General features: G+C 38.1%; 2 protein-coding genes across 5 annotated transcripts in view; both read left to right on the top strand.

Moving 5' to 3' along the window:
* Positions 1 to 2738, top strand: part of LOC127652565 (coiled-coil domain-containing protein 43) — a 5751-nt gene extending 3013 nt beyond the window's left edge. The window contains exons 4-5 of the mRNA XM_052138764.1: positions 399 to 448; positions 616 to 2738. Coding sequence (XP_051994724.1) covers positions 399 to 448; positions 616 to 803 — 238 coding nt within the window. The 3' untranslated portion in view covers positions 804 to 2738. The remainder of the gene's footprint in view (positions 1 to 398; positions 449 to 615) is intronic.
* Positions 2739 to 32812: 30074 nt separating this feature from the next.
* LOC127652548 (myosin light chain kinase, smooth muscle-like) lies at positions 32813 to 58723 on the top strand. Of its 4 annotated transcripts, none has more exons than XM_052138734.1 (17): positions 32813 to 33096; positions 41296 to 41449; positions 41898 to 42050; positions 42977 to 43063; positions 43454 to 43483; positions 46467 to 46594; positions 47076 to 47229; positions 47320 to 47631; positions 49626 to 49725; positions 50101 to 50304; positions 53604 to 53821; positions 54789 to 54912; positions 55036 to 55188; positions 55311 to 55443; positions 56949 to 57033; positions 57298 to 57420; positions 58357 to 58723. In XM_052138734.1, the coding sequence occupies exons 1-17, from the start codon at positions 32944 to 32946 to the stop codon at positions 58575 to 58577; spliced, it is 2532 nt and encodes an 843-aa protein (XP_051994694.1). In that variant the 5' UTR covers positions 32813 to 32943; the 3' UTR covers positions 58578 to 58723. The 4 variants fall into 4 exon arrangements, with proteins under 4 accessions (XP_051994694.1, XP_051994693.1, XP_051994695.1 ...); XM_052138733.1 differs by having other exon boundaries at positions 43454 to 43489; XM_052138735.1 differs by lacking the exon at positions 42977 to 43063 and having other exon boundaries at positions 43454 to 43489; positions 58357 to 58722.
* Positions 58724 to 72089: the final 13366 nt, after the last annotated feature.

Raw genomic sequence — 72089 nt, 5'->3', positions numbered from 1 at the left:
CCAGCAACTTGATTTGAGAAGCTTGTGGAAGGCTACTCAAAACATTTTACCTAAGTTAAACAATTTAAAGACAATGCTTCCAAATACTAACAAAGTGTATGTAAACATCTGACCCCCAGGGAAAGTAAGGAAATAAATAAATTATTAACTGTACTATCATTCTGACATTTCACATTCTTAAAATATAGTGATCCTAACTGACCTAAGACAGGGAATGATTTCTACGATTACATGTCAGGAATTGTGAAAAACTGAGTTTAAATTTATTTGGCTAAGGTGAATGTAAACTTCTGACTTCAACTGTATGTGTCACTCCATTTAAAATGAAGCACTGCGGTATCTCTCTCAAGTCTTTGAGTCTCAGTTCCTGTGTGAAGCAGTTTCTTTAACATTTATACTGAAGATGACGAGGAAGAGCAAACTGCTGTGGGAATACCCAGTGACAAATGTATCCTTTCCACACCATTGCTCTATTATACAATAATTTTACAAAAAAGAAATCACTCTAGGAAAAGATCTTAATACAGTACCTACTTTTCTCATTTGTATTAATTATGCTTCAAATAGATGTTTAGTGTTCAAAACTTGAATTGTTCCCTTCACTGCCAGCTCCAGCCCTTTTCAAAAACACTAACATCGAGGAAGTTCTGAACCGCCGCAAGCATCAGCGTGACCAGGCCAAAGAGGACTCACAGAAGAAGAAGGAACAAGACAAGATGCAACGCGAGAAAGACAAACTCGCCAAACAGGAGCGCAAGGACAAAGAGAAGAAACGCACACAGAAGGGAGAACGCAAGAGATAGAGATAAAATGCAACTAAGAAAACTCTTGTGGACTATACAATAAGGTTCTTTACAATAAGAGAAAATACAATGCAACCTCATCTGACAATGTATGCACCCATATCTTGGTCCAATATCATTTATTGGCTTGTACCAAACCAGCAACTGGGTAAAAAATTGTATCACAATAACCCATTCATGTATTACTGGTGCCGACTGCTGTGTTACATGTTTTATCATTTACCAGCAGCTTTTGCCTTGACAGAATTTCATATATCCTGTGAACCTGTTTATTTTTATATTTTCTACAGGCTACTTCTTAGTAGCACTCCAGTGTTTTTTAAGACACGGTAACGTCGAGACACACAGGAAAAATATTTATTTTGATCAAAAGCATTTTCAAAGCAGCATGAAACTATTTGAAGCCTTCTCGTCATGTAGCAAAATATGGAGAGGGCTCAGAGACAACCCAAAGATGGAGACAGACAATTCAGTAGGGGAATATAACAACACGTTTATGTACAATTAAAGGGATAGAGCACCCAAAAATGAAACTTCTCTCATCAATTACTCACCCTCATGCCATCCCAGATGTGTATGACTTACTTTCTTTTGCAGAACACACAAAGATTTTTAGAAGGCTATTTCAGCTCTTTAGGTCCATTCAATGCAATATGCGAGAAGTTTTAGGTGAACTATCCATTTAAACATCCCACAGCAACAGCTCATGTGGATGTTTGTCTCCGTTGTGTGGTTTATTTTTATGCTTTGCTGAACAGTGAACTTCTGTGATGTCCTTTCAGGCAAGTGAGAAGGGTAATAATGAGTGTGTGTGTGTGTATATATATATATATATATATATATATATATATATACACATATATATACACACACACACACACACAGTTACCACGCTTGGCACAAACATATGTCACTTAGCAGTGGTCAAAAAGGATTTCCAAAACAGCTTTTTTATTATAAACTCAGATATGTGGATTCAGATGGTAATTAAATTACCACACGACCTTGGTGTTTGTCAAAAAACAGTAGGTAATGTGACCGGGAATTTTCTTGCGGTAGGTGGGAGGAAAAACACATTTCGGACGGCAATAAAATCACTGAATACCCCCTGTAAATGCTGGAATTACCACACGTCCCCATGTAAAATAATTGCTGTCCAAATAGGGCTAAGGTCTAACTCGGATAACCACTCTGTACAATTGTGGTGAGAAGAATAGCATTTCAGAATGCTATTCTGAGATACGAGTTGCCGCTGTTTTGGTGGCATGAGGGGGACAGTTGAAGTCAGAAGTTTACATATACCTTTGCCAAATATATTTAAACTCTGTTTTTCACAATTCCTTGTTTAATTGTAGAAAACATTCCCTGTCTTAAGTCAGTTAGGATTAGTATTCGAGAATGATTTCAGCTTTTATTTCTTTCATCACAATTCCAGTGGCTGCATAAAGGCACAGTTAAATTAATGTATGTAAACATTCATTTACTATCATTTGTGATAGTCAATTAAAAGTGAAACAATCTGTATGTAAACAATTGTTTGAAAAATTACCCATGTCATGTATGAAGTAGGTGTCCTAAACAACTTGCCAAAACTATAGTTTGCTAATATGAAATCTGTGGAGTGATTAAAAAATAAGGTATAGTGACTGGAAAACTTCTGACTTCTAGATTATATATATATAATTGACAATTGTTCATTTGAAGCTGCTACATATTGTGACGATACCTTAAGCCTTCTCATGTACTGTCAGGCTGCACTGTAACAAATATCTTTTGTTTGTAAAAACTCGTAACATCAAATTATTTGAGCCCTCTTTTATCAGAGATACAGTATTTTACAATTTTGTATGCTTAAACATCCCAAAATTGGTACAATAAATTAGAGTTGAGTAAATGAACATTTGTGTTAAATCTTGACTGCTGTGTCCAGATAAAGAAATAGTAAAAAAAAAAAAATGGGTATTATTCTTTACTCATCCTCATGTTGCTTCAAACCTACATGCCTTTCTTTCTTCCATGAAACACAAATAGACATGTTCCCCTTCTGTCACTCACTCGACGTGTTGAATGAAGTGACACAAGGGGTCTTTGGGAGCCTCGCGTACCTCTGAACTTGAGAAAAGGCCAAATGAGAAATTGGCAGACAGAATTTGCATGTCCCGCCCTCGGATATACGGGTATAAACGGAAGTGGGTGTGCGTCTGTCAGTCAGATTTTTCTTCGGATTTTGCAAATCGCACACATAGCCTAAATATTTGCTGAGAAAGTCCATTAAATGACAATAATTCAATATAAAATTATTACATAATTATAGTTATATTTTAATATTTATACAAAATATATATATTTAAAATATACAGAAAATATAAATGCAGTACAAAAAAAATCTTGCAATACATTGTTTATTTCCATAATTTTGAACTTAAGCCTATCATTGGCCTACAGTTCACAGCAATCCATTTTGCAATTAAATTTGTAAAACAGTCCAAGATTTCTCCTCCGTCCTCGAACCTGTGAACCAGAAACCAATCAAAAACTGCCAACATTAAGGACGTATCAATTTTCTAAATGCACCGCGATGAGGCTAGGATTAGAGGAAGCTTCCAGAGGATACTTGAGTGAGGAAACACAGGACTATCCTATGCGGAAGACTTTTTGGCCAAAGCACCTGATGCGTGTTTATGGAGAGCTAAAAGGTGTGGGGCTCAAAACGTCTAGGTTACGAATGTAACCTCCGTTCCCCGATGGAGGGACACTAGGGGTCTCTCTTGAGCACCAAATATACCTCTGATCTTTGAAAAAAAGCCAATGAGAAGTTGGCAGCCAGAGTTCATTCAGGATTTTTCTGAGGAGCCGGAAATGGTCCGGCCACTACAGTGGCTCGGCTCAGCGACAAGGCCGGGAATTACACAACGTCTCGTTCCCTCCATCGGGAAACAGAGGTTACATTCATAATCTAGACGTTCCCCTTCTGTCGCTCTCTCCACGTTGTGTCGGAGAAGCGACACTAGGGGTCCAATTTAAATTACGTCATGCGCTGAGCCGTGTACGTGGTCTGACACAGGAGCAGGCAGGTGATTTTTACGTGCCAGACGACCAGCTGTATCAGACTACACCTACCCTTCCCCAATGCCCCACAAAAGTCGTCGGAATCCTTTTGGTTACCCTGACAGGGGAACAAGGCGACGCTTGCCAACCTGGGAAAGGGCCAAGCCTGGCTGGGCCTCTTTTCTCTCTATGTTTCTCGCATAGAGCAATAGACAGCCGGGGACTTACCCAATTTCCTATTCTTTCAGGGGGAAAGACCCTGCGGAGACCACCCCTACCCAGCTGGGGAGGTAAGATGGTGAATACATCATATGTGTTTTTAGGCGACACCTGGAAGTGGCGCGGTGGTAGATCCAGCCTCAGCGAGGGGGGAGTTGCTACACACGGCGACCTATGGGCAGCCGAAACTTACCCAAGGAAAATGCGGGTCCACTCGTAAGGGGACCGTATCGCGGAAAATACACACAGGGGGAGTCCGCGTAGGAGTCCTCACCCTGTGGAGCACCTATTCCAGTACAGGGTAGATTTGAGTACCCGTAGTGGATTGGGTTGGCAAGTTCCTCCGCCGAACTGTGGACCCATGAGGGCTAGGGAGGAATCGACCAGGGATTCGAGTTGAGTGGAATCTCCTGGGAAAAAAGACGCACAGTTTTACCTCAAGCGAGGGAAAGGGCGCTTTATGCAAGCGATTCACCCGGCCAGCCCATCAGCGTGTACTGTAAATCACTTTGGATAAAAGTGTCTGCCAAATGTGAAAATATATGTTATTCATAATGAAGGGGAAGGGGACACTCTTATTCTGGAGAGGATTTTATTGGACAAAAATGTGTAATATTGTATATGCCCTTGCAGAGAGTCATCTTTTTCTGGAAGAGAAAAGACAATACATTTTAAAAGTGTATATTTGTATATTTAGTCAACTTTTAGGAGTGCACTAGCATATAGATGGCTTCAAGATAAAAAAATGCGGAATAAAAAAACACAAATCAAGGTTTACCATTGTAAGAGCTTTAGATTTAGTGTCAATACTAATCTCCTCTCTTCCTAGACTTTCTCAGGCTTCAGTCAAAGCTTTTGCTAAAGAAACAAGCAGATCATAGCATTTTATCAGCACTTTCAGTGTGTCGCTTTATGTTGTTGCTGCTTTAGAAGGTTTATGCTATGTTGCACTGTAAATGTACGCTAGAGAGAGAGAGCAGATATAGCAAAGGGAAAATCTAGACAAAATAACATTTATCAGCTTAATAGAAAAAAAGAAATGTTGGGTTTAGATCTTCTGAATTGAGTATGTTTTCACTTTTTTTTTTGTTTGTTGAATTAAATATCCTCCTTTAGTACATGAAGGGACAAGCTAAATTGTGGGCAGAGGAATGCTAAACATCAGATTACTGATTTGAACGAACACACTCTCACACACACACGCACATGCACATAGAGATGAGCACACAAAATCAGTCTAGATTTCCCAAAATATTGTGAATAGAATCCTGCTTTTATGTTATGTTATGTTATGTTATGTTATGTTATGTTATGTTATGTTATACAAATTATTTTCATTACATGTTCATACTTTCATAGATTAAAGGCATGTGGAATTACAGTACTTCTCAACCACTGACTGGCTGACAGCACTACACATCACTACAGCTTTTTTCGCTTCACCGTATATACAAACAGAGAGTAGATTTTTTCCCTGCTTTTACTTTCATCTGTGAGAATTACTTCTTGTGTGGAGTTGTTAAGGTGTGTGTTTCCTAGCTATATTTGAAGACAAAATTGTCTCTAGATGTGAGCTTAATCTGTCTAAAACTCCCTTTGGGGGACATCCGAGAATGTCCTTGGTTGAAAAAAAACCCCCAAAAACAAATAAAAAAACATGTGCACGTATCTTTGTCTTAAAGAAAACCTGTGTATGTGTGTGTGTGTGTGTGTGTGTGTGTATGGCAACAACATCTTCTGCGGTTGAGAAAAGTGACGAGAGCTGTGATATGTCTCTATGTGCCTGTGTGTAATGGCTATTTACAGATCTACACCCAGCAAGGATAATGATGGCCTTCTGTGTCAGCGTGCAAGTCTGTGAGCTGAAGATGGAGACTGAAAACAGACTGAGATGGATCTGGTGATGATCAGCAGATTACAAGCCAAAATTAAGCCACTTAAACGAAAATAAGCAATATTTTTTTTTCCTGTGTGGTGGATTTATCAGCATAGAAATCATAACAAGCATACTGTTATTTAACAGTTAAGCATAATTTTTTTTTACAGATCTGCTTCTCAGTCAAAACCTGCCAGCATCACACATTTCTTTGCCTAAATGCATCATATTTAACAATAATTCAGTGAAGTCTTGGAAACAAATGAGAAATGTACTTTTTACCTCTAATAATTTTTTCATTGCATCTGGTACAGTATATGTAGTAATTATATATAGTTATTAAAAAGGTCTTTATTCACAGAATGTGACATCCACAATGGGCAATTAGGCGAAGAAATGTGTGATGCAGCAGTTTCCTTCAGGATCAAAGCACATGTTTCATTTGTTTGGGCAACATGAAGTGGTGTAAAATTCCAAAACCAGCAATAAAATAATATTTTCACTCCTGAACAAATGAAAATTACTTTTATGTGTATGTGTATGTGTGTGTGTGTGTGTGTGTGTGTGTGTGTGTGTGTGTGTGTGTGTGTGTGTGTGTGTGTGTTTCAATTATACTGGGTGCATAGTCATGTAAAAAATAAATAAATAAAAGTTAGATAGATTTAAATAGTAGTTCATGCATAAATTTATTTTTTTTTTTTTTCAATTTGTATAGAATGTATGAGGGAACTTAAATATTTATCTAAAGTTTTTAAGTTTAAATCACCTTTTTGCATTCACTAGTTTATTTAAAAATGTCCTACAGTGTGACAATTTTGTTTAAGTGCAAATATTCCACGTAGTTTCTCGTTTAATATGAATTATTTTTTCATGAAACCAAAGGTAAAAGGGTTTATCACCTGAAGCATTTATTTATTTATTTATTTATTGCATAATTGTTTGTTGTGGATTTGCATTCCGTGAATGGAAACCTTTTTAACAACTATGTATATTTATTATATGCATGCACAGTTAACCCAGATACAATGAAAAATATAGTCTTCACTGAATTATTGTTAGATATGATGCATTAATGCAGATTTGATGCAACCGAGTTTTTATTGAGAAGCAGATCAGTAATTCAAATTATACTTATCTGTTAAATAACTGCATGCTTGTTATGATTTCTATGCTGATATTTCCACCCCACATAACCAAAAAAGTTATTGGTTATTTTTGCTTATTTTGGCGAGTCAAGTGACTTATTTTGATCTTGTTTTTCCAAACCAGTTTTCTTTTGCAAGATGTGATGACATGACAACTGATATTTCAACCACCCTTGGTGCAGTACTGTCATTTTAAAAAAGAACATTATTAACTGTTATTAATTTTGTTGTAGCTGGTAACCATTTGGAAAGGAGGCTGCGGAACTTCTGAACCGGAATAAAAAACATTTTGTTTTTAAGTCCCTGATCCTAAATGATGTAACCAGAAATGTTTGTTTTATTTGTCATCCTTTGGTCATCAGTGTTGGGTGTAATCTGATTATAAAGTAATTAGTTACTGTAATCTAATTAGACTTTAATAAAAAAAAGTAGTGTAATGTATTACAATTTAAATTATTGTAATCAGATTACAGTTACCAACTTTAAATCAAGTACATTATATGGGTTACACATTTATAAGTAATATTATTTATGTAAAATAAATGGTAAATGGTCTGCACTTATATAGCGCCTTTTTAACCTTAACGATATTCAAAGCGCTTTACACTGTGACTCATTCACCCATTCACACACACATTCATACACCAATGGCGGCAGTGCTGCCATGCAAGGTGCTAGCCTGCCATTGGGAGCAACTTGGGATTCAGTGTCTTGCCCAAGGACACCTCGGCACGTGGCGATTAGTGGCCGACCCTCTCTACCAACTGAGTCACAGCCGCCGCAAATGTAAAATACATTTACGTTTACGTTACGTTTAGAGCTTTATTAATCCCCATGGGGCAATTCATTCAGACTGTCCTGTTGCTTCACATATACAGACAACACTGAATACACATACAAACAAAAAATCTAAATACATAAAATATATAAAGAAAAAATTACATTAATAATAAATAAATACAAATAAATAAATAATAAAATAGTCAATTATGTTTGTTACAGAAACTAATTGCTTCAGGCACAAAAGTAAATTTGTAAGTTTGTGAAACACCTGATTGTCCTTAAATGCCGCCCAAGGGGCAACCACTCGAAGTAAAGGTTCAAAGGGTGTGGGCTATCTCCCATTATTTTATGTGCCATCTTCAACACTTGCTGTAGGTAACTGTTACCTTGTAAACTCTGACAATCATTAGTGTATAATATAAAAAGATTGGAGAAAGTACACAACATTGTGGTGAACCTATAGAAGTGTTTAACGTATCTGATAGAACCCCATTAACCCTAACCCTTTGTTGCTAACCTAACCCTAACCCCTAACCCTAACCCTAACCCTAATCTGTTAAAAAGTCCATAATCCATGACACTAAACCATGATTCAAATTAAACTGACTAATACATTTTTCCCTAAAATAACAGGTTGCAGAGTGTTAAATGCTGATGAGAAGTCCACAAACAAAAGCTGTGCAATTGCTTTAATTTTTTCCAGATGTTGATAATGAGTATTTAACAAAAACAGTTTTGCATCATCTACTCCTCTTCCAGCGCAATATGCAAACTGCATCGGATCTAAAGCCGAACTAGTAACTGTCATCATATGCTTTTTGATCTCTTTTTCAAAAGCCTTCATGACCAAAGAGGTCAAGGCAATTGGACGATAGTCGTTAAAATAATCTGGCTTAGCTATTTTAGGTATTGGAACAATAGTTGAGCTTTTCCACAGATCAGGTACCAACCCTAGATCTAAGGAAGACTGGCAAAGTAAATGGAGAACTCCACTAAGCTGATCAGGCCAGTGATTCAGTGTTCTACCATATATCCCATCTGGGCCTGGGGCCTTATTAAGCGGTGTGGCCTTCAACTGTCTCAATATATTAAAAGGATTCAGTTTAAAATTATTAGAAATACTCAGAGTGTCTTTAAAATTTACCATATCATCAACTGTAGCAAATGTATCGAAACGGGCAAAAAAAGAATTAAACTCAGTGTAAAATTAGTGTCATAGTGTTCCATTAGAGTATGCTGATTCAATACCAATGTATTTACGGCAGCCATACTCTTAATTCCCTTCCAGGCGGCTCTAAGGTTACCTTGCATAAACACACCCTCAATCTTATTTTTATAATTGCTTTTAGCTATTTTTATTGCCTTTTAACTTCCCTATTTATCTGTAGTCCCCAAGAGAAATATTCTCTTCTTCATATTCAATATACTCTTTAACTCCTTCGTGACCCAAGGTTTATTATTAAAGTAATCTTTTTAGTAGGAATAACAGAATCAACACAGAAAGTAATATAGTTAGAAATAGTTATCACCTGTTCATTCAGACCAGAACATGTATTCAAAAACATACTCCAGTCTGTGCAATCAAAACAACCCTTTAAAACCTCAATATTAGAGGGGGTCCAGTCTTTAACATACCATACTTCTCTCTTCACTTGCTTTATAATAGGACTATACACCGAAGACAGCAAAACTATATTATGATCAGCTGAACCAAGAGGGGGTAAAGACAGAGACTTGTAAGCTCCAGGAATCGGGCCATAACATCTATCCAAAATGTTATCACCGCATGTAGCGCATGTAACATATTGGTAATAGCCCTTTAAATATTTATAAATAATACAATGGTTAAAATCACCCAAAATAAATGTAGGTGCATCTGGGGATAAATTTTCCAGTTTATCCAGGGTATTTTTAACCATTTCCAATGCCACGTCAATTTTAGCACATGGATGTACACTCACCTAAAGGATTATTAGGAACACCATACTAATACTGTGTTTGACCCCCTTTCGCCTTCAGAACTGCCTTAATTCTACGTGGCATTGATTCAACAAGGTGCTGAAAGCATTCTTTAGAAATGTTGGCCCATATTGATAGGATAGCATCTTGCAGTTGATGAAGATTTGTGGGATGCACATCCAGGGCACGAAGCTCCCGTTCCACCACATCCCAAAGATGCTCTATTGGGTTGAGATCTGGTGACTGTGGGGGCCATTTTAGTACAGTGAACTCATTGTCATGTTCAAGAAACCAATTTGAAATGATTCGAGCTTTGTTACATGGTGCATTATCCTGCTGGAAGTAGCCATCAGAGGATGGGTACATGGTGGCCATAAAGGGATGGACATGGTCAGAAACAATGCTCAGGTAGGCCGTGGCATTTAAACGATGCCCAATTGGCACTAAGGGGCCTAAAGTGTGCCAAGAAAACATCCCCCACACCATTACACCACCACCACCACCAGCCTGCACAGTGGTAACAAGGCATGATGGATCCATGTTCTCATTCTGTTTACGCCAAATTCTGACTCTACCATCTGAATGTCTCAACAGAAATCGAGACTCATCAGACCAGGCAACGTTTTTCCAGTCTTCAACTGTCCAATTTTGGTGAGCTCTTGCAAATTGTAGCCTCTTTTTCCTATTTGTAGTGGAGATGAGTGGTACCCGGTGGGGTCTTCTGCTGTTGTAGCCCATCCGCCTCAAGGTTGTGCGTGTTGTGGCTTCACAAATGCTTTGCTGCATACCTCGGTTGTAACGAGTGGTTATTTCAGGCAAAGTTGCTCTTCTATCAGCTTGAATCAGTCGGCCCATTCTCCTCTGACCTCTAGCATCAACAAGGCATTTTCAGCCCACAGGACTGCCACATACTGGATGTTTTTCCTTTTCACACCATTCTTTGTAAACCCTAGAAATGGTTTTGCGTGAAAATCCCAGTAACTGAGCAGATTGTGAAATACTCAGACCGGCCCGTCTGGCACCAACAACAATGCCACGCTCAAAATTGCTTAAATCACCTTTCTTTCCCATTCTGACATTCAGTTTGGAGTTCGGGAGATTGTCTTGACCAGGACCACGCCCCTAAATGCATTGAAGCAACTGCCATGTGATTGGTTGATTAGATAATTGCATTAATGAGAAATTGAACAGGTGTTCCTAATAATGCTTTAGGTGAGTGTATATATACTACAATAAAAAACAATTGAGGGAACTCACAAGGAAGATAAAAAGGACGTACAGAAACTGCAATAAGTTCAATGTCTGAATTACAAATCTTACATCGCACCAACTTGCCTTGATATAAACACACACACCTCCACCGCTTTCTTTCCCTGTTGTGTGTTTATCTCGGTCCAACCGGATAGGTACTCCAAAACCCTCAATCCATAGACTACTATCATCAATTGAGTCATCCAGCCAAGTTTCGGTGAACACCATCATGTGCATATTTCTGTATTCTTGCATAAAACAAATTGTAAAACAAACGATATTCATTTGTATGTCTGTTTGTGTTTCTGTGGCAGCTGAAGAGACAACAACAATATAAATTCAAAACAAAGTTTATATTTTCTCACTTTTCTGTAAGAATTGTTTTGGAATATAACTTAAAAGTAATCTGTACTGTCATTACTTTTCCCATAAAGTAATCAGATTTTTGGAAAGGTAATTAGTAACTTGTAGTGGATTACTATTTTTGAGTAACTAACCCAACACTGGCAGTATTAGTACTCCCCTGTGCAAACTATGAATGTTACTTGTGAAAGCTAGATAGTGGGTTGGAGTTAAGTTCCTGAACTGCTTTTATGTGGAGAGAGTTTGGAAGATCTGTGGTGCTGCACATCTCTGTTGAGAGCCTATCTGTGACGTAACAACAGGACATTCTGGATGTGCATCCTGAGGTGCCCTATAGACTGACACAAGCTAACCTGGGGTGGAGGCTTGGGCTTAATGTGGAGCTGTAATGTGAGTCCTTGGTCTGCAGGCCTGCAAACTTCAGGTAATGAGTTACAGCTCTGGCTCCTGACAAGCGAGTTGCTTTGCGCAGAGGCGTTTCCAGCATTGAAGGACATCCGGGGTTTGGCCCAGACCATTTTATTTTCACACTAGCAACCACTTCTCTGTAGTCCAAAGCTGGTGAGAGGGTATTCTTTGAGTTTTGCTCTGGCTGGGCCTGTTTCTACAGTTCCTAAATCTTCCACTCTAGTACTATCCTTGACTAACTCATCCTCTCTCCTCCCTGAATCATCTCTGATGCAAAAGAACAGATACAGCACATAACGTATTGCAAATCTGCTTCAAACAACTAATTCATCAAGTGCTACATATTTCAAATTGTAGACCAATACCATTGAAGAAAATGTATTGGGAAGATCAGATCAGTGGGATTGCCCTAAGATCTATCATGATTCTTGAATTGTCATGTACATTACCATAAAGTCATCACAAAAGAGTTATATTATAGTGAGTAAAGTGAGGTAAAAAAATATTGAATATAAATAATTTATATTTTTTGACATAAATAGTCAAAATGATGTATAAGATCCTAAGTTAAAGCAATACATGAATGACTTTAGTCTAAGTTCATTGACACACTATGGCATCGAACTGTATATAATTCTCATCATCTCTTTAAGAATAATTAATCTGTCAAAATCCTTTCATTAGGATCATTGGGATAAACAATGTTTCACTTTTAACTTTCTCTTAAGTAAAGTGACTGATTAATTGTTAGCAGTTTCCATGCCTGATTCTGGCACAGCTGCTGCTGCTGGCTCCTCAGTCTGTTGCTCATCTTTGCTACACTCTACAAAACCATTTAATCAAATCAAGGTGTATATTTACTACAAACTAATATCACAAAACAAGTCACACATACATTTTATGCTAATGCTTATTGGTTATCCTTAGCGAAAACAACACCTGATAAACAAGAAAAGTACACTCCGAACGGGACTAGAACCGCGGTCTCTGGTGTGAGAGGTGAATGCGCTAATAAGGAGCTAACAAGTTGCGTCAATCTAAACAAGGAGACTAGAGGCTACAACATGTAATGGCAGTCGGTAGTGGACCTCTTGAGGTTTAGCCTACTGTGGGTGAAAGCCAGCTAGATGATGATCTTCAGACTTTAAGGACAAAAACAAATGTGAATTCTTACCCACTGACTTCTTTTGGAAAATTCCCCAAAGCCTCATTTGCTTCATTTTTGCTGTCTTTCCTGCTAACTGCTGTTAACTCGCCACAAAGTAACGTTAGTTGATGTCAACGACTGTGCAAGCTCCTCCCCTACCTGCTGCATATTCAACAGAGAGGAAGAAACTGAGTAGCCCATGGGCTACCGACAGCAAAGGAACTTATTCTATAGGCTAGATTATGCCTATGTCTATTTTTACAGGCTGTATGCAGTATGTACAAAGCCAAAGCACAATGAAATAAGGCAACTTATGATTTCGGGGGTTTAAATAGGCTTTTGTCCAGTTTCATATTTGTCAGTCAGCTTTACAAAATACATTCGGGGCTACACTCAAAACATTCGGGGCTGAAGCCCCGGCAAAATCGGCTGCCGCCGCCTCTGGCTTTGCGTCAGGTTTTTAATAGAGGCCTTTAAAATGGTTCATCCTAAGGAGTTTACAATCCTTCTCCCACCCACACACTCACTTAGAGGAGAGGAGGCAAGCATATAGCCGTATTGTCCCGACAGAGGACAATTGAAATAAGTAGCTTGAGGCAAAGTGACGGCAGTGATAGCATATACATGTCTGTGTGAGATGTGTGAGAAAGAGAGAGTGAGGGGGAGTTTTGCTCTTTGTGCCTTTGTCGTCTGCATGTCTGTGTGTGTATGTGTGTAAAACTGATAGGCTGTACATTTACTCTGTAATTTCTCCCTTCCAGTGTAATCAGTTCCATCTGGGACCTACCCAGAGAGAGAGGCCCCAAATTGGAGGTGAGGGTTACATACACTCGCAGAGGCTTACAGTATGACTCTCTATTCTCAGATCTCTGAAATGTTAAATGCATATATTCAAAAAGATTTATTAAATGAGAGCTTATATTTTAGCTCTTGGAAAAGCATGAAATAAACAAGGTTTTATATGTTACAAAACAATTGGGAGAAAGTACTTTAAAGCATAAAGCAAGCTAATGTAAAAGGAAGTGAGCACAGGAAAAAGAAATCCTAGCAACCCCTCAAAGATTCATGAAAAACTGCAGTAAACATGTAAATTATCTGAACTTCCTATCTTACTGTACTTACAGTAGAATTAACTGTGATATAGATGATGTTACTGTTTACAAACAAACGCTCCGCCCGCCCCTTCTGGGTTCTTTCCGTAGCCCAGAAAAGAACTGCTGACAATGGGTGCTTCGTTGTTTGTGTGGTTTAAACACCCCATTTCCCACAGATTACTGGAATTTTACATAATGATGATAATTCATGGGTCACCGTCATTGTTATCGCGTCTGCTCTATTAGGCACAATTGACCTGCAGCAACTGTTGATGATATTAACTTTTCTTACAAAGAAATCACGCAAACTCTGATCGCAAACAGCTTTTTTTTATTTCCAAAGTGCTGTCACTGTGACAGATATGAAGTCAAATATGATCTAACGATGATCTTATATGATCAAAATCATATATGATCATATAAGATATAACAGGAAGAAGGGAACCCGTCTCCACCACTGCAGTGCATAGACTACTGTTTGTAAAAGGATAAGTGAATAAAAATGAAATCTTTGCATTTATTCTGAATGCAGTATATAATATTGTTCAATCGAAACCATTATTAGGTGTATTACGCGTTCTTAACGTGCGTGAAGGGTGTGAGGGGAGTGACCCGTTCACCTTTTTCGCTAATTGGCTTCCGACTGTATTGGGTCAAGAGCACTTTCCCGAGCCCCTAATAATAGAGCGAGCACATCGGACGCCCGCGCCAAGACCATCCGCGGAGGAAAGGCCGAGGGCTGTGTTGATACGTCTGCTGAAATATCAGGACCGGGAGAAGATACTCCGTACGGCAGCAAAATTGTCCAGGGAAGGCAACGGTCCCATAGTGTATGAGAACTCACCGATGATGTTTTTTCCTGATCTGAGTGCCAATTTGGTGAAGTGCCGAAAGGAATATGATCGGGTAAAGAAAGAGCTGAAGACCAAAGGTATCCAGTTTGCTTTACTTTATCCCGCTATCTTGAGAGTAACGCTCTCAGATGGGAAAAAGAAAACATTTAAAACGCCAAGAGAAGCAGCAGTGTTTGTGAGAGAGTACACTTGAAAGTGGAAGAGAAGTGTAAACAAATGACCTGACGCACCTTCTTAATTTCAGACATTGTGCAAACTGTAAGACGCCACAATTTTACGATATTGTTCACCTATTTGAGTGGTTATCTTATTGCAGTCAGTTCTATGTTAGAGTGTTTCATATAATACTTTATATTATATAGCGGAGAGCCCCTGGGGGGGCAGAAGACCTTAGATTTAAGTTAGAATAGTTGTTCACAGATACAAGAACTTTCTAGAGGAAGGGAAGTGTGCCACACTTTTTGGAGATGGCACTAGGGGGTTCTTTATGTGGTTTTTGGGGTAATTTTCTTTTTTGTTTGGGTGCTCCATTTATTTGTTACTTACAAGCTTACATATACTCTGCTTATGGTTATATTATGAGAGGTCGAATGAAACTAATAAATAAGAAGGAACTTAGTGGATAGAGTATTGAAATTTGTCAGTTTTAATGTTAAAGGATTGAATGGGCCGATTAAAAGGAAAAGGGTTTTGACATATCTTAAAAAGTTAAAATCAGATTTAGTTTTCCTACAAGAAACTCACCTCACTGCGCAGGAACACAAAAAATTAAAGAGAGAATGGGTGGGGCAAGTAGTGTCATCCTCATTCAATTCAAGAGCCAGAGGAGTAGCCATCTTAATAAATAAAAATACACCTTTGGAAATACTTGATACTGATATTGACCCCTCAGGACAATATGTTTTTGTTAATTGTAGAATATTCTCAGAACAATGGTCACTCCTAAATTTATATGCACCGAATCATGATGATGAATTGTTCATGCAAAATATGTTTTTAAAGGCTGCGGGGGGGGGCAACAAAATATACTTATAGGAGGGGACTTTAACTTTTGCTTAGATCCTATAATGGACAAATCGACAAAGACCATTTCAAATTCAAAAGCAGCCAAGACCACTCAAACATATATGAAAGATCTAAATTTAATGGACATTTGGAGGCGGATGCACTATCAGACCCGGGATTATTCCTTTTATTCATGCCCTCATAAATCCCATACTAGAATTGATTTATTTCTATTATCCGTCCAATTATTCCATAGAGTATTAAACTCTGATTATTTACCCAGAACGTTATCGGATCATTCGCCACTGACTTTGTCCATCTTGTTTCCAGATAAACCTAAAACACCATATAGGTGGCGCCTTAATCCCACTCTCCTACAGAGAACTGACTTTTGCACATTCATAAGAGACCAGATTAAGTTGTTTTGTGAAACAAACTGTGCTTCCTCCCCCGATAGCTTTATCTTATGGGACACGCTGAAAGCCTATCTGAGAGGGCAAATAATCTCCTATACAAAAGGCCTGAAAAAGCAATATACAGAAGATATTGACAAATTAGAAAAAGAAATCTTATTCCTAGAAAAAGATTATCAAAGAAATGGTTCTTCTGACATATATCAATCCTTAGTTCAGAAAAAACTCCAATACAATACATTAGACACTTACAAAATTGAAAGAGCCATTTTAAGAACTAGACAGAGGTATTATGAATTGGGAGAGAAAGCACATAAAATATTATCCTGGCAACTGAAGACAGAGGAAAACACTAGAAGTATTAATGCTATTCAAACTGAAACAGGCTCTATCTCATATAGTCCAACAGAAATTAATGATACATTTAAACACTTTTATTCAAATTTGTACAAATCAGAGCTACCTAAAGATTTTACCCATAAGACAATTTTCTATCTAGAATCGAATTACAAAAAATTAGCGAAGAAGATGAAAAAAATTTGGACCTCCCCTTCACACAGGCAGAAATAATAAAAGCCCTCAATTCACTTCAATCTAATAAATCCCCAGGAGAGGATGGCTTCCCACCTGAATTCTATAAGGAATTTAAAGATTTACTCACCCCGCTAATTATGGATGTAATAAACCTTTCATCTAAGACACATAGACTTCCAGAATCATCCACAACTGCTATAATCACAGTTATATTAAAAAAGATAAAGATCCACTAAAATGTGCCTCTTACAGGCCTATTTCATTACTGAACTTAGATTATAAATTGATCTCTAAAGTGTTAGCAAACAGGCTTAGCCTAGTATTACCAAAAATAATTAATCCAGATCAGAGCGGCTTTATCCAAAAACGACTATCTGCCAATAACTTAATTAGGTTCTTCAATATAATTCATTTAGCAAAATCAAGGCCGGACCACACAGTGGCTGTGGCGTTAGACGCCGAAAAAGCCTTTGATAGGCTGGAATGGCCCTACTTATTTAAGGTATTAGCTCAATTTGGTTTTGGACATACATTTATTAACTGGGTGAGAACCCTATATTATAACCCCAAAGCAAAGATTACTACTAATGGACAAATGTCATCCCCATTTTCATTACATAGATCCAGTAGACAGGGATGCCCGCTGTCTCGAGTCTGTTTGCCTTAGCCATTGAACCTTTGGCGGAAGCAATTCGAAGGGACCCTGATATAAAGGGCTTCAAGGTCGGACAGACAACCCATAAAATTAATTTATTAGCTGATGATGTTCTTTTATATTTAACAGACCCTTCTCACTCTCTCACTTGATTACAGGATTTATTAGACACCTATAATATTGTTTCAGGATACAAAGTAAATCATGATAAAAGTGAAATAATCCCCTTAACAACATTTAATTATCATGCGTATCAAGGTGCATCCGCATTCAAATGGGCCCCAACTGGAATAAAATATCGTGGTATAGTTGTGGATAATAACTTAAAAAAATCTTTATAGATTGAATTATTGTCCACTACTTAAAAAAATTGAGGAAGATCTACGCAGATGGATTAGTCTCCCCATCACCTTGATCGGGAGAATTAATTGCATTAAAATGAACATTCTACCAAGATTGCAGTATCTTTTCCAATCATTACCTATTCCATTACCCCAAAACTTTTTCAAAACTCTTAATAAAAATGTAAGACAGTTCATTTGGAGCAACAAGGTACCAAGGATATCTTTGGAGAAATTAACTTGGAACTATCAGTCAGGGGGACTACAATTACCCAATTTTAGAAAATATTATTTTGCTGCCCAAATGAGATTTCTTTGGTCTATGTCTGAGAAAGACACAATTCCATCCTGGATTTATATTGCATTTCACTCCTTGAAAGATAACTCCTTTAGCGAATTTGTGTACAAATACAACTACTGAATTTTATCAAGGAAAACTGATAACCCAATTCTGTTACACCTTATTAAACTTTGGTATGATGTACATAAGACCATCGGCAAGGAGATAAGACTGTCGCCAAAGTCACCTTTAAAACAAAACAAGCTTATCCCGATGACGGTAAATAACAAGATCCTGGAGGCATGGCATCACAGTGGAATTCATACTTTGGAGGATTGTTATGAGGATGGACTTTTCATGTCCTTTGAACAATTAAGGAGGAAATATAACCTGCCCAGCAATACTTTTTTTTGTTACCTTCAATTGCGATCTTTTTTGAGGAGCACTTTGAACAACAGCATGACTCAATGGAGAAATTGATGCAAGAAAGTGGACAATGTAAGCTTATTTCTAAAGTGTATTCTTTGCTGACATCGGAATGTCCTAAACTTGGTTTGTATAGGTCTAAGGGGAAGTGGGAATCAGACTTAAATACCACAACTGAAGACCAACTTTGGTCAGAGTTGTGTAAAGACAGTTTATCTGCCACTATTAATATACGGTATAGACTTATCCACTATAATTTCCTCCATCAGTTGTATTTAACTCCGGAGAAGATTCATAAGTTCAAACCTGAGCTATCTGATGCATGCTTCCGCTGTACGATAGAGGTGGGTACCTTCCTACATTGTACTTGGTCGTGTGTAAAAGTACAAGATTTCTGGATTGACTTTTATAGTGTCTTGACTAAGATTACACAAATTTCATTATCGGTTGACCCAGAGTTTTGTTTTCTGGGGAACTTCATGAAAATTTATAAAATATTAAACAGGTTTCAGAAACATTTTCTGGAGATAGCTCTGGCAGTGGCTAGAAAATGCATTGCTGTCTCATGGAAGTCTGATTCCCCTCTATCTATAACTAGGTGGTATTTAGAAATGAATAGATGTGTGCCATTAGAAAAAATAACATATAGCATTAGAAAGGGATAAAATACTTTTATTAAAATCTGGCAACCCTATCTAGATTATGTGGATAATGTGATATTAGAATGTGATTGACCTCGAAGACATTGTTACATTACATATCTACTGTAGAATATTGGAGCACCTTTTTGGGGAGGGGGGTTGTTTTTTTTTTTTTTTATTATTTTACTGTTTTTGTTTGTTGTTTTTGTAAACTGAAAAACTGAAAATAAAGTATTCCAAAAAAATAATTAGAAAGAAGGTCCTTCCTCAGGGGAATTCACCATGGAGGGGCTGCCACGAGGAGCACGAGATCTGAGAACCAAGTCCGAGTAAGCCAGTAGGGGGCCACCAGAATGACTTATTCCTCGTCCTCCCTGACCTTGCACAGCATCTGTGCAAGTAGGCTCACTGGGGGAAATGCGTAATTGCGCAGCCCCCAGGGCCAGATGTGTGCCAGCGTATCTGTCCCAAGGGGGGCCCCGTTAGGGAGTACCAGAGCGGGCAGTGGGAGGTCTCTTGGGAAGCGAACAGGTCTACCGGTGCTTTGCCAAACCGTTCCCAAACTAGCTGGACCAACTGGTGGTGAAGCCTCCATTCTTCGCTGAGTGTACCTTGTCGCGACAGTGCGTCCGCTGCCGTATTGAGGTTGCCCGGGATGTGAGTGGCGCAGTGATCTGAGTCGCTGGTGGCTCCAAAGGAGGAGATGGTGGGTGAGTTGTGACATGTGACGGGAGTTGTGAGGTGACCAGAATGCGTCGGGACACCCTCTGTAAGGGGACTCCTGTCCATAGAAAACAGAGGTCTGTCCAGGGTTTGAAAGTCTGGTGGCAGGCGGGGGTGATGAACACATGGTGTGTGCCGCGGCGCCATGCCCATCTCAGGACTCGAGTCTGGAGCCAGTGCTGAAGTGGTCTCATATGCATCAACCCCAGTGGAGGACGCCATATGCCCCAGGAGCCTCTGGAAATGTTTTAGAGGAACCGCCATGCCTGGCTTGAATAAGGTGGGGCATTTCAGCACAGACTGTGCGCGCTCAATGGTGAGGCGCTATCATTGAGTCTGAGTTGAACTCGCAGCGAGGGGAACAAGCAATGTGGCGTCGGGAGGCAAAAGCGCGTCCCAAGGCTCTGGTGCTGAGAGAAGACTCAAAGCACTTACCTTGCTCCACACACCCGGCAGGGGGCAGGTTAGTGACTGAAGAGGAGGTCCCATGTAGGTATCCTCTGGACTTGTCAGAACCGGCCGTCCGGGAGGCAGCAGTCATGGGTCTGGAGGTGGGGGGACTGCGTCCGGTGCGCCGGGACTGTTGAGGTGTGGCACCAGGATGCTGTGAAAACAGCATTTGCGGGCCAGGTGACCCAGGGAGAGAGGAAATTGCTGTATTTTTGAGAATGTGAGAACTGCAGCCCAAAGGGGGTGCGGCAAGGAAAATACCTTTAACTGAAGGTTCTCCTCCCGGCCCTCTACTGGGGGACAGAGTGGTCTGCTTACCAGCTCTGGAGCAAACGTCTAGTTCCCTGTGTCTAAGGAACACTTGGGAGCCTTCCGGGTCCTCGAGGACATTCGGGAGACGGGGGGCATGGGCTTCCTGCGAGGCGCTCGACGCTGGGGCTTAGAGCTGGGCCCAGATTGAAGGGGAGCTGCCTGACTACAGGACTACCCAAGTGCAGATCTTCAAGTGCCTTGGCCTGGTGTATTGCAGGGGGGCCATGGCATGCAGGGCGTAGACAGCTTGGAGCCGTTCCACCGTCGAGGGTAGTGAGAGCGGAGGAGCGAGGAAGCCGGTTTCGGACAGTAAAAGGTTCCCTCTACAGCTTCGTCAACTCGTCATGCACCTCCAGGAATAAAGGAACCGTGTGGGGGGGGGTCTGTGATTCTGAATGGACAGACGCATTTACCTCCATTTATGCCAGTATGTCTGGGGTCGGGACATGCAAATTCTGTCTTGGCCTTTTCTCAAGTTCAGCGATCAAGAGAGACCCCTAGTGTCGCTTCTTCGACTAAACGTTGAAGTGAGCGACAGACGGGAAATGTGCGTTCTTAACATGGTTTTAAAAACAGAGCGTGATTTAGCTGATCTAATAAACAGAGGCATATTGTTCCAAAGTTTAGGCCCTGCTATGGCAAAAGCTCTATCACCATTTTGTTTAAGTCTAGACCTGGGAATACAGAGCAAATCCTGCTTTACTGATCTCAGGGATCTAGATGGAGTGTATGTAATCAACATGATCAAAAGGTATACTGTAAGGAAATTAACACTGGTGTAATGTTCATGTTTCTTGACGTGTCTCAAAAGTCTGGCGGCTGCCCTTTGCAAGCATGCTAATGCTCCGGCATAGATTCAATGATAGAGAGAGTTACAGTAATCAGGCCTGGATAAAATTAATGCATGTGTGAAGTCCAAGGCAGATAAAAACAGCTTAGTTTTTGCTAAAAGACGCAACTAATAAAAACTGTATCTTATAACAGATTTTAGATCCTTGTCCAATAAAAATCCTAAAGTTTTAACATTTGTTTTGGTGTATCCCGGTAATTGATTTTAGGCACAGACTGATGACATTGCTAACTTGACCAAATACAATAACCTCTGTTTTATCCTCATTTAATTTTAGAAAATGTTAATCCACGTTTTGATGTCTTTTAGACAAGATAGAAGTGAGTCAAGCGCATTTGTGTTGGAACGCCTTGAAGGCAGATAGATTTGTGTGTAATCAGCATAGCAGTGAAACGACACGTTATGTTTTGTGAAGATGGTCCCAATAGGAAGCATATATAAAGAAAAGAGAATTGGAGCGAGAATTGAGCATTGGGAGACCCCCAAGGAAGATTCATTCACAGTTCCCAATGCTTACTGAAAAATATCTGTCTGTATAATAAGATTGAAACAATTCCAGTACAGTGCCTTTTAATCCTACACAGTGTTCAAGTCGTGAAATGAGAATATTGTGATCAGTCATGTCAAATGCTGCACTGAGGTTGAGCAGAATGAGAATAGCATTATCACCATTGTCTAGAGCTAATAAAATATAATTTACCACTTGAACTAATGCTGTCTTGGTGCTATGGGATGCTCAATCCTGATTTAAAAGTCTCAGCTAAGAATCAAGAATGACAAACTATTGTAATTGTTGTAGAACTACTTTTTTCCAGAATTTTAGAAAAAAAATGGTTTTATAGTTATTCGTGTCATCTGGGGCTAAATATGATCTCTTTAAAAGTGGTGTTAAAATAGCAGTTTAAAATCTGACATGGGTTAATAATTTAAGCAGTAAAGACACATACTGCATATCTAGTGGTAGTTTTTATTTTTATTTTTCACATTTCTTTGGCTTTAGAAGCATGTTAAACATGAGTATTCATCAGCCTGTTACAAGACCGACATTATCATACAGGCTCATTGATCCAAGTTTAAACTTGTTTTGCCAATATTTCAGAAAAGATCCCACATATTTCTTCACTGAAAACCATAGATATTCCTTTATTTAAAAAAAAAACTTTTATTAACTTTAAAAGACATTATTACATTCTATAAAGCTTAAAAGACAACTAAAATGTTAGTTACACATTTAACTGTGGTTCTGTGAATTCCGGATGACCGCCAGAAGCAGTGTAAACACTAATCGCAGCGTTCAGCCAGATAGGTCGAGAGAATATACCAACAAAGTCACATAGTGACGTATGCTGAGCCCTGTGGGTTATAAACCACCGAGGGACCAAGAACTCTGGCGGTCATCCGGAATTCACAGAACCACAGTTACATGTGTAACGAGCATTCAGTTTCATTCCTACTGACTGCCAGAGGCAGTATAAACACTACTGGATGACAAATACCAACATAGTCATGAGGAATGCCACCAACCTGATGAAAAATTAAGGCCACTCCTGAAGAACTCCAGAACTCATCTATAATAAACTGCATCTATAATAAACATCACTATTGTTCAATAGTATCAGTACCATCATTCTGATTTACTCTCTCTGTAATGGGCCATTTTTAAAGCACCTTTTAGATTCTTTTTTAAATTACCTGTATTTTTTTCCCAGAATTTCCTGCTAGGTGGAAATATTTTTCATGTGAATAAATAAATAAAGCTTAGATTTATATAAAACACAGATGCTTTATTTATATAGTGAACAAATAGTATAGGCCTGCCTACTGTATAAAACACAATATCTGTAGATAGAAGCTTTTCAATAACAAAACATCATGGCTTGCCCGTGTGCCCCGAAGATTTTTTCCATCTAGCCCACTTGTCAATGCAGTTAAATGACTCTGGTTTATAAATTATCGTTGAAACTCAATTAGTCTATGGGATAAATTAATGGGATTTTTACTACCAGACTGTTGCACCCTTTAGTTTTCAGTAACCGATGCAGTGGTAGAAATTCACAATTCACAGTTAGCCATGATGAATTTAATCCAAGAGTGACAGTGTCCGATAACAGGATGGTTTTCGTAGCTGGTAACTGAAAACAAATGCAACAGAAACACAGTGTTTACAGGGCTCAAGAAAATGTACCTATGAATGGCTTACTTATAGTTGTCTCTACATCTTAAGATGGGATAGGAGAAATTATTTTTACACAGAAAAAGTGAGATACTTCAGCTTTAATGAGAAAAACAATTGTCAATACACAACACTTTTACCACATGCTTGAAGATGCAGAGAATAACACCAGACACTGTTTCCACACTGAAATCCATTTAGGAAGCTTGTGAGGTGCTTCCTAAATTAGGATACAATCACAAATGAAATACACAACAATTAGTCACTGACTAGGTTTACGCTGATGACCTTTAATAAAATAACTGTTTGTCATGTCTCCATGTGGACTTCACAAGCAAAATCATGAATCATTATATATGTTACATCCCATCCCATATAAAATTTCAGAGAGATTTGTTTCCCCTTTTGAAATGTGCAAACAAGAGCCCTGCAAAGGAGCAAACCACTTAATTTACATTTTCAGCCCATGCAGCTACTAAGTCAATAAAAGATAAGAGAGACAATGGTGCCCACACCAATGACAAAGAAGCAGGTGTATGTTAGATGGTTATACTGGCATGTGAACTCAACATCAGAGTACTCAGTTTTAATCCAGGTAATCCCCACAATTGGGTCCCTACATTAGACTGAACAGCACAGGTCTGATTCTTGGACAAAGGACAAACACTGTAAAAAGAGGGATAGAAACTCAGAGCTGCAGAGAATAATGATTGCACACATCCACACACATGCACAAGGACAAAGTCTTTAGTCATTTGGCTACATGCCCTGATATGATATTTTGTGTGTATTTATATGTATGTGACAGACTGGCGAGCGGTATCAGATCGTCACATACATTTAAATAGACACAAAATATAATATCTTAGATAGTCTTAAAAGGGATAGTACAATTCTGTCATGATTTGCTCACCCTAATGTGTTTCCAAATTGTACTAATTTCTTTCTTAAGCTTAATGAATATTTCAGTCTGTCTTTTCAATACAATGGCAGTAAATAATATTACTTTAAATCTTGAAAAAGGGCACAAAAGTAGCATAAAAGTAGTCCTTTCAAGTCTTCTCTATAGGCAAAGAGATGAGAAACAACCTTAAAAGTAATTTTTCAGTGAAAATCTTGATTTTTCATTGCTTGTTAATAAGTACTATGAGAGAAGTGTCAGAGTTCCAAGGAAGAAAGAAAATCATATGGGATTGGAACTAATAAGAAGGTGAGTAAATTGACAATGCTTTTGTGTGAATTGTGTCATTAAAGGAATATTATGGGTTCAATATTAGTTAAGCGACAGCATTTGTGGCATAATATTGATTACCACAAAAAATAATTTTGATTTGTACCTACTTTTCTTTAAAAAAAAGGCAAAAATCGAAGTTACAGTGGGGGTGTTACAATGGAAGTGAATGGGTTTATAAAAGCACTTATACTGTATACAATAATACTGTTCTGTTAAAAGTTGTGTATTATTTGAGCTGCAAGTTGTTTAAAATCATTGACAGTCTTTTTGGATTTCTGGTTTTAGCATTACATCGTCATGGCAACAAAGTTGTAAAATTGGCTATACATTTAAAAAGAAACGGTTAGTAAGCGATTTAATCACACTAAAATCATGTTAACACACATATTGTTTAAGTATTGCGCTAAACTTTTGAAAATAATTTTAAAAGTATTTTAAGGTTGGCCCCATTCACTTCCATTGTAAGTGTCAATGACTTTGACTGGCAATCCCATGACAAAGCTTTTTCATACATTTTTATACAATACAATTTCCTTAAACATTTTGGACCAGTTAGCAAATATTCATTATACTTTAGGTTATCTTGTTTCTTTCTGACAATGACCTTGAACTATGGAAGTTAATTTCAATGTAAGCACACATTGTGAAGATTTTTCTATGTCATTCCTAATTTTTTCCACTAGAGTGTGCAAACTTAAATTTAGTGTAATATATTTTCTGATTGTTAGTTTTGGGTAAAGACAACTGTACAGTTGAAGTCCTTTATCTTTATTAGCATTATATGCATTTAGTGTACACGTCACAAAACATTCAGTTAATCAGTAAATTTGGCTACATGAATATATTATGTGTGTTCCAGTGTTACATTGTTTTTATGATGATAATATTGATGATTATGACGTTGTTATTATTTAATTATTTGCACTTACTGTATTAAATTATTTACTTTTGTAGAAGAAAGCTTAACATTTTCAAGTGTTTCTTTTCTTTTCTTCAGATTTTACTACTACAATCTTACCACATTCTAGAAACATACTTTCAAGGAAATCCTCCAACTATGGTTTAGGAGTGAAATGTTTATTTGTTGGCTCCAACTGCTTTGTTTTTTGTTTCCAGTCATTCATGACTTGTTATTCCAGGATCTTCCTGTCTACATTCCAACTATAACAACTTTAACAGACATACAGTATGTGTTGTTAATGAATCCATTGATGAGCTAATTGTTCTGTACCTCCTTAAATAGTTACCTAACCATCATTTTTCAGAAATATAAACTAAGTTTATTAGTATAATTTTTTTTGTCTTTTAACTGGATGACACATACAGTAATTATGTTTTTCTGCATTATTGATTCTACCTGAGCCAGGAAACAGCTCCAAAGGAAACAGCTCCTCATCACACACACAACACACACACACACACACACACACACACATAAAGATGAGACACAGTTGTGTGCAGCTTTCCTGTCATATTTGCACATTTGTTATTTTTTTATTGCACTCTTTTCAAAATGTTTTTTTTTTTTTTTACAAAAATGCAATTCCTGCTCTTTACATAAAAATGTACACCGTATTTTTTATCATCCCAGAATTCTTTAGTCCAACATGCCATCGGTGTTAAAACTACATTGTACAAAAAATTAAACTGCAAGTTTGTCAGACCCTGCTGAATGTCAGACCCTGCTGAATAACAGGCAAGCCCTTCTACTGGAGTTTATACAACGAGAAAGTCCTTGTATTACTACCACATCAAGCTCTAAATTGCTCGCAAAGTGGCAAGGGCCCTTTGAGGTCACACGGTGAGACAGGGAAGCCGATTATGAGGTTAAACGCATAGATGGGGAGGAGCACGTCAGATTTACCACCTCAAAAATAAAGTGGTTCGGGAAGAATTAAAGTCCATGCTAGATATGGGGGTAATAGAAGAATCCCACAGAGACTGGGCCAGTCCGGTGGTGCTGGTTCCAAAGAGTGACAACTCCAACCAAGCGGTTCTATGTGGATTATAGAAAGGTCAATGCAGCGTCTAAATTTGATATTGGCAAAATGCTCGATCGGTTGGGCGCAGCTCGCTTTTATTAAACACTGGATTTAATGAAGTGTTATTGGCAGATCCCCCTAACACCAATGTCCCGTGAGAAAACAGCCTTCTTCACACCGTTTGTCTTACACTAATTCGTGACCCATTCATTCGGTTTGTTTGGGGCCCAGGCTACGTTTCAGCGCCTTATGGACATAGTCCTCAGACCGCACTCTGCGTAATTCACTGCCTATATGTATGACATCATTATATTCAGAAATGATTGACAGCGCCATATGCAGCATCTGGGGGTGGTTCTGAGGTCGCTGCAATGGGCAGGACTCATGGCAATCTCCAAGAATTGGATGGGTGGAGGTACGGTATATGTGGTTCCACATGGATCACGGGGTGGCGCGCCCCCAAATTGATAAAACCGCAGTGGTTGTGGCCTGCCTGAAACCTAAGACCAAAAAGAAGGTGAGGCTGTTCCTGGGGCTGGCTGGCTATTAAAGAGGTTTGTGCCTAATTATTCAAATTACTGATCTCACTAAAAAGGGAGCTCGAGACCCGGTCCAGTGGTCAGAGCCATGCCAACAGGCTTTTATGCTGGTGAAAGCTGCTTTTTGTGGTGGGCCATTGTTACATGCTGCTGATTTTCCTCACCCTTTGGTACTACATCCTGGGACTGGCTTTCACCCTCTGTACGGACCACACCCCGCTCCAGTGGCTCCATCGCACGAAGGATACCAATGCGCAGATCACCTGTTGGTATCTGGCTCTTCAGCCTTTTAAGTTCGAGGTGGTCCTCAGACCAGGGGCGAAGGTGGCTTTTGCGGACTTTCTCTCCAGAAATGGGGGGTACTGGGGAGTCCAGATCGACCCCGGCCTGAGTCGGACAACGGAGGTATGTGGTGGTGGTGGCGTGGTTGAGCACTGGTTTGTAAATGGAGAGCGAGATCAGTAGATGAGAATGGTAAGGATCATCACCTGGCAAAATCTCTTTTTCAAGAGAGACCTGGCCAAGATAGCAGAACAAATTAGATCACACAATCACAAAACAAACACAAAAGAGGCAAAGACAACTCAAGAGCATTTCAATTAAATAAGTAAAGTGCCATTAATTAAAACATTTACACGTGTGGATGAACTCATGTTCTCTAGTTTTAACATAACCTTTAAAATCATTTAAGGAAATTAGACACTGTAGTTTAAGTGTTTTCTGTAGGTCATTCCAAGTAGAAGGTGCAACAAACATGAAAGCCTTTTTGAACAACTCTGTCTGGGCTTGAGGTACATTCAATGAAATAGTTTTCTGGGACCGTAAAACATAAGTACTCTGTGTAAAAGAAAGAAATTCAGATATGTAACATGGAAGCCTGCCTATAATGCCCTTCTATATAAAGGTGAGTAAGCCGGCGAACTGATAGAGAAGGTAAATTCACTGTGGAGAAAGTGTACAGTGATGAGGAAGGGGTCTGCAATTTGAAATAAATCTTAAACCTCCATGAAACACAGCATCCAACGTCTGAAGACACTTAGATGGGGCATTCATATACAACAGATCACCATAATCAATAACAGAGAGAAACGTGGCATCGACTATCTTTTTTCAGGCAGAAAAAGTAAAACAAGATTTGTTCCTAAAGAAAAAACCTAGCTTTAATTTCAACTTTTTTACTAGATTCTGTATATGAAGCTTAAAAGAAAGGTGATCATAAATTTAAAATCCTAAATATTTATAAGATGAAACTTCCTCAATTGTTTTACCCTGATCAGTAACAATATTCAGGTCTAACTCATTTTTCCTTGAGTTTGAAAAAAACATTACTTTGGTCTTCTCTGCATTAAGCACAAGCTTTAATTGATAAAGCTGTGCTTGCACTATATCGAAAGCAGTTTGCAAGCATTCATACGCCTTCCTAATGGTAGCTGCACAACAATAAATAACCGTATCATCTGCATAAAAATGGAAAAATGCATGTTGGACATTTTCCCCCAGACGGTTTATATAAATAGTGAATAAAAGTGGCCCCAGAATGGAGCCCTGTGGGACCCCTTTACAGATTGATAAATATTTTGACGTTAGGCCATCAACTTGCGTAGCTTGAGTCCTATCAGCGAGGTAGTTGATAAACCAGCCCACAGATTGTGGAAACAAACCTATACTGATCAGTCTCTGAGCTAGTATGCTATTGTCAACAGGGTCAAATGCTTTGGACAGATCAATGAACAGAGACACACAGTGTTTCTTGTCATCAAGTCCTTTGACTATATAATTAATTACTTTTATAGCAGCAGTGGTAGTGCTGTGTTTTTTCCTGAAACCAGATTGAAGCTTAGATAAAATTGACTGAGTATTTAAATACTCTTTCATTTGTTCACTAACCAAAGATTCCAACACTTTGGCCAATGCTGAAAGTTTGGAAATGGGTCTGTAATTATTAGGCAAGGTAGGGTCACCTCCTTTCAAAAGTGGTAAAACATAAGCAGACTTCCAAACCTTGGGAATTTTGTTTGTGACCAGTGAAAGATTAAAAAGATGAGTCAGATGTTCAGCTAGGATATCTGCAGCTAATTTCAAAAAGAAAGGTTCTAAGTGATCGGGACCCACAGGTTTTCGAGGATTCAATTGCTTCAGGGCTTTATGAACATCAGCAACAGAGAAGGAGCTAAAACTGAAAGTTTTGTCGGCAGTAATAAAGGTGTCATTTACAGGCTCCGACATTATAGGGGCAACAGAATCAAACAAGAACCCAGATGATATGAAATGCTCATTAAAACAATTTAACATTTCTACTTTGTCAGATATAGACACACCATTCTTAACTAGAGACAACGGAAAACCTGTTGGTTTAGTCAATGCAGATAATGACTTAATAGTTTTCCAGAATTTGTTTGGGACATTTAGATTCTCTGTGGTTTCATACAAGTAAAATTCAGCTTTAGCTTTTCTGAAGAGTGAAGTGAATCTGTTTCGCAACCGTCTGAAAACAAACCAGTCAGCATCAGTATCTGATCTCCTTGCTTTTTCCCAGGCTACATTTCTCTCATGGCGCAAATTAGAAATCTCAGAAGTAAACCAGGGATTGTCCCACCCCTTAATTCTAAATTTACGAATAGGTGCATGTCTGTCAAGAATATCAAGAAAACTGTTTTGAAAGAAAGTCAGGGCTAATTCCACATCATCAATCAAGGCAATTCTACTCCAGTCAAAATAAAATAAATCATATAAAAAACCCTGCTCAACAAACATTTTCATATTTCGCCTTTCAACAATACGAGGTGCAGACTTGGGCACCTTAGTATCTCTAACAGGAGCAATCACACAGTGATCACTCACATCATTAGTAAAAACACCTATTGCAGAGTACTTAAAAGGGGCATTGGTCAGGATTAAATCAATGAGTGATGATTTCTCCGGACATTTAGGATTTGGCCGAGTAGGAGTGTTAATTAATTGAGTCAAATTTAAATTGTCACACTGCTCTTTAAAAGCATCTGATATCGGCCTTAGCCAGTCCCAGTTCAGGTCACCAACAACAATAGTGTCATTACAAATAACTTGACTTACCAAATTTGATAGTGTAGACAAAGAGTCATTTGATGCAGATGGAGTTCTATAACAACCAACCAACCTAATATAGTGGTCTTTAGAGACTTTAAGGTTTAAGGCCAAAAACTCAAATTGTTTACACACCGATTTTGAGAGCACTAAACTGGAGTTGAATTTGCATTTGATATAAATAGCAACACCTCCCCCTCTTTTTGGGCAATCTGAATGATACACATTAGAACAATATCTTTATCAAGGACAGATTTAGTCAGCCAGGTTTCAGATAACACAACAATGTCAGCATCAGTTGACCTGACCCATAAATTAACCATATCCAGTTTGAACATTAGACTCCGAACATTGAGGTGAATAATACCCAGGCCAGACCTTGATTTAAAATCTCCAGGTGTATCGCATAGCTTAACGCTATCATGGCCCGGATTAGGCTGAACATTTCCAGAGATTAGTAATAAAATAATAACAAGAAGTCTGGACTTAGCTGATTTGCAGCAGAAAGTACCAGATCTAGAATTTAATGATTTAAAAAAAGCTCTGAGTCTGCAGAGACAATAAACCAATCCTTCAAAATGGAGAGGCAGTGAAGGTGAAGTAGATTTTTAGCCTTGTAAACAAACAGAAATGAGTGACTTGGCCCCTGGGATTTAAGTTGGAACGTGGAAAAGTTTTCAAGACTTGAGACTACAATAGGGAACTGCATTCGGATGGACTCATTTTCTGACTGAAAATGGACAACCCCACTGTTAAGGGGGATCAGAAAGATAAACAAGGCTAGATAAAACTAAATTTTTAAAACACTACAGACAGCTTTGTGTAACAAAAGGTGAAATAGATATTACGATGAGTAGTTAACAGGAGACCGTTAAGTTGAGGTAGGCGATAGCCCGGTGGTGATGGAGACAGCTGAGGCTGAAACACACGACCGTTTAGTGTTGGAGACAGCTGAGGCTGCAGGCAGCGACAGCCCGGTGGCGGCGGAGGCAACCAAGGCCGCAGCAGACAACAAATCCAGCGATAAAAACAGCTGAGTCCCCCCGCTGCTCCAAAGAATGAGGCAAACTGTGAGTCAGTAGTGCAGAGATCCAGAGGCCCAAAAGTACCAGGAATCAAGCGAGTAATCTCCACAGCGGAACACCTTAATCCACTCAGTATTCTTTAGAAGTCCATATGTTGTAATTTTCAAGGTTCAAAAATTATATTTAAAAGAGATGCCATTTCCAAACAAGAAACAAACAATACAGGACAAACATAGTTTCTGCCATCTTGGATTAGGGGCAGAGACAAGAATGATGATACAGCTGTTTGTCATTGCAGTGAGAGTGGAGATGGGCTTTAAGAGTGAGCCATACACCAGTATGGAGAGAGTAACGAGACACAAGCTGAAAGACGCTGTGTTAATTTGTGTCTGCTGAAAAGCATGTTTTGAAGTGTGTCCTCCTGTGAGCATTGTTACACCATCTAAATCAACCTGACAAATTACACTAAACTAATGTAATATTTATTGGTTAGTCAAAAAGATTATTGCTGGTTACTATTTTTATTTTTTTATTCAACATACAACTGATCATTTGAACTAGTTCCAGATCTATTCTATTAATGAACTCACCTGTAATTATGATGCCAAATAACCAAAAGTACACTCATGTACATGTTCCACGTAAACTTGCAGATTCTCCTTTGAATCTCCATTGATTTTAAAGATACAATGAATCACAGACATTTCTCTTGAGAGGATGCATTGGCAAACAAACACACAACCAAAGTACAACTGAAAACATGACAGCAATCACAGAGGGAGAGGGAAGGGGAAATGCCTGACCTTTGGCTCAATTTATAATCACTGTTCTGTTTGTATCTTTCTTTTCCTATCTCACAAACATATTCCAATATACTTTATTGACATGAAATACAAATGTTCACATTACCAAAGCATGAATACTTATAAAATTCTCTCTCTCTCTTTCAATATTACTCTCTGTTTCTATCTCCCTCTATCACAGTCACAGCACTGCTGTGTGAAAAAAAAAAAGAAAACTGTGGCAAAGACAGAAGGTGAAATGGTGTGATTGTTGCGGGTTGGCTTGAGGAAGAGCTGAGAGAAACCTAGAGACAGGACCGCATTCAGCACACTGAATGAACAAGGAAGCCAAGGCTTAAGTGACTAGGGTAAAAAAACAAAACAGCATGGGGTGGAGTCAGATTCACACAATCTAAAGAGATGCAGAGCAGAATAGAATGAGAGAGGGCAGAGGACATGTGTGCGTAACAAGAGACTTGTGACCAAGGAAAAAAAGAGCTGTCTGATAAGAAGTCTGAGAAATGAGTTGGATATTTTGAAACTCTACTCAACAGTGACAGGAGAAATGAGTATTAGTGAAGGGAAGACACGTTACGTGTCAACTTTCAGGGTGCAGCTGTCAGGCTCCCAGTCCAAGGGGGCCAATGGACAAGGGACCCGACCTGTACACAAAACCACAATCACCACAGCTGTGAAGAAGAGTGAAGAGACATCTAAAGTAGGCAAGTCTGCAAGCTTCGTGCATCTACTCAAGTGATTTTGCTTACAAGTGTTTTTTTGTATCAGAATTTGCATATGTATGAGAGCCTACAAGTCTCCATGGGGGGTTGTTGGATGTTTTCTTGTAAAAACCTCTTTAGGTTGTGGTTAGTTGCATGATCTTTGGAGGAAGTATACTGTTTTAAAGACAAGCCGTCTCAGAAATTGTCATGGTTATTAACCAGTGTTTCATTAAGCAATCACCTGATCTTGACTGGCACTTTGTTTTTATTTTCTCTGTATTTGACTATAAGCTCAGATGACAGAGAAGGATCTTGTATTGCAAATTGCACACAATAATTGCCACTCATTTAGATGGAGGACATTCTGTCCATCCAAATGTGAGAATTCCCCTGGTTTTGTTTACTTTGTTTTGTCTGAATGGACTTGTTGAATGGGCAAGACACTGCAATGATTTTTGATAATCAGAATCTGTAATCTGTCCTGTAATTCGTAAATTGTTTCATGCCACTCCACACTGATTCAGGGTCGTTAGCTGAAAACTTGTTTTTCAGTTTCTCAGAGTATCTTTTTTAGCCACTCTGATTTTCTTATTTGGTGTGTTCCTGGCCTGGTTGTACTAGACTTTATCCCCAACTCTGTAAGCATCCTCTTTGGCCTGACAAAGCTGCCTGAGTTCTGCTGTAAACCATGGTTTGTTGCTGTTGAACATTAAATAAGTCCTTGTAGGAATGCATATATCCTCACACAAACTGATATATGATGTCACAGTATCTTTGAGCTTGTCCAGGTCAGTGGCTACAGCCTCAAAAACACTTCAATCAGTGTTCCAGCTCTGCTTAATTGGTCCACCTCTTTACAGTCTTTACTACAGGCTTAGTTTCTGTAGGTTGGAAGAAGATGAACCAGACAGTGATCAGAGATTCCCAAAGCTGCTCTAGGGACAGAGTGATATGCATCTTTTATTGTTGTGTAGCAACGATCCAGTATTTTACCATGTGCTGTTTGTATTTGGGCAGTTCACGTGTGAGGTTTGCTTTGTTAAAATCCCCAAGAATAATAATAACTGAGTCCAGATATTGTTGTTCCGTGTCTGTGATCTGATCAGCCAGCTGTTGCAGCGCAGCACTCGCGCATGCGCTTGGCGCAATATAAACGCTCACCAGAATAAACTAAGAAAACTCCTGCATCGCGTAGAAAGGCTTACAGTTAATAAAGAGTGCTTACAAATTAGGACAGCACATCTTCTTTAACGTTGTTACATCTGTACACCAACTTTTATTGATGTAAAACATGTTCCACCGCCTCTTGTTTTCACCGTTAAATCCATGATGCGATCCGCTCTGAACAGCAGAAAGCCAGGCAGATGTAACACACACTGTCTGGAATGGCTTCACTCAGCCAGGTTTCTGTGAAGCACAAGGCAGCAGAGGATGAAAAGTCCTTGTTTGTATGGGTGAGGAGATGTAGTTCGTCCATTTTGTTAGGAAGAGAGCAGAGATTCGCTAGATGAATGCTCGGCAGCGCTGTTCGAAAGCCTTGCCGACGGAGCTTGACCAGCGCGTCTCCCTCGCCTGCATCTCTTGAACAGCAAAGCTCTGCTTCTGACTAAAATGTCCAGCAAAGCGTCCGAATATTTAAAAAACTGGAAAAGATAGTCTGGTATATGCTGCCAATGTTCAGCAGTTCATCCATGGAAAAACTGACTGGAAAAGATTATTAAACACATGACAAACAAACAAAAATCAACAAAAGAATAGGAGCGCTCCACACCGAGGTGGCCATCCGCATGGTTTATAATAAATAAAAAAATAAAGAAGGACAATTATTTTGAGTTCTCTTGTCTTCTCCATCAATTACTCTACAGCTGTATAACAGTGTATGTGATTTAATGATAAGCGTGGTTTAAAAGTATGAAATCACTACTTCTGCACCCATCTGAGGGTTGTCCCCCCCTAAAATATCATTAAAATATGTGTATCGTAAATAATATAATGATTTATTCTTAAAATAATTGTTTAAGAAATAAAATAATACAAATGCAAACGGGGAAACAACAAAAAACCCCTTGGTGTCCTCTTCAAAAATTGCTCTTGAGAATTGTTGTTTATTGTCCCGCCCAACATTTTCATGACACTTTCGCCCATGCATGTAGCCTACTCGAAGTTGTGCAGTTTGTGCTAAACCTGATGACCCATGTTTATCCAAGCATGATTTGAGAATGTTTCAAAGAGCATCTTGTTTCACAAATAATGCTTTGATGAGTGATTTTAGTGCAGAATCTTACCTTCTTAATTTTAAATGTTTCAGAATTCTACAACTTTCGGAGTATTTCCAGGTTTAAATAAAATAAACATAATTTTTTATGTGGTCTGAGGCTAATGGACCCGCTGCAAATTACTGACAAGAAGAGAGGTCACAATTGGCAGGAAATTCCTTCCTCGCTAAATTAAACTTGTGTTTTGATGTTCATGTCCCGGGTTTGTGTGGGAAAGTGTGTGTTTGTTAGTAGTGCTCTCCTCTGAACTCTGTTTCAGTAATTACTTCAACACATCAGGTCCTTCCATATCAAATCAACCACTTGATAAACTACTAAAATAATTTCAGTTTATTCGAGTAACCTTCTCCCTTATTCATGTAGTGTGTTGCTATAACAACCAGTGAATAGTGGTTTGCATGAGCAAACAATTATTACATTTGCAAGGGCTACATTAGGCCAGGTCAGTGAGAAATAAATGTTAGGAAAGCAATGGGATTGGAATGACTTGTTCCCTTTATTGTAGATACACTTTTGGCTAAATTAAACTAAAATAATTCATGAAAATCTCAGGCAGAAATATAGATGAGGTATCATAATCAACTGTACATAAACATGCCCTGGAAACCCTAGCAATCATGACAAATAAAAAATTAATAAAAAAATAAAATGTATTCAGAGGTTAATTATATTAAGGCTCCACACAAGGCCTTGTATAAAGGTGAGTGGCAGCACTTTTAAAAAGAAACAGGTTAAGCACTGGTATTTGAGAAAAGATGAAGAGGATGTTGAGAGATGAGTAAGAGTTTAGCTGCTATTTACTGAAACACATCATGACAGTTGCATATTTTATAGATTAGCCTTGTTTCTTCCTGTGTGATTACACAACACAATGACAAGACACCAAATTCAGCTTGTTTTTTTTTTATGCACAGCAAATAGTTTCCTGTTATCTAGGCCTATGATTAACTTGTTTTTGTTAGGGACAAGCAGTAGCCCAGAAAAGTATTTGGAATTTGCACCACACTAGAAAAAATGCCTGAATGTTTTTGTATTAGAGCAAAATATTAAACCATGTGGCAATTATTTTAAAGAAATATAGAACACTTTTTATGGAAGACACTTCACACAAAGAAGTTTGTTTGGTTTCAAATGATAAAAAATAGATATATTGCTCAAAAGTAAGACAAAAAGTATTTATACATTTTCTGGGGTTTAAACTTTTGCCCATAGTTAATGTGATGAACTACACCTGTGGTTACTCTGCCTGTGAACTTGAGGGGAACTGACTTCACATAATTTAATTGCAATAATATCATGAATTTAATTCTGATACAATCTGTAGCATTTTTTTATTTTTTTTATTTGTTTTTAAAAAAAAAACAATTTATGGTCTTGGTTTCATATTTTGTATAAGTGCCCAAAAGTGTCAAAATACTTTTTGGGGCCTCTGTATATGCATAAGCACAGTAGCGATTGGGCACTCATCTACAGTAAATGTAACCTACTGTATATAGTAGCATGTTGACTAGGTCGATTTTAATACAGAAAACTAAATTCATTTCAAGCCTTAAGTGTTTTTTATTATCTGCTTCCTGTACTTGTACCTGCCAGTATCACGATTTGTGCACTCTCTGCACTGAACAAACTAATCCATTGGTTTTACTTAATTCAATTGTGGACATTGGTTCCACACAAATTAAATTAGTTTCTTTGTTAAAAATGAAAATGACGCAGAAGCAAATTGTGGCAGGGCGGAGGGCGGGGCCGGGTCATGATTATACACACCCGGTCCCCTATCAGGCTAATCAAGCCTCCGAGAGGGATAAAGGCCAACTGCGGAGGACTGTGCAGGAGAGAGAGATAGTTTACGGACATGCACGTTGTGTGTGTGTGTGTGTGTTTGTCTTTTATATAAGTTAAGAAATAAAATATTATTTATATTGAAAAGCCGGTTCTCGCCTCCACCTTTCCATTGACTTCTTTACACTGGTGCCGAAATCCGGGAAGGAGGAGGGATACGCTGTAGTAGAGTTCTCGCCACTACCGTCCATCCCAACAGAGCAGCCGTGGCCATCTGCCAGGGGACGAGGAGCCCGGCCACCTTGAAACAGACGACAGACGCGCGAGGGAGAAGGGGCTCGCTGCCAACCGCCTGGATCGGGAGAACCGCTGCCAGGGGCGGGGGAGACCCCTTCTGTTCCCAAGAATGCAGCGGGGCGTTCCGTCTGCCAGGGGCTGGAGGTCTGCCTCCGATCAGCCTGGAGGGGCGCGGCTGTTGTCCGTTAGAGGGTGGAGGAGTGGCGGAGGAACAAGCTACTGCGTATCGGAGAACCGGCGATTAAGTGTTTTTTTTTTATCTCTCTCTCCTCTCTCTCTCTCTCACTGCCGCTCCGCGTTGGCCTTTTCCCTCTCATTTAAATTTGTGAACCACTGACGCAGATGTTCCATTTCTTCAAAGTGATGTCGGTGCTACCAAACCCTGTTACCATGGAAATTGACCTGCCTTCTGATGGTGTTCCGTTGGGACAGGTGTGTCGCCACACCGAGACGTTTGATCTGTTCAGAAAACTCTATTGAACCTTGCAGCTTGTTGCTAACTAACAACTAACATATTTGCATATTATATATATATATATATATATATATATATATATATATATATATATATGTATTATGCGTAACAATTATTGTGCTGCTTAGAGTTTACAGATCCCCATTCAGTTGTTATACTGATGATACCTCAATATTTGCTTCATGAGAAAAACAATACACACTTATTTTTCAGTAGTAACGTATGCAACCACGACTTGACCATTAACGCCACACTTCTCCACAAGGGTAATCTCCAAACATGATAAAAGATCCTCGAAATCCGTAAATTCTAACAAGCAGAGGTGGGTAGAGTAGCCAAAAACTGTACTCAAGTAAAAGTACAATTACTTTAAAAAAAGAATTACTCAAGTAGAAGTAAAAGTGATAATATAAATAATTACTTAAGTAAGAGTAAGAAAGTATCCAATTAAAAGAGTACTCAAGTAGTGAGTAACCCGTTACTGTTAGGGTTACCTTGTCTTGTTTTACCGTTGCCCCTTTGGTTTCCATGTTTGTCCCTTTTGTTTTCCATAGGTTCACTTTTGTCCCTTGTTTAGCTCCACTGTCTCACTAGTCTATTGTTTAAAGAACTACACTTCCCAGTATCCACCTGTCATCATCACTGCCATTTTGTGTCTTTGTTCACACCTGTTTATTATTTGTAATCATCCTGTCCTTGTGTTTTTATATCCTGGTTTTTGGTTCAGTCCTTGTCTTTCGTTGAATATTGTTAGCCCGGTGTGTGTTCCCAGCCTGTGTTTTCGGTGTTGTGTTTATTTTCCCCATTGAGGGTTTTCCTTTGTGTTTTTGTGTTTGTAATAATAAAGTAAGCTGCACTTAGATCCACTCTCCTCGTCTGCCTTTGCTGTCTGCATTCGTAACAGTTACTTTCACAAATGACATAACGGCTATTAACTAGCTATATTCCACTACAAAATATACATTGAACATGTATTACAGAATTAAGTCGTCATATTAAGATTAAGTATTAATTCTTCGTCGAGGGTACATTTGATGTACACTCGACGATGGTTAATTGCCCATAGTCCACTGTGGTGAAGTATGAGCTGGAGTTTACTGCTTTCTTTATTTTTTATTTCATGCTGAATGTATTAAATTACTTTTTGACAAATCATTACTTGATTAAAATAGCATAATAACATATAGACAGGTAAAACATATAGATACCTTTTTAAATGTACTCAATTATATTTATACAGAATTTATAATAATTTTGCTAATAACTGCTTGAATAAAAGCTGAATCATTTTTTATTTACTAAATAATTCACTGAAGTGATGTTATTTTAACTCCAGAGACTGCACACAGTAGAAATTATAATTCTGTGGATGATTTAAATATGATTAGAGCCAGATGTTACCTCAGAGTGCTGCCATAAGTTGGAGCTTCAATTTTAATATTGAAATTTCTGCTTGTCTTGGTGTTAAATGAAGGCATTGCATGACAGACCTACTCTTTTTTTTTTTTTTTTTTTCACTGCAGAGTGAAGAAAGTGTTTCACTTTGAAGAGCTTGATGCTACAGCATTGATGGACTCGGCTTGAGTGACAGTTTGTGACAGAGCACGCAGCTGTGTGAACTTCCGCTGTCACAAAAGTCCCATTCAATAATCTCTCAATAAATTGCACATTAATTAAAATGAAACACAGTAATGTAACGACAGGAATGGCACCCATTGTAACAAAACATTTTTCATTAGAAATTTACTAGAGAGAGAGTAAAAATTACCCACTACTCTAAAAGTAATTTTTCCCCAGAAAGCCACTCAAGTAAATGAAGAGTAACAGAGTAAATGTAGTGTGTTACTACCCACCTCTGCATTCAAATCTCCTACTCGGCTTATCATTTGGCTTAGAATTACATTAAAATAACATTTGATTTTATAATGTACTCTCCCAATCCAATCCACTATGGCAGTATCATGGTACAGAGATGTTACAATATGGTAAAACCTTGGTGTTTTTATAATATATCATGGTATTTATATGGTTTGCTACTCCAAGGGACATGTCCAATAAACATAGTATTGGCTTGGTAATTTTTGGTACTTTAAAGTGCTTTCATGTTTTATGTAGTATTTTGAAGAAAATATCTTTACCTGCAGTAGACAATCGCTCACAAGCTGCACACGCATTCGCACATGAACTTCTTCATTACTGGCAAATTACTGAATGCAGTTGCAGCTTTTGTTTCAAAGAATTGTAAGTAATTATCCACTTAATTTAGCATTGTTTTTGTTCTCTGTCTTCTGAAGCATAATTTTACTGTTTTACAAATTCATTGAGTAGAACCAACTCAAAAGAGTGACTTTTTCATGCATCAGGCTTCACTCCGATTCATGAACCATGCGCTTGTGAGTCTATGGCCATCTTTACAATGGCATACTATCCATAATACTATCACTGTTTTTGTTAAACATAGACATAACAGAAGCAGTGAGTAGTATGGTGGTGAGGCATTCAGTACATGGTCTATATGTTCCATGGAGGGTGCCACAACACATTATCAGATGCATTTTGTTAGACACAGATTGGACACATGCTGAAATTGGCTTGGTAAATCAGTGCCCCTGAAGCGATGGTGAACCTATGTCACCTAATGGCTTGACCGGCCCTGCCCACAATTGGATTAATTTAACATAGATGTATTTTACAACATAAAATTAATTAGAGACCAATGCTAAATAATTTTGTTACATTAGCTCATTTTAAATAACTAATTTAGTAAGCAGTAAAAATCTGTGATTAATCCATTTGAACATTTCATAGCAATGTTATCATTTCACTTTTTGTTGAAAGTGTTGAATATCACTTGGACTTTATGCAATCAAATCATGTTCTAATCTCAAACATAAATGTATTAAGTTGATTTCAAGTGTGCTTGTTTAGTATTTTCAATAGGGCTGCTTTCCCTTTTTTTCCTCAGTGTAATGTCACTTTTGTAAGAAAGTGTATGCCAAGTATGTACATGTAATCCAAATGTAATTAAACATGAGACTTATCCCATCTGCATTGCTTTCTCGCCCTTTCTTTTTGATTATCTTAACCCTTCATCAGTAGTTTATAAACTTATAACCCAGAATTAAATAAGGTGGATGTTGTTGTGATGCATAGGGCATGCAGGCAAGCTAGGCAGTTGAAACTGAGCACAGAGGTGCTAGTGAATTGCCTTGTGTTATATATATGTAACAAAACTAATGCATATTCTACCTGTCTCCTTTTCTCTTTCTTTATTCAGTCATAGTCTTCTCATTCTCATATTAATTTTCTGCTGCTTTCAGCACAGTGCATAACACCATTTCCTCTGGCATCTTTCCTCTGTCAAGCTAGTGAGCAATAAACACAGCCATATAAGGGGCCTGGATCCACCCCTTTTCACAGAGCCCCTCCAGGACTGTATGGTGGATGAAGGAAATGACATCATATTGCAGGGCTTTATCACAGGAAGCCAGCCAATCAGTGTTTCCTGGCTTCATAATGGTGAGTCAGGGGCAGATGGACTTTCAGTCAATTACATTGTAATCAAAATTATTTCTAGTAGTCTACTTGTGTTGCTGAGTCAGATTTTCCCTGCTGCAAGACCTATACACATTTCCATGCTGGTCCAAGCTGGTTTATATATACTGGTTAGATTTTGGTTGCTGGTGGACCAGTAGGACCATGTTGTATTCCAATAAAAGAAAATGCGTGAACTTTCTGATGAAGCTGGTTGACCAAGATAGGCTTGCTGGTTAAGTTGCCTGGCGAGGATGCAGTACTACATACTACCATAAAAATATAAGCTGGTGACCAGCAATGCAATCCTTTGTATGTTCACTTTGTACATGAATGATGTACCATCCTTAAATACCTCTCTCAATTTTATAATGTCACCTTTTCCCTCCCTTTTGTCTCCTTTTATCCCATGTTTTCCACACCCCTGGTTCAGGTGAGGAAGTGCTATTTGGAAAATCCTCGTTAGTGGGAGGAGAAGTAATGCTGGTAGTTAGCGAGTGTCTCCCAAAGGATGCTGGTTTTTACACCTGTGTAGCTGAAAACACTGCTGGAAAAACATCCAGCAGTGCAGCGGTGTGTGTGAGAGGTAATGCAATAACTCTTATAGACAAACACACACATTCAGCATCGTGACAACATGTAAGAAAAAAGGTCCAAGCTTAGTCTGCAAGTTTTGTTGATAGGTTGGCTTAGATTGCAATGGGGGGCAGTAAATGGTTAGTTCACCAAAAAATGAAAATTCTCTCATTATTTACTCACCCTCATCCCATCCCAGATGTGTAAGAGTTTCTTCTTCTGCAGAACACAAACAAAGATTTTTAGAAGATTATTTCAACTCTGTAGGTCCATACAATGCAAGAGAGTGGTGATCAGGCCTTTGAAACTCCAAAAAAGGAGATAAGGTCAGCATATAAATCATCCATATTCTCCAGTGGTTTAATCCATGTCTTCTGAAGCTATCCAGTTGGGCTATCCATAAACTCATGAACATGACTCTAAAATGTAGAGGTGTGGATGTGACATAACACAGCCAAACTCTGTTTAGCATGCAGCTGTGGGTGTTGAATGTACTTAACTATAGTCTGGGGACTAAACCTCCCATTGGGGACATTGGAAAATCAATTAATAAATAAAGGTGGTAAATAAAGGTAACACTAAATAGTAATAATAACTATATTTAGCTTAGTATTAAACAGTATAAGTCTATGATATGTCCACATTTAGAAACATTTGTGTGTGCATATTTTTGTTGCCAGGACTATCAATGTTAATTTTTCTGTTTAACATTATACTTGTTTGTCTCTATTTACATACCCTTTGCTCCCTCATTCTAACATGTAAACCCAATATAATCTCTCTCTGTCAAAATGGCCTTTGAAGACTATGAAACAATTATTGGGGTCCATACTAATACCACAAGCACACCTCACAACTCTCATCCTCTTAATTATGCTCATACACACACTCCTAACATGGTAAATGGGGCCTTAAACTCAACTCTGAACATTCCAGACGACATCAGTGTTTTCAGAGGTTCACTGTCACCTCTGACATCCCAGACAGGAAGTCCTGTAACAAGTTCCCCAAAACAAAAGAAAGGTATGTCACAAACAATGGCCCACCCTCATAATCAATAGAAGGAAATATAAGTTAATACTTGAGACATTTAATCTAGGATGATTGTTCTTCTGAAGCTTCTATTGTTTATAATTCTACTTTTTGGCAGGGAAAGAATTAACCCAAGCATTTTTTATTTCCTGACTGCTTAGCACGCTAATAGTTATATCATATATTCAGTACCTTCTCTCATTTATCTATTGCCTGTTTTTCTTAGACACACACACATTCCTGTATGCTTGACTCCACCCCTGTATGATAAGCAAAGCTTATGTTATCTGTTGCATGCTCTTTAACACAAATGCACCCACACACATATACCTGATTCTTCACATTCTTTATGCACTTCTGTGCTGTCTCTATCTCTTACAGAAGTGCTTGTCAAAAGAAGGATCAGCTCAGGTACAGGTAATACCATCATTATGTCTCTTTTTCACTTTCAGTCCTTTTAAACTTTTTGCTCCTTGACTAAAAATACTGCATTTAGATTCTCTCCAGAAACTCTGTTAGAAAATGCCGCTCCGACTGGAAGCTGTGTTTTGGTATATGATTTCCAACTGGTTAAGCTTTGACAGGGAAAGTTATATTCTTTCCTTCCTCATTTCTTCTTCTTAAGGGACATCAGAACTCTAGTATCCCACATCTTCTTTCCTTAATATTGTAATTACACCATTTCTTTTAAGTGCATGCCTTTTGTCTCAAATTGCATAATAAGTGTAACCACTTTGACCTGCTTCAAAGTCATTTGGCTTTGACGGGTAGTCTGTGTTTCACTCCACTGATCTTTACTTCAAGATTGGCTAGCTCCTTCGGGGCTGTTAGTGTTGTAAATACAAGGAACCGGTCTGTTTGTATCGTAGCTTTTGATATTTGTCTTAGTCTTTACACCTTTCAAATACTGGAACCAATTAGAGTCAAAGTAATACATCCACATACTGAACAAAGAGAGCCATGAAAATAGGAATTTGAGTTCCTTTTTTTTTTTCATAGGAGGGTAAGATTTTCAGTGAAAACACTGACCCTAAAAAGTTTTTGGACACTCCAGTCACACTTTAAAATGTATGAATGTTATTGCGTAATAAAATATCAAACCAAGAACCATTTATTTTTAAAAAACAAATTTGGAACTTGTCTACTTCACCTGTGGTAACTCTGTTTGGACACTTGTGTGAACATGAGGGGAATTGACTTCATATATCCACCAAAATAACCAATAAGCTAACCTTGTGAACAGTTGGTTAAATAAAAATGGTGAAGTTAGTTCTAAGAAATTCTTTAGCATCATTTGTTTGCAGATTTTGACCCGTCCCTCCTTTTCTTTTTTTCTTTTTGTTATTGATTTTCTCCCTTTTTCTTCCCAATTTGGCATGTGGAGGCCCACGCGTGTGGAGGCCAACGCTATTCTCCGCGGCATATATCCACAATTATAGCGACCACAAGGAGGTAACCCCATGTAACTCTACCCTCCCTAGCAACCGGGCCAATTTGGTTGCTTAGGAGATCTGGCTGAAGTCACTCAGCACACCCTGGATTCAAACTTGTGACTCCAGGGGTGGTAATCAGCATCAGTACTCGCTGAGCTACCCACGTCCCCCTGCCCCTCCTTTTGTAAAAAAAAGACCAAAAATCGAGATTACAATGAGACACTTACAATGGAAGTGAATGGGGCCACTTTTTGGAGGGTTCAAAGGCAGAAATGTGAAGCATATCATTTTATAAAAGCACTTACCTAAATTCTTCTGTTAAAACTTGTGTATTATTTGAGCTTTACAGTTGTTTAAATGATCGTTTTTACAGTCGTTTTGGGGTTTACAGCATTCAGTCATCATGGCAACGAAGTTGTCAAATTGAATATAACTTCACACAGAAAAGGTCAATAAGTGAATTGATCACACTAAAATCATGTTAACACATATATTGTTAACATCTTGTGGCTATACTTTTGAAACAGTGAGTATTTTAACATTTACTGATTGGCCCCCACTCCCTTCCATTCTAAGTACCTCACTGTAACCAAGATTTTTGCTAAGAATAGGATGATGTTCTTATACATTGAAATACATTTTTGTAGTAATCAACATTATGCCACAAGTACTGTCGTAACTTGTATTGTAACTTGTATTGTACCTACAACATTCCTTTCAGTGTCTTTGTTTTCTTTTTGGGGCCATTGTTTGTCACTACAACATATGCTTTCAATGTAGAGGCAAGAGGCGGGGTTTTCCAGCATTTTCTTTGATACTTCTGTTTGTAGCTGTGGGCTGGGCACTAATGCACCATTTGAATGATGGATGTTTGTTTGTGGTCTTTTTATCTTTCATGTAAAACACACTGCTATCTGTAATCATTCTCTATGTTTGGTCTGTAATATGAGTGGTATTTCCAAAGAACATGAGGCCATCATGTTTTTATCAGGCTCAGTCAAATCATATAAGTGTGCTGATTTGAATAATGGCAGTTTCAGTCCAGTTTCTCAAGTATCTGTTTAATTGCCATCAGCTCAAGCTGTATGATAGGGTTGTGTTTGTTTTGTACATTTACACCGTAATACAGCTAAAGAAATATATCCAACTATTAACTTCTTATTTTCTTTTTGAGTCATCAAACTTTTTATTTATTTAGGCATTTCTCTGGGAAACCGAGTCAGTAATAACGGTTGTTTTCTCTTTTTGAAGAAACAAACACCACCTTCCATCTGAGTACAGACACTTACACTCCCCATTTTTCCTGGACAATATAATGGTCATGTATAATGTACTATCTGAACACACAAAAAATATTTGAAAAGCATTGTGCACAGGATAAATGACCCATTAAACATGTCTTTTAGAACACATTATAATATTTGTCAAGATATGTAAATCAACTTGTATTGCTCAGAGGCTGGTCTTTTACAGCCCGCTCAGAAGATTTAATGGCGATCTAATGTTTGTTTCATTTAAGGATCAGCTGTGTCACTGATGTTTCTCCAAAAATTAGAGAATAATAAGGGGAAATAAAAATAGACACAAATGAGGCAATTCTTTAATATACAGTAAGAGTACAGAGATTTAAAATTAAGATTATTATCTAAAATTATAAATTATTTGTTTTTTAAAGGATTTGATGAGAAATATCTGAGGTCATATTGAAATCTCTTACTTTTGATTGCAGACTTTGGTATCTTGCCAGATCTGAGCACAGTTTGTGACACTGTTGAGATCTCATTTGAAAATGTAAGAATTTCAAAGACATATGTATGATTACTAGACTCTTTTTTTTCTGAAGAGAACAATCTGAGACTTCTGAGGAGGCTATGAGAACAATCAGACTCTCCCTTTGGTCTCCATTTAGACTGGGATAATGAAGAGGTCTCATATGTGATTTTTTTCCCCCATCTTTACAGCTCCGCCTCTGCAGTTTGTAGCTCCATTAGATCGGGTGGAGGTCCGTGTTGGAGAGACGGCCTATTTGACCTGTGCGTTCCAAGGCAGCTCTCCAGTAGTGTCTTGCTGGATCCGCAGCAAAGAGGAGGTATAAAAGCACTCACACAAACAACTTCTGTTGCTGTACGTTTCTAGAGTGAAATGGTTGCTGGTTTTTGCTGGACAGTGATGGGTTGTGCTTGTCTTGCTGGTGGACAAAACTCAGCCATGCTGTTCACCAGCTGGCGAAGCTCATTTACTGAGGAAATCTTTGCTGGTTAAGCTAGTTAAATGGACAGTTAATTTAATGGATGTATGTTTTATCATCATTTACTCAACCTCATATTTTTCATCCAAACTTGTATGACTTTCTTTCTTCTGTGGAAAGAAATCAAAACAAAGGACAGAATGTTAGCCTCAGTCACCCTTCAATTTTAACATTTCATATTGTATGGAAAAAAATTTGCAATGAAGTGAAAGGTAACTGAGGATAATATTCTACCAAACATCTCCTTTTGTGTTCCACAGAAGAAAGTCATAAGGGTTTGGAATAACATTGAAGAGTAATGTCACTGTCTGTCTTTCTGAAGGTAGTGGAAGGCTCCAGGTTTCATATAGACAGCTGTGATCAGAGCAGTTCCCTGGTGATCTCTGAAGCTTTACCTGAGGACTCTGGACGTTATACTATATTTGTACGAGATCGCAAAAGTTCCACCCAGCACACAGTGACCCTATGTGTCATTGGTACGTTCCAACAACCCTCACATTGAGAATACAACTGCTATTCTCTGTGCATTTGCGTGATGTGTGTGTGTTTGTGTGTGTTTAATCCAGACCGGCCCCAGCCGCCTGCCTCCTGTCCTGTGGCGTGTGTTCTCTCTCCTCACTCTCTGGTGTTGTCCTGGTCTGGTCCTTGTTATGATGGAGGAAGTGCTGTAACAGGATACGTTGTCGAGGTTCAGTCACAAAGCCCTGGTAAGACTAACCACTGGAGAGAGCTTACCACCCAGTGCAAGAGCACCTCACTCAGGGTGAATTCAGGGCTTCAGCCTCAGGAAGAGTACTGCTTCCGAGTCAGAGCTTATAACCTTGTGGGGGCCAGTGAACCGAGTCAAGAGTCCCAGCCAATCAGGATGGACATCCCAGGTGAGGTGGACCTATGCTTTAAAATGAGTGAGGCCAAATATGATGAGAACGAAAAAGTTTCTACTTTGTTGAAAAGGAGTTACAAAGCTGTTTTTTGAAGCTTGATGAGACAATTTAGCCAGTTTAGCAGTTTAAATGTACACTACATTGCCTAAAGTATGCAGACACCACCTTCTAATTAAAAGGGTCATGAAATTATTATTTTTTTATAGTTTAATTATCTTCGCTGAGGTCCAATGATAATGTTAGTAATGTTTTTTTTTGCAATAAAACGAAGTCATAAGTCATAATTTAGTAATAGATGATAATTTTGCACCTTGACCTCTGTCTGAAACGCTTGTTTTGTCCTAAAGGCCTCCTTAAAACTTCCATGTAAATACCCACTGTTAGGATTTGCTAATCTCATGCAGCCCCTCGAATAGAGCCATTTTTTAAACTCATTCGGAAGAAAAGCACCAAAACATTATAAAACTAAATGTCTGGGTTTACACATAATGCACATCCAATACATTGCAGTTGAATATATTAAACTGTTCATCTCATGCACAACTGTCAACACTCATACCTTGTCTACACCGGACACGAGAGTCGCAACAAATTCAATAGAACCCATTATAGTCAATGATGCTGCTGTCTACCATGGAAGTGTCCGTGGCGGTGCGGCATATTGTGTCGAGTTACATTGTGGCGACGGTAAATAGGTGTCCCGTTCCATTTTGCACTGCAAGTACTGCCGCTACTACTGCCAACAACCCAAATAAATGGTTAAGAAAGCTTGTGTTGATGCGCCCGGTGTAGAGAGCCCAAAGCCGTTGCATTGCGTTAATGGATGCAGGACATATGAAATGAAATGGTTTACTCATGGGTTTTGCTGTTTTTTGGGGGGGTCCAAGTGTTTTTAACTGCCCATCCTTCAAAAACAGTTCCTTTGCAATGCTTGAATCGTATTATGACTGGTTTAATATGATTTAAACATACAAAATATGCAGAAGACTCATCCACATCCATTTTCCAGTCTCACTCCATCGTGTTTTCATACACCAACAACTAAAAATAGCGCAGATCTGTGAAATAACGCATCCATGACGAACAAGAGGCAGCAACTGAATGAAAGAGAACTGCTTCTCCCTTACAGAGTTGTAACTTTACAAAGCGTCTTTTAAGAGTGGCACAAGATATGTATCAAGTAGTTAAAGATATCTGTCTAGTGAATGAATATATTAAAAAATTATCAGAAATAGTTATGTTTGGAATAGTTAGCCATGCAAGGCCTGCTCTCTTGACTTGATATGCGCACCAGTGTGCGATGACGCATGTTGTGGGATGTGTAAATGCAAATGAGCAATGTTTCGTGACATCAACAACAGACAGATTTCAAAATGTGATGTTTCAGAAGGGTGGCAACTATAAATGCTCTTTTTAAGATGGAGAGGAAGATTTGAGGTATGAAATTTACAGTTTGTTTTTATAGTAAAATTACCTCTTATATGTCTACATATCAAGTAAAATTTGATTCTCCATTTCATGACCCCTTTAATAGGGTTGGCTAGGTACTTTATATTCATTAAAGACTAATCTTAAAGGGTTAGTTAACCCAAATTTTTCTGAACCCATGTGACTTTTTTTCCATGAAACCCAAAAGGAGAATTTTAAAGATAGCAGACCATGCTATTTTTTTCTGTAAATGAAAGTCAATTAAATGTTCAACAAGCACCTATGTACAGTAAGTGTGCTTTTTGGGTTTCCACATACTTTTGACCATATAGAGTATTTTTTGTGTTGGTTCAGTAGTTTTGTTTGACAGTAGTATGCCGCACACCATTTGCTTTTAGTTGTAAACCCAGCTTTTCCCACAAATTAGGGGCAGAAAGCTCAGTAACCAGTTTATAAACAGGAAGAAAATTTAATTACATGAAGCATGCAATCTGTGAGAATGAGGGTTTGTCCATAGTGAATGCGAGTGTGATGGATTCTGTGATGTTCTCTTTTAAAAGGACAGCCCAACGAAGAGACACCAGTGGAATATGTGAATGTTACCATCAACACTGAGCATAAAGTTACTGACCATTATATTGTCCAGGAAAAACTGGGAGTGTAAGTATCTGTACTCAGATGGAAGGTGTACATGTTCCTGCATGCATGCTTGCTTCAAAAAGAGAAAACAACCCCTATAACTCACTCTGATTCCCAGAAAAATGACTTGATAAATAATAGTTTTTACACAAAGATATTCTAAGTAATAAGAAAATAAGTAGTTAATCGTTGGTAAATCTTCTGTGGAAATTACATAATCCCTGTTTTTTAAATGTTTTAAGCACACTTAATCCTCAAAACTGAATAGATGAAAAGCCAGGACATTGAGAAATAATAATCACTTAATTTAGGTCAGATTCCTAAATTTCATATTACTTCCAATTACTTCTGCATTACAAGCATGTTGTAATGGTCCCATTTTGAATATCTCAACAGAGGGAAGTTTGGGCAGGTGTTTCGGATGACCCACAAGGAGACAGGTTGTGTATGCGCTGGAAAGTTCTATAAGGGACGGCGAGCAAAGGAGAGAGAGGCGGCGAGGAAAGAAATAGAGCTGATGAATTTTTTGCACCATTCTAAACTGGTGCAGTGTCTCGCCGCATATGAAAACAAACTTGAGATGGTCATGGTGATGGAGTAGTAAGTATCCTGATTGTGAATGTTTTGAAGCAGGTAGCGAGTGATTGGTTGGTAAATGTGCTTAATACAGATGTACAATATTACAGTTGGATTTTAGTGGCATGTAAAGAAACAAAACAAAGATAAATAATGTAAAGTCAAAGTTTCCTGAATGAAGTCGTAGCATTACAAGATAATGTATGAGTAACATTACAAGAAGTTATAATGTTCAGTACATGTCACTAAAACTGCATTGTACAACATACACACTTAGTGTATAATGATATTTTTATTTGAACGTGTTTTAAAGACACCATTGAAATGTTGATACTAGGTCGATCTAGTTGAATTAGTAATGGTAAACAGATTTGTAAGAGTTAACAAATTTGGCTAACTGTCCGTAAAGCAGAGGCTTGAGCATGAGGCTCGACTTGAGCTCTAAATTCCCCTCCCGAATGGCTAAATTCAAGTTAGCTTGAAGATTAAAAATTATGGTGGAGTTGGGTTGGTGGAGGAATATTGAAGAATTGTGAAGGAAGTGAGGTAAGCAGCCACTTATATGTGCTTGTGTTGTGATAAACGACAAAATTGACAAGCTCCTCCCGAACCTGTGTTAAGAACTCCATTATACTCCAATTTCTTTCCTATGACATATTTCTTTTTGAAACAGGAAGCTGGGGTGGGACATAGTTAAAAATAAATTCTAAATAGCCAATTGCCTTCAGTTTATGGGTAACACTTTACCATAAGGTTCCATTTGTTAACATTAGTTAACAACATTATGTAACATGAACTAACAATGATCAATACATTTTTTATATATAATTTATTGATTTTAGTTAAAGCTGCACTACGTAACTTTGTGCTCTTTAGCGACATCTGTGGTTGAAATTTAAAATGACAAGCAATTTGCAGAAGACTATATTACGTATGTCATGTTTCGACACTACCGCCCTGGCGGATGAATCTCACGATTCAAGGTTACCTGGACATTGCCGGTGTGATCATGACTGGAAGATATTCTGATCCAGAGTTATAACATGCTATATTCATGTTGATATAATTATGTTATACAATTAAACATTTAAAAATGAAACATTACTTGCTTTGATGAATATAAACAACACTCTTATTTACATATTTTAAATACATTAATTGTACACTTTTCTGATACTAGGCCTACACTGAAAGCACTTTTACATAGAGAACAGTGGATTCTCCTGAATCACCACCAGTTACAAGTATATTTATTATGATTATTTAAGTGTTATATCGAATATTAATGTTTGTATTGTGTTGTATTATCAGGTGAAACTTGTGATACTGATTCGAGTTCAGTGTAAGATTTAGTTATTTTTACATTATTAATCTTATCAACGAAATCAATGATGAAAACGTTTGTTGATTAAATGTTTTTTGATTTCGTCAACGATAACGAAGAGGATGTGAAAAAGGCAAATCATGAAGATAATTAAATTATTTTAATAAAGCATAGTGTTGAAGAAAATATGACGATAAAAATTATACTGCAAGATATTAACAGTGCAAATAAAAGGGGTAAATACCTCATTCAAACGCATACTAATTATGCATGAGGTTCATCAGTATATTCACAACAATTATGGAACAACTTACATCTGCACAACTAAACAAATGAACGTGAACTTGAATTAAATGATGCGCTAGTTAGAACAATCGTAATTTGCATTGCATATGTAACGGAAGCCAGCTTGTAGGTAGTTGAGCAATGTGTAAAACCTCCCTTGGCCTCAAGAGGCGCTCTAGCTACTGACACTAAAGGTTGTAGCCCTCCTTGTTAGCGCGCCCATCTCCCACATAGGAGACACCAGCTTGAATCCCACTTTGAGCCGGTAGAGCAGAACCGGTTACACATATCTTGCGTTGTGAATACACTGTTTCCATAAGAAACAAACTACATGCAATGTATGGAATGATATTCCGCGTGAGTGCAAATGCAAACGAAAATGCAAACGGTAATGCGCGATTTGCAATTGCGTTTGGATTATGTCACATTTTATGCGTCCACAAATTGAAAACGCAATTGCAAATACAATTTGCAATTCCTTTTGAATAATGTCCAGAATATCAATCCATAGCAATGTGTCCTTTCATGGAAACTTAAGTCTCTGAAGCATGAAGAATTCAGAGTACAGAAGGCTAACTTCTAAAAAATAACTACTACTTCAGTCTGTTCATTATTATTTCAGGAGCTCAGGTTTTTCACAACATGGACAGTATATATATAGATATATAGATAGATATATTATTTCATCCTATTATTTATTTATACTGTATGTGTGATACATGTTTACATTAGAAAATGTTTATGCATTTTTTTCTAAATATTTTAATATTTTATTAAAGTTTGGTCTGTTACAGTTTTACAAGTTTTTGACCATTTTGCACGTCATCATCGAGTAAAAGATATTATTTCCATTAACTAAAATTTTTATATCATTTTTCTAAAACTGACTAAAATAAATGAATATAACATGACGAAATTTTGACTATACATTGTTTTGATTGTTTATGCACTTAATCATTAAAGGCAATTTGTTGATTTTTAAACAAAATATCTTACATAGTGCAGCTTTAATGTTCATTTTAACATACACATTTTTCAAATGAAAAGATGGATTAGCTAACATTAGTAAATGCACTATGAATTAACATAAACTAACAATGAACAATTGTATTTTTATTAACTAACATGAACAAAGATGAATAAATGTTGTAAAAAATATTTAGTAAATGGTTTGTTCGTGTTAGCTTAACTAATGTTAACGAATGTAACCTTATTGTAAAGTGTTACCAGTTTATGTCACAGCCTGGCAAAACAATAATTTGCTATTTTCTATTGCTAGATGATATTAGGGGAAGGGGACTATGTCATTCTAGATAATGTTGTATTGAACAAAAATGTATTTATGCCACTGCGTACAAGATGAGTTATAAGTATTTCTGGTCCACTTTCAATGAAGAGAAAGACTGTAAATTTGAAATGATTAAACCTGAAGTTTATTTGTCAACTTCTAAGAGTTTTCTAGCATTTAGACATCCTCAAAGTTAATAGCCACAAAAGTCCAGTTATTATTTCATGGAGTCTAAAAGCAAAGGTAGTATTATTGATATGCGACAGATCACTTAATTTGCTAGTTTTGTTCTGAGAATAATATACAGAAATTAAGAGATGCCGGCAGATTTCATGCATTTACTTCTGCAACAATGACAATATTTTGGTCATTACATTGTTTTGGTACTTGACACAGTGTTATTGTATTATGTCTATGTATGTGTAGTGTTGCTGGTGGTGAGCTGTTTGAGCGGATTGTAGATGATAGTTTTGAACACACCGAGGCTTCCAGTGTGGGCTACATGTGTCAGATTCTGGAGGGCATTCATTACATGCACCAGCAGAACATCATCCACCTGGACCTCAAACCTGAGAACATTGTCTGTGTGGACAGAACCGGCATTCAAATCAAAATCATTGACTTTGGATTTGCTAGCAAGCTGGGTAAGAATACTCCACACTGTTAATTTCAAGTGGTTTGGGTGAAGTCATAGAGTGTCCAGTAAAACTGAAGGGATGTTTTGTGTTTATACAATATCAATAACAATATGTAACCAAACAATTACCCTAGTATTGCAATGGGTTTTTTGGATATGGTACCATGATACTTGTTTTTTTACATGTACCATGGTATTCTTATAGTGCACTCACACTATGGTCCCAATAAAGTTCTCGACATGGTCTTCTGCTGTTGTAGCCAATCCGCCGCCTCAAGGTTCAACATCTCGTGCATTTTGAGATGCTATTCTGCTTACTACAGTTGTACAGATTGGTTATCTGAGTTATCGTAGCCTCTGTCAGCTCAAACTAGTCTGGCTGTTCTCCGTTAGCCTCTCTCATCAACATGGCATTTCCATCCACAGAACTGCTGCTCAATGGATGTTTTTTGGAACCATTCTGAGTAAACTCTAGAGACCGATGTGCGTGAAAATCCCAGGAGATCAGCAGATACAGAACTACTCAAACAAGCCCATTTATCAGCAACAATCATGTCACGGTCTTAATAACTAAGGTCATATTTTTTACCCCATTCTGATGGTTGATGTGAGCATTAACTGAAGCTCCTGACCCATATCTGCATGATTGTATGCATTGCACTGCTGCCACATGATTGGCTGGTTAGATAATCGCATGAAAAAGTAGGTGTACAGGTGTTCGTAATAAAGTGCTCAGTGAGTGTATATTGGAAAACCATCTACATTAAATACCATGATATATGAATTTGAAAATTATTCAGTACAGTGGATTACAATCTGATACCATCAGTGTACCATGGTACCGCCACAATGCTTTTTGTTAGTACAGAATCATGAAGTAAAATATATATGTTTGTGTGTGTGTGTGTGTGTGTGTGTGTGTGTGTGTGTGTGTGTGTGTGTGTGTGTGTGTGTTTGCTTGATATGTACCTAAGACCCCTCAACGCCTCTGAAGGTGATGCATGGCACTCCAGAATTTGTTGCTCCAGAAGTCATCAACTTTGAGGCTGTCACTTTGGCCACTGACATGTGGAGCATTGGAGTCATCTGCTACATTCTGTGAGTAACAACACTAACGCTGCATTTTGCCTCATGTTGTATGTTGTTCACTGTGTAATGCCGAGGACAGTTCTTGGCTGCCCCCTAGTGGTGAATCATGCACTGGCGTTTGTTCCCATATAGGCTGAGCGGTGAATCTCCATTCCAAGGTGAAAGTGACTCAGAGACTCTGGCTCTTGTAACAGCAGCGCAGTGGGAGTTTGATGAAGAGAGCTTTGAGGAGATCACTGACTTAGCAAAGGATTTCATTAGCTCTCTTCTCAGCAAAGATGTCAGGTTCAACAATATCCATCTCTTTCCTTACCTCACAAATACATTTAGTTTATAAACATAATGAACATGAGTCCACAGACATTCATACTCAGTTTAGTTGTCTGTTTATTGTGTGTTGGTAACAGATGTAGGATGTCATGTAAAGATGCATTGGCTCATGCCTGGCTGGCATTTGTGAGAGTAGACAACACCAGCAGCACCAGCAAAAACCTCTCCAAAGACAAGATGAAGAAATTCCTGACAAGGCAAAAATGGAAGGTAATCTAGTATTAGAGCAGCGTTGAATAACAATGCATACAAGACTATAACTGTAAATTAGTAAATGCAAGATGAGCCATCAATATTTTTTATACATTCTCCTGGAAGAGTAAGAATTTGAAATGTGTATATATCTGGTATAAGTTATTTATGGCAGATGAAGTTGTCCTCGAAGCTAACAGACATGGAGTAAAAGCCACAAAACCCACATTTTAATTTAATGGAATCTGTCCCAAAACATAGTGAGCTGCCTTGCTGGTTCTTGCCTTCATAGACAGCTGCCAGTTTGCAGGCTTTCTGCCACCACTTACTGCGCATGGATCAGGGGCCCTAAGCAACTTGCTTAGGACTGGCACTGCTCATAATTGAGCAATTTGGAACACTTCATAGGCAGCAACTTTGTGTGCTCTGCACATAGTGCATGGGAGACTTGACTTCCAATTGATTTTAATGCACATGATGCGAGAGGAATGGCTTGATTCTCCAAAGCCCTAGATACATGTGAGCCTGTCAATTATACTCCATAACTTTGCGTGCATACACAGGCAATTGGTGCATGCGTGCTATGACTGCTACGAGACACCAGACTTTCTCTTCAGGAGTTTAGACCCATTAAGGTGTCTTTATATTCCTTCAGACTCAAGTTATACAAATGGAGGTATCTCCAGACCCCCTCACACATGACTTGCACATCCACTGTTGTTTTTACCTTCATCTCCTGATGTTTTATCTTCTAGCTCTTCTTCGTGACAGCAATGACTAAAATGTGAGTTTTGCCACCTTGTGGACCCACTAATTAGTGCATATAAATCCAGGTGCGTGGGCATACAAAGACTCACGGTAAGAAAAGTCGGGCTGCACGCGTTCAGTAATCAAGCACTTTGGGCTGAATGAGCAAAAATATGTATAACACACACTCATTTTTGGGTAGGGTATTTTAAAGCTAAAGTGTTTAATTTCTGTGCCACTAGTGCCACTGAATGGAATTGCTAAAAAACATTGTTGTCAAACAGCCTTCTAAATAGATCCCTGTCTGCTGGTGATCAAACAAACAGCTAGTCCCTCCCCCAACTCACAGCATTAATATCCACATTTTTGTTTGCTGTTTACACAGTCTTGTGCTGTCACAGGGACCAGTGAGATATCTCAGGACATTCAATTCAGTGCTATCTTAAAAAGGAAATGTTTTGCTCATCATTATTTTAAAAAAAATGGCTTACAGCACCTTTAAGTATTAAATGGATTAGAAGTATATTTGTAAACATAATTTTTCTTGCTTCATCTGCCATGCTTCCCGGAGAAGGATACATACTGTATGATTTTCCTCAGAATTTGGCCAAAATGAGGTATCTTAGGAGGCAGCATATTTAAGGTACCTACCTTCTGGAATAGCCTTCATGTCGAGAGCTATGATGCCTTAAAATGCTGCCTCCAGAGGCATTTCACTAGGTTTCAGAACAGACCCTTAAGAAAGTTATTCTTACTCTCCCAGCTCTGTCTTTCAGAAAACAGGCAAAGCTTTGCTAGCTCTGAAGAGGATGGCAATGTTGTCTAAACCAGAGGGTGCTGCGTGCCTGAGCTCTGTTGATGGTAAGAAAGAAAACAAACATGAAAGAAATTTGTTTTAGTCTAAGTGCTTAAAATTCTTATTTTATAGAAATATTTTAATATACCATTATATAGAACAACCATTAGAACACCTGTTGACAACTGTGTCAGCTTTACGCTTGTCACATTTCTAATTGAATATTCAAAACTTTTGAATATACAAACGTCTTTTGTGTATTGTAATATATATTTGCAGTCTTCAGTACACTTCGTTTAAGACAGTCTTCTGGCTCTTGTGTATTGTAGAGACCGAGCAGGCACTGAATTCGTTGGAGCTGAAACTGCAGTGTAAACCGGAATTCAGTAAGACTCCGTCTGACCTGACTGTCCTACAGGGCTCCAGAGCCAAACTCTCCTGTCTCATTACAGGTTAGGACATACTGATGGAGATCATTTACCTTCTTAATATCAGCCTCATATAATTTGTAACTGATATTTCCCAGCTAAACTGTGTAAAATTGTGCCGCCATCAGAATGAGACATTAATCAGGGCTTGGAACAAAATGCCACCGAAGTGACAGAAATATTCCTCATATTTAATATGCGGGGACACAAAATGCAATGATTTCCTCCTGTTATTTAACATTTTATATGAATTCTATTCTAGGCCTATCCAGTCATGTAATATTATTTATTTAGTATTTGAAAAAGAAAATGCCTTCATTTAAAATATACCCCTGAAATTGAATTCAAAGGGTAAAATAGTTCCCTTTAGTAAAATAAGTTCTATCGGGAAGACACGCAGGCTTGAGTGAAGTTTGAGATGCCATTTACTTGATAGATGTAAAACGGGAGGTGATGTCTCTCTCTTTGGCGTAGGCCCCGTCCGGCAGTCCGAGGTAGTTGTACCCGGAACCGTCATGTCCTGCCGGAGATAGGAGGCAGGGGCGAGGAGCCTACCCCCCTGCAGGACAGGGGTCAACTGGTGGTGGTGGGGTGGTGGAGGTTGCAGTGTTAGCACACCGAAACAGCAATGTGATAGATTGTGAGCAGACTTATAAAGCATTGGCTTACGTGCGATTGGCTAGGAGTTACCCAGCTAATGATGTGATGATGTGCACCTGCTGGTCTTCCCGCTAGAACTACGCTCCACTTCCATTTACTTTCTTACACTGGTTTCCAGTGTTTTTTTTTTTGTGTGTGTTTTTTTTTTGTTCTCTTTCATAAAATGACATGTTCTAAAAAGACATGTGTTTTATGTGTTCCCATTGCCTTCTTTCCTTCTCTGTTATCATTTGTACAGTCCATAGAAACATACCCTCTCTCACTTTGCAACACTTCTGAACTGCAGTCTTTGTCTTGCAGGTTACCCTGACCCGGAGATGGTGTGGTTAAAGGAGGGTGAGCTGTTGGAGTTGCAGGAGGGTTGTGTGACGGTGGATTATGAGGAGAATGGCAGCTGTACTCTCACTCTAGATAATGTCTCTCAGCACCAGAATGGCCTGTATTCCTGCAGAGCCACCAATGTACATGGGGAGGCGCTGTGCTCTGCTACCCTTACAGTAGAAGAGAAAGACGGTTTATAAGTTCATAATTGCACACATACTATTACAGATTTACTATGCATTACTACACACACAAAACAGATAGATTCACACACCAAATAAATGAAAGTATATTGATGCAATATACATGCTGATATAATTTTGGATTCAGTGTTAAAACTGTAATAAAAAAAATCTAATTGATGTTATAGTCATTTATTATTATTTATGCTCATGAACATGCACCAACCATCAAGTCACACTTCTCTGAATGTCATTGCATTAGATAGTATCAAACCAAGTAACAACTGCAAAATAACAGCAGCAACAAAAATGCTCATAATTTACTAACAATCATGCCACCCCTGATGTGTATGACTTGCTTCTGCAGAATACAAACAAAGATTTTTAGAAGAATATCTCATCTCTGAAGGTCCCCACAATGCAAGTGAATGGTGACCAAGATTTTGAGGCTCCAAAAAGCACATACAGGCAGCACAAATGTAATCCATATGATCCCAGTGTTTTAATCCGTCTTCTAAAGTGATCTAATAAATTTTTGGTGAGAACAGAATAAAATATAACTGCTTTTTCACTGTATATCTTGTCATTGCAGTCTCTAGGCACAATCGTGATTTCAAGATCAATTACACTTCCTAGAGTTTGATGCATGCACAGAGTGTTATATGGCTCTAGGAAGTGTAATCGAGCTTGAAATCATTATCGCCAAGGATTTGTTGTGAAAAGGAGTTATGTTTTGGTCTGTTCTCACCAAAAAAACAATTGAATCACTTCAGAAGACATGGACCAAAGCACTGGAGTCCTATGGATTTTATGCAGCCTTTATCTGCTTTTCGGAGGATCAAAGTTTTGGTCACCATTCAGTTGCATTGTGTGGACCTACAGAGTTGAGATATTTTTCAAAAAATCTATTTTTGTGCTCTGCAGACGAAAGAAAGTCATACACATCTGAGATAGCATGAGGTTAAGTCCATGATGAGAGAATTTGCATTTATGGGTGAACTATTCCTTTAAGGAGCTGGGGCCATAAGGAAAATAAAAAAGACAATTTTATTGATGTCAAGACAGTCTGTTCAATGTGCCTAGAGACGGTAATAAAAATGCACGATATTGTTAACGTGGGCACATCAAAATGCCATAAATAATTCGAAATAACCTTTTAGCATATTTGTTTATATTTTTCTGATTGCACAGTAGTTTTCTTTCCATCGACGAATAAAAAATGCACAACACCATGTGTATGCAGCATTAATGACACATGGGCACTCTGATGTAAACAAAACCAACATGGACAAGAAGCAGGACTGAAGGAGGAACACATAGCCAATCCTTTATCCGCCTTCTAAAAATGTTAAGTCGGAAGTGTGGAAGTATTTTGGGTTCCATAAACATTCAAAGGGATTTGTGGTTGAAGATGGTCTACCTTTGTGTAAAACATGTGGTAGATATGTAGCAGCAAAACACAGGGACACCTTCAACATGTTCGGGACAGTCATCCTGTGCAATTTAAGGTAAGTTGTGACAGTTCTTCTCGTTTTTCCAAACAGTTTTTATTTTTATACATTGAGAGACAAACAGGGCCGTAACCGCCATAGAAATTGAGGGGAACATGTGCCCCCCAATATTCATAATAGTGGTCTACTGATATGGGGTTTTTCCATCCATTATCCAATGGTTGATGATTAAATTATTACAATTGATCCCCCTCAATCCTGTTGATACTGTCACATGTTCCATGTCAATTTAAAAGACAATTAAAATACTCATATACTTAAATGACATTGTTAGCAATGTTTGATAGCAATTTCCTTCATCAGTTCAAAGGCATAAATGCTTTACCTGCCAGAAAGTAATTATGTATGTCACAACACAAGGTCATTTTGTGGTCATCTAACACTCAGGATTTGAATATAAGCTAGATACTAAAATGTTGCATTCTCTTGTTACCAAAGTATTTGTTTGGGACGGAAAAGTGCATTAAGCGGACCATTAAAAGCAGTATTTTGTGACAGTTCTGGTTGATCAATAGGCATCAGACAATAAACAAATTAAACCATAAATTTGCATAATCTTTTTGGATGTTGGATGCTATTTATGGAAAGCTGGTTTAAAAATGTGTATATTTCAACAGGTAGTATGTCAGAATAGCAGATGATACAAGTAATATGTCATCATTTGTTTCTGTGTTGACACATTTCCACACAGTTCTTCAATAAACTGAAATGTCCCTCTCATTTGGTATGTCATGTTAATTTTCCTACAATTTGCATTTGAAATGTACAGGAAAGAAATAAACAGTGGTCAGTTAAAGAATCAAACCTTCCATTTTCATGTAAAACTTGGAAATGGAAAATGTGTAATATATAATGGCGGTCAGTCAAATTTGAATCATTGTCAATTTTACACTAAAATTTTATAAATCATTTTGTCCTGAATTTCAGTGGCAATGAAGACAACTAGTAATTTGTAACTAATAAAATGTACCTCCCTACCATTAACATTAAACCTAAACCTAACCAATAGAGATGTAAAAAGTAAATGTGACATAAACGAATGGCTTGTACACAAATTACTGCACTGCAAATTACCCCTTTGTCTAACTCCTGAAGTTTTTCAGATGACACCACAGTCATTGGCCTAATCTGCAATAGTGACGAGTCTGCATACAGATAGGAGGTGGAACAGCTGGCTGTCTGGTGCGGTCCACACAATAGCTGAAGCAACCACCAGACTGATCTCACAGTGAAATCAGAAACAGTTGGTTGACTTTTCTGTAGCTAAAATCAGTCTGTGCTTACCGAAATAGAAAAAACTGCCCCCAGTGGCCAAATTGGTGAGAGTTGTTGGACTTATGGGCATGTGAGCTCCATTTTTTGGGTGTAATAGAGCTGTTCAGCCATTACGTCTATTTGTAGGTGAACCTGGAAGTCCAATTTTTTATGGGTACCCTCTGGATTTTCCAATAGTTTTTCTAACAGGGTTTTTAAATGTGTAAAATATGTCTGTGGTAAATATTACTTGGCGATACATGGACATTTTGTTCTCCAACATAAATTACACACAGTAGAATGTATTGTAACACATCCATGTATTTTCTTTTGTCAAATTTGTAAAAATGAGCTTACAAAATGCTAAACATTTTGATGGAAACCCAGCTACTATCAATTAGCAATGGTGCAATTTTCTTGCACTTGAACAAGCTTGTAAATGTAGCTGCATTTAGATGTCATTAGATAGCATTGTGTCAGGAATAGGGCGAAAAGTAAATGTTTATAAACTTATAATCTGCCCGTTTACTCATGATTGTGAGAATGGGAATAAAAGTCATTGAGTGTGTTTACATGCATGATCTAACACAATTATGGTCAATAAGCTGATCATGAAGACGCTGATCATGTATACACCTTAACGACTTGCTTTCCTTCATCAGGGTTAGGTCATACATTTTTTAAGCAAAAACTGATTGACAGATTTTGGCCCATCATCCTGATTTCACACTTTATGTAAACACCTTTACCGATGTAAAATCTGAGGAGTATGGAAACAGAAGAAGAGTAAGAGAAATTATACAGAGAAGCCCCCGAAATTCCACAATGTCATAAATTAAAGAATTGTCCCTGCTGACATCCAAAAGTCTGCCAAAATGAGCGTAGATGAGTTAAAATGCCTGAAAAGAGTCCACAAAACTGCTCTGTTGAGTGTCCATTCTCTTCCAGAACAAAAGAACGATTTTAACTCTCAGCTGAAAGAACAATCTTTCCCCAAATCCCCAATCAGAACCAGTCTTTGACCTTTGATTAAACCAATTTGCTACACTTAATGGACTAATATGGGAGCATGAGACATTCTCTGTGGAAGCATGACCATCACATGCTAAAACTCCTTGTTCAAGAAAGAGAGATTGAACAGATTCTCACTGGATCTGAACTTTTGAAAACTCTCTTTAGCTGAACCGATGTTTTTCAATCATCTGCAAAGGCACAAAAAAAAAATTATTGGGTTTTTACAATGGATATACATATATTATGAACTATAACACTATAAAAAGATGTCACTGTATCATTCTACACTGCACAATGCACATAACCTAATTTTAATATGCTAAGATGCATCACATGATGCCTAACTGTGGTTAGAATCATAGAATGCATTATCCTGACCTTGTGCATACATGATGCTCAATAATACAATGTATAATAATGTATATTCAAATGTTAATGTGTAGTGAAGTAACCATAAAGAGAAAGGATGCTATGTTTCATCTGTAAATGGCTGCCTGTTTATGTACAGAATGTTGAAGTTAACAGATGTCATGTCTTTTACATCGATTTCATTATTTAAAAGTATGTTCACTTTTGAGTGGGGAAAACTGAAAAACTTTAAGAACACTAACACACACAACTCCATGTACATTTCTCTCTCTCTTTCTCTCTCTTGAACTGGCATCTCCGGCTCCTCTTTATCCTTCTCCTGGCTGATTGGTATGATTCAGCACCAGGCATCCATCTTTACAGACCGGCCATGCCCTCCTCCTTGTCACAGACCCCCAACAACTGATTAAGGCCGGAGAACCATCTGGCCTTACTTAATCCCCCCATTACTGGAGGGGAGGTTTTGCCCTTCCAGCTGGTCTGCTGCCGGCTGGTCTTCCCCGCCTGCTGGGAACATGAGCAGGAAGAGAGGAGAGAGAGGGGAGAGAGAGTGGGAGAGCCCAAGATAGATAGAGAGAGAGGAGATAGAAAAGAAAAATTTAGACGTGAAGGAAAAAATCCGGTCCCCAACCATGTCGCCCACCCGGCCAGCTGGAACACCTCCGTCAACAACGCCAGACAATGGCACAGAACTTGCTCAGCCACCCCTTGGCATAGCAGGGAATAATCAATAAAAGATGATTTCAAAACTCATGTAAATGCATTGTCAGATTTTTTTAATTAACTGTTTTTTAGTAATTATTAGCATATTGGTGTACATGTAAATGCACTCTTGGTTGTTGTATGTTGTGTGTTCATTTCATCAGGAAACTTACATACAACGAGCCACGTAAGAATCATTTTGCAAAAATGTAGGTATAGTAATTTGATTCTATGAGACCATGTTTTAAATATTGTGTTCTCACCTGCTTATTTTTAAACTTTTACATTTGGTCCCTCCAATATTGTACAGGTCCTTCTCAAAAAACTTGCATATTGTGATAAAGGTCATTATTTTCCATAACGTAATGATAAAAATTAAACTTTCATATATTTTAGATTCACTGCACACCAACTGAAATATTTCAGGTCTTTTATTGTTTTAATACTGATGGCATACAGCTCATGAAAACCCAAAATTCCTATCTCAAAAAATTAGCATATCATGAAAAGGGTCTCTAAACAAGCTATTAACCTAATCATCTGAATCAACTAATTAACTCTAAACACCTGCAAAAGATTCCTGAGGCTTTTAAAAACTCCCAGCCTGTTTCATTACTCAAAACCGCAATCATGGGTAAGACTGCCGACCTGACTGCTGTCCAGAAGGCCATCATTGACACCCTCAAGCAAGAGGGTAAGACACAGAAAGAAATTTCTGAACAAACAGGCTGTTCCCAGAGTGCTGTATCAAGGCACCTCAGTGGGAAGTCTGTGGGAAGGCAAAAGTGTGGCAAAAAACGCTGCACAACGAGAAGAGGTGACCGGACCCTGAGGAAGATTGTGGAGAAGGACCGATTCCAGACCTTGGGGGACCTGCGGAAGCAGTGGACTGAGTCTGGAGTAGAAACATCCCCGCATTCCCCAGGTCAAGCCACTTTTGAACCAGAAACAGCGGCAGAAGCGCCTGACCTGGGCTACAGAGAAGCAGCACTGGACTGTTGCTCAGTGGTCCAAAGTACTTTTTTCGGATGAAAGCAAATTTTGCATGTCATTCGGAAATCAAGGTGCCAGAGTCTGGAGGAAGACTGGGGAGAAGGAAATGCCAAAATGCCTGAAGTCCAGTGTCAAGTACCCACAGTCAGTGATGGTCTGGGGTGCCATGTCAGCTGCTGGTGTTGGTCCACTGTGTTTTATCAAGGGCAGGGTCAATGCAGCTAGCTATCAGGAGATTTTGGAGCACTTCATGCTTCCATCTGCTGAAAAGCTTTATGGAGATGAAGATTTCATTTTTCAGCACGACCTGGCACCTGCTCACAGTGCCAAAACCACTGTTAAATGGTTTACTGACCATGGTATTACTGTGCTCAATTGGCCTGCCAACTCTCCTGACCTGAACCCCATAGAGAATCTGTGGGATATTGTGAAGAGAAAGTTGAGAGACGCAAGACCCAACACTCTGGATGAGCTTAAGGCCGCTATCGAAGCATCCTGGGCCTCCATAACACCTCAGCAGTGCCACAGGCTGATTGCCTCCATGCCACGCCGCATTGAAGCAGTCATTTCTGCAAAAGGATTCCCGACCAAGTATTGAGTGCATAACTGAACATAATTATTTGAAGGTTGACTTTTTTTTGGTATTAAAAACACTTATTTTATTGGTCGGATGAAATATGCTAATTTTTTGAGATAGGAATTTTGGGTTTTCATGAGCTGTATGCCAAAATCATCAGTATTAAAACAATAAAAGACCTGAAATATTTCAGTTGGTGTGCAATGAATCTAAAATATATGAAAGTTTAATTTTTATCATTACATTATGGAAAATAATGACCTTTATCACAATATGCTAATTTTTTGAGAAGGACCTGTATATTTGATTACACCCTTGATATGCTGGGCAAAAGTATCATCAGAATAATTGATGATGTTTTGGGTTTGTCCGCCTCAGTGGTATTTGCTACTAAATTAATTTACTTTGGCTGCAACAGGTGTATGTTATGAGGCATAAAGAAGCCTACATATGTTGGTTTTGCAAATGATCAGTTGACCTATTAAATGCAAATACATCACAGACTGTAGATGTCAGTGACACAAATCAAAGGTCCCACTATATATTTATAGTGAGACTTCACCTAAAGCACCAGACTTACCTGCACTCAGTTACCCGAGGGACAAGAAATGGAGACATGGGTTTCAAACACCACCTCATTTATGAGTGTAAATGGAACAAATTTCTCAAACATTTCATCCCACAATCAGCTTTGCATGGGATCTTACAATACAGTTTTTGCCATCCCTGATATCCTAATGGTTGCCATTAATCTTCCGATAACCTTCTATATAATTGTGGAACTAATTCTGAGACAATATCTGGCACCTCCAATTCCAGGAAACTCATCTTCATTTTCACTAAGTGAGATCTTCCTTCTTAATATAATCTGCGTGTATGTTTTCTTCTACACTGGAATTCTGCTGACAACAATTCGGAACCTTGGTGGAGTAACCGGAATTAGAGAGGAATACCTCGCAGCCTTACACAGTTGCAGCTTGATTGGAGGGTCCGCTTTCTTTGTTGCCATGTCTACAGACTTGTATATGGCTGTGGATCATCCAATAGCATATGTGGCCTACAAGACTTCTACAAAGCGAAAAATGGCACATATATGCTGTACATTTATTTGGATGTGTGCCTTCGCCCTGGGGATAATTATGGTAATCTTTAAAATGAGTAGCTACCACCCATTAATTATGGCTTGTTTTTGTGTCACAGTGCCGATTAGTTTTGTCTGTTGCACACTTGCACTAATTGCTTTACACTCTACTTGGTCAGGAAAAAGTGGTAAAACATCAAAACTTGAGAAAACCAAACAGAATGCTATCAGGTTTATTATTAATTGCTTGATTATATTAATAGCTTACTATCTGCCTACCATCTGTTTATTCATCTACATATCAGTAGAGCAAACTGACTGGGAAAATTTGCCATGTCAAGCTTTACCTCTATTGTTAACAATCAAGATTTCTGAGCTGGTAGCACCACTGATCTTTTTCTATACCACAGGAAAATTAAAAGCAATAGCTAAACATTTTTGGAATATTTTTCAGAATGGTTTGGCTCTAACCTAATGGAATATTATTTTTACTTTTTAAAGGATGTCACTTCACTCATAAGTTACCTCCTACAGATATTTTAAACAAAATAATTAAGTTTCCTATGTAAATTTGGCTTGAACATTGGGTCAGTGAAAACATGTTTCCATTGATCATGATATAAATAACCACAGAATACATAAATATCCTCTGCCTGTGCTAATAGACAAAGACTAACTGAATATAAAATGTAACACTTAATAAAGAAGGACTGAATCTCATAAATGTGAATAATGGCTCTTTTTTAACAGAGGACACGTCACATCTTACACATTATGCAGTTTAGTTCTCATTTACTCCAAAATTAAAGAATAGGTGTGACTAGCTGTTTCAGATTATTTGACTACATTTCAGAATTGTATGGGTTTCTGCTAAAGGTTTAATATTTGTACTATTTAAAGGTTGACAGTTGTACTTTGTTTTCTTTTCTTTTTTTCATTTAAATGTACATTAAATGTAATATTTGAAAAGGGCACTTGTTACTTGTTCATTTACACATTAGGCACTCACATTCATGTTAAAAATAAAGTAACCTTGTAATAGATTGAGTTTGACAGCTGTTTATAGTACATTTTGTTATGTAGGCTATATATTTTATGACCTGTGATAAATGCGTGTTTAAATGTCTGAACTGTTGCCTCATTCACATTTCAGGAATAAATGTTTCTATATGGCAATACAAGTGAAAAATTACCTAACTTTTAATGTGGTTTGTCTTGTCTAAATATGGAGAACTGGACGTTTACACATTTAACATTTTGGTAATGCTTTAGATTACAGCCCGCAATTAGTGTAAGTACACCGAATTTACAGCATACCTTTTTTATATTAATAGTGTAAATACACAGTGTGCACTTGTAGGTATAAGGGAACAATATGCAAAATTTGTGGAAGAAAAGGGTAACAACCACCACTTCAATTTACAGCCTGCACATGTTGTACATGGAAAAAGGTGGTAACAAGTTGGACTTATCACTGTAACAACATGGAACAATGGTATATTTAAACAGTAACAACAGAAACATTTTGTAGCGGGGTTTGCTGGCATGACTCACAGCTGAGATGTACTGTATGCAATACACTTTCATAAGGTAAGTAGCCTACATTGAAAATTTGAAATAAAATCATAGCAGAAACTCATTAACTAATTTCCCAAGATTTCAAGCTTTGTTGTTCAGTAATTTCCATCATGTATCCTGTAATAATAGAATATGTACCCTGTGGTTAAAAATATATCTAGGCCTACTGTAGATAGATAGATAGATTCAGTGTAATTACAGGCTTTAATCTAAAGTTTTGCCTATATTTTTAATTATGTAAAAAATTATATGCATTTTTACATCTGATCTGAATCAGAGATTTGAATGAAGAGCCAGTGCCATTCGGAAAGACACATTGTTGTCTGTGGAGAGACACGTTAGACAAGTTGTTCAAGTTGTTCAAGACAAGTTGTCTTCACTTAGACAAGTTTATGTCTAAGTCAAGTTCATGTTTATGTTTCATTCATGTTTGTAGTGAGTTTTTTGGATACATGGAATACATTTGCACTTGGGTTCTTTATACCATCGTCATTGTTTTTGTAATTTCCAGTGCCAGCAACAGCGTTACAGACGAAAAACGTCTGCCCATCTCTCAGACACGGCCGTCTTGTTCATGTTCCACTCAGTGATGCGACAAGTGACAATATTTTTCACGCAAACCCACTCATCAAAGAGCGTGGTTTCGTCAATCAAACTGAGAGCAGGAATTCTGGCATAGAAGTGTTCGAGACTGCCCTGAATGTCTTTCCACTCTGAGATGTCTCTCAGTAGGACCCACTCAAGTTTTTCTGTGTTCTCCAATCAGCAGCTCCAATTTTGGAGGTAATCCACCAATGCTGAATAAACGTTTCGCTCTACACAAAATAAATCATCAACTCACCAGCTTCAACAAGGGCATCCAACTGCTTTTTATTGTCAGAGGGTATGAATGATTCCTCCAGTCTGGCCTGCAAGACTTTTCTCAGGTCATGAATGTGCAAAGCCACTTCTGTGGCTGATATGTGGTCTTACTCTATTATCTCCAATGCATGGTTAAAAGTGGTAGTTTGCTTGAGTGTGAAGCCAAGTTTAGTGCAAAGATTGCTGAAAATGTCTCTTTGAAACTTTGGGCATTTTTCTTGAGAAAGAATGTATGCATGCAGACTATTGAAAATGTGTAATATTCTTTCTGGACCAAGAGAGAGGAAACGTGTGTTGCCATACTGCAGTAATTTCTGATAGTCCAGCTGCACAAAACTGAATACATTGCATATGACAGCTTCAGATTTGGTGCCGGCAGAAGAACATTTTGGATCATACAAATTCTTGATCAATTTCGCTGTGCAGTCAGCTGACCGAAAACTATGACCATGCACAACAGAATGATAAGCAAAAAGAAATTACTAACACTTGGTGTGGCACACTTTTACCAGAATCCACATGCTTTTTTGTATGAACATGCTACTCGATGTCTGTGCGGACTCCGTGGCCGATGAAAATGCGAACTCCACAAATCTCACACCTAACTTTACTATGCTCTGTCTGTGACTCCTTTTTTAGAAATGTAAACTCTTTTTGAAGATCCTCATTAAATGTACGTGCAAGCTTTCTTGACATTTTTCCAGCCATAATTTCATCTGTGCCCTTTCAAACTGATTCTTGTGGAAATGTCCCGGGAAAAACATGACGTCTGGCCACCCTATTTCAAGGATGTCAATTGCTATTTGTATTAGAACAAGGAATGCTCGATTCATGAATGAACTGTCCTTTTGAGCCTGTTCTTTTCAATTCATTGATCAAAAGGTATTGCAGTGTGATCTGAATCTGTTAGCATTTCAGTCGGAATCATGCAGACAGCTCATTTGGCACTAAATTGAGCAGTAACAGAAAATAGCAAAAAACTCTTAAAGAAGTGGATATTTACCTACAATAATTTGAAATCAGACTTTAGCATAATTTTCCAGTGACGAAGAAGGTCTTTAGGTACAACACCTGCAGCAAGTTCATAAAATAGAGGCTGAAGTGGGTAACTTTTTCTGTCTTTTTGTCTACTTTTTCTTATTCCATCTTAATATGCAGACAACTCTTAAGTAAGCCATTTGTATGGTAATTTTCTAGATAACTGTTAATACTGTGTCTCTGTAATGCTAAATGCTGCCCTGCAGATTAGGACATACATTGATGCAGCTATTGTGTTTGGGATTTAAGGAAATATGCTTGCTAATGTACAGTATTAGTGTTACATTTTCAATTGAGCAGGGTTGTGCAGTTGTTTTGGTACAGGGGCCACATCAGTCATTAGGTAGAACATGAAAGAGAGAAGATAAAAAGTTTTGTATAGTTGTATCTTTTAAGCCCATAAGTAGTAGTGCACTCGTGCACTCATGCACTCAATGAATGATGCACAATTTTCTGAAATGTATACAGACTGATGGGACCATTCTGTGATTTCTTTTCTATCATGTGTTAGTAAAAATGAATAGACGCTGATGAATTTATTAATTGTTTATTTTACTATACTTTAATGCAGTGGTAATTTAGTAATTATAGATTAAATCTGAAATTATAGATTCAAAAGGCTTATTTGAATGTTTGCCGCAAAGTGAACCTGTTTACTTGTTTTATTCTGAAAACATTATCAACCCGTTTACACACTCGTGGGTCATGATGTGGGTCTCGTCAATGGTTTGTTTGGCATACCATTCAATACACAACTGAATAAAACAGGCTGCATGACACTGATAAATGATTACTGCCAGATTAACTTTCACATACAGCTGTGAGGGATTTCAGCATTTCACAAATAACACAAAGAACAAACATATTCCTCTCTCTTTTGGTTTTGCTTGCGTGTCCGCTCCGTGTGTGAATGATGCGAAGATCCATTGTGATTTTACTTAAGTTCATCACTAAAATGGTTTGCTCGCAGACTTGGCCCTAAACAGCACACACAGCCTCCGAATGGGCACGGAGTGGCTGCATCACACTTTTCTTTTAGGATAATATTGCTCTATTGAGTGCTAAGTATTTTATTGTATTTATTTTTTCGAAGAGAGAGAGAGAGAGCGCGCCCACTCGCATGGTGAAATATTTCCTATTTGTGCATGTATAAATCTCTGATGAAAATAGCTTGTATTTGACCAAAGTTCCATTATCCCCAGCAAGCTAACTGAGTAATGTATTATGCTGTCAAAATAAAAGTTCTTCAAAAAAATATGTATGAATAAACCTGAGGTTGTCCATGTTTCCTGTTCTTTCCGACATCAAACCACTTGAACATGATGCACTCATAATTACCACTTCAGAAGGGGGAAGTAGGATAATTTCGATAGCACAAGAAGGCAGCAATAGACACAGACATTTCGGAGCACAGGCTTTCCAGGCCTACCGCGGACATGAAAATAGAGCCCACTGATGCTTATCTTTACCATTTTCAACAGCAAATATCAAATATTGATGCTTTTTTAAATATATTAAATACTGACTTACTTTAAATTAAGATAATATAAATGTATACTAGACAGTCCACTCTTAGATTTGGACCAATGACTACATTCTGATTACTATGTTCAATCTGGTTTTTATGCTGACTGATCCAGACTGGATGGGTGTGGGATATGTTTTAAATTCTAAACTACTCGCCGTGACATGCCATGTGACAGTCTTTTTCTTTTTTTTTTTTCTTTGCATTCTTTGCAAATAACTCTCTGTGGTCATTAAGGTTAATTTAAACCCTACACATGAACTGTACACATTCATTTTAATGTGTTTCATTCATTGGTGCTAACTGTTAAACTCTGAGATGTCTGTTTTAGATCTTTCACCTGGAAAGCCTCACAATCTAATTAACATCAGCTAAACATCTTACAAAAGATCAGAATTACAAGCATTCTAAATCATAAACGTCTCAAAGACTTCTGCTGAATGTCTTATTGGCATCCGAGACATCCTTATTAACATAGGTTTTATAGATGTATTACAGAGAAGCAAACAATGTTACAAACATCTTTCAGATATAAACACACACGTCAAATAGATGTCTGGGTATTGTTTGTATGCTTTCAGGGTTATACGATAAGTCATACGCACAAAGTCAGTGGACATGGCCATGAAGTTTTGATATGTTTGTGCATACGCAAGTCAACACGTTCTCACTCCCAAGGCATCAAAAACTCTTGTGCAAGAGCCCAGCGCGTCAATCTACAGACTCCAAAAGCACCCTCTCGCGACCTGACATTTTGGACATCCTGAAATCAAGCTCAGCCTGGTCAGTATGGAACTTCACAATACACATCTCAACAGCTGTCCAGCAAGTTTAGTATCATAAACTAAAATGAAAGCTTTTACAAACTAAAACTAAATGTAAGACTTCCGGCTTTGCAATGTAAGAAGGCGGTCATGCGTTCGGACAGCTTCCGCACATTTCACAATTTACGTGCACCATTCCGGCGTTTGCCCTGTTTGACCCTATTTAAAAAGTAAGCTTGCATACATTTTGAAGCGATTCAACG

This window comes from Xyrauchen texanus, chromosome 12 (assembly GCF_025860055.1).
Source record: "Xyrauchen texanus isolate HMW12.3.18 chromosome 12, RBS_HiC_50CHRs, whole genome shotgun sequence".
NCBI lineage: Eukaryota > Metazoa > Chordata > Actinopteri > Cypriniformes > Catostomidae > Xyrauchen > Xyrauchen texanus.
This window is presented reverse-complemented; position numbering and strand designations above follow the sequence as displayed.

Coding starts and splice junctions, on each gene's coding strand:
- LOC127652548 (XM_052138733.1), top strand. CDS start 32,944: ATGAGTATTAGTGAAGGGAAGACACGTTACGTGTCAACTTTCAGGGTG. Junction 50,305..53,603: donor ATGGTCATGGTGATGGAGTA/GTAAGTATCCTG, acceptor ATGTATGTGTAG/TGTTGCTGGTGGTGAGCTGT. Junction 53,822..54,788: donor TGGATTTGCTAGCAAGCTGG/GTAAGAATACTC, acceptor TATGTACCTAAG/ACCCCTCAACGCCTCTGAAG.